Raw genomic sequence first — 68,467 nt, forward strand, 5'->3', positions numbered from 1 at the left:
ACGCCACAGTGCTCAGATAATCAAAACCCACGTCCCACGTTTGGTTTAATGGGGATTAAAAAAAAAAAAAAAAAGATGAGTATGTGGATTTGGATTTGTATCACTATGGAGGTTGTGTTCACACACTGCCAACACACATTTATGTCCAAACACCATGTAAAAGTGGATTTCGCATAACAGGTGCCCTTTAAATAGGAAGCAGTTTTTATATTAATATGTTGCTAAGCTAGCAAGATCATACTCAAATAAACAGGACAAAGTAATAATCTTTCAGTTTAATTCAAAAATTTTCTATGGGAGCTTGTTTCCACCACAGAATAATACAAAAAAAAAGGTAATTGCAACTTTATCTCACCATTTTTCCTCACAGTTGTGAGTTTACATCTCGCAATTCTGATATAGTCGCAACTGCAAGTTATCAAGTCAGAATTGTAAGATATGAACTCACAATTCTGAGAAGATAGTCAGTCTTTTCCCCCATCAGAACTGGACTTTATAACTCACAATTTCAAGAAATTGAAAGTCTTCCATACTTTTCCTAATTGAATTACATGTTTAAGGTTATTTATGATGGACCTCTGCCATCTTGGATTTATTTCTTCACTGAGTTAAGTATACATGCAATAGTGCCTTATCATTTGACAACAATAAGGTATCTTGGGAGGTCTCAGTCACAGTGATAACTTAACATGCAGGATCCGTATGCAGCTCTCAGGTTTCGCACTGGGAATATATTTAGTGCAACCATGAGATAAAGAACATTGGACTGCTCCCCCGTCACTTGTAATAGACACATCAGCGAGGGCTCTGTGAGGGTTGAGGCAGGGCGAGAACAGGGTTTGGGTCGCTTACACACTGTAGTGAGCTCTCACAGAGCATTTGACAGATAGATTCATTTTGTGGGTTAGTTTGAAAGTGAGGATATACAGCAAACTGGATTTCTGAAATCACACATTGATTGCAGCACAAAAATATCTCCTATTTTGGTTGCATGATAAAGAGCAACACAAACCCTTACATTTTTGTTCCCTTAACGAGGAACGTTTTATTATTAACTAATTTATTATAAACTCATACTGCTAAAATAGTTAAAGGTTCCCACCAATCTGTAAATAAGTAAAACATAAAATTACAACAACTTTACTATGTACTGCTGTATTTGAGTTAATTGGAAACACTTTACAGTAAGGTCCCATTAGTTAACATAGCTAATGGATTAACATTAAGTAACAATGAGCAATACATTTGTTACAGTATTTATTAATCTTTGTCAGTGTTAGGGAATAGAAATACAACTGTTCATTGTTCATTCATGTTAGCTCAGTTTTATTAAACAATATTAAAAGATGCAACTTTTGATTTTGGTAAATGTTGACATGAACGTTAACTAAGATTAATATATTCTTTAGAACAATTTAGTTAGTTCATGCTAATTATGTTAACAAATGGAAACTTGTATTGTAAAGTGTTACAGTAAATTTAATCACACACTGATAGTTCACACTGAGAAATTATATTTTTTATATTATTAAATATTGTTTCTATTGTATACTGTTCATTAAAAAGAAAGAGAACAAGAGAGAAAGAGATTATTCTGTTCATCTCAGCTGAACGTTGCAGACACAGATCAGTGCTGTTATAGATCAACTCAGAAAATCAATCTTTAGAATACTAATGACCTCTAGATCTCTGAATCCCTTCAAACAGGAAGGAATCATGTCCGCTAAGACCACACAGCCGGAGAAAAGAGCCAGCTGGGCCACTGGGCGACACACACACACCTTACAGTCTATGACACACACACACGATGATGATAATAATAATGATAAAATTAAAAATAAGTAAACAAAAGTTCTATTTTTGGCAAATGTAAAGGCCCTTTCACACCAAAAGTGAAATGAATAAGCCTCAGGCTGAAGGAAAAGCAAATTCATGCCTGTACAGTAGAGGGTGCAGCTCAAACAAACCTTGCAATTATGCTGCCATTATGGATCGCAGAAGAATACAACTGAATACAATACTCACTGCAGACTCAAATGATGTCCAGCTCCTCCTCTCTGGAGGTCCAGTGGGGTGCAGGGACAGAGTTGAAGGTAGGGATAGGTTGTGGTTGGATATACTAGCTCCACTCATTAGGCCCAAATTACATTCGCTCGTCCTCGCTGGCGGTCTATCGAGAAGAAGCTAGACGTAAAGTCAACCTGTTTGCTCTCCAGTGAGCAACTTCTCCAAGAATAGGTTTCAGAAAAAGAAAGTTTAACCAGACTTGGGGGTAATGCATAACAAGTAACTTAAGTTACGTAAACAGATTACTTTTTCAACTAGTAAAGTAACATATTACTTTTTAAATTTACAACAAAATATCTAAGTTACTTTTTTAATTTATTAACTTACTTTACTAAATTACTTTTCCACATGTATTGACTGACAGATCTCCTGTCCTCATGTTGAGAGAAATAAAGTGCAGAAGTGTTGAGTGTGAACATGATGGTTATTGTAGTTCTAGACTAAATGTGAACATTTACTCATCTCACTTGCACAAAAACATTCAGTATTCCTCAAAATGAATAAAAACAGTGAAAAACAATCTCAGAATTATATGCAAACCTGTAATAAATAACTATATTAAATTACACAAATGTACTTTATGTATTTAATCTCACTTTATTAACTAATTATGATCCATTGATCCAATTAATGATCCAATTCAACCATACTAATAAGCAAAAATGAATTTAGAAATAAGCTAAACTTCCTTCTCCTGTATCCAATTCTTCTTTAATCCAGAATGGCAGCTCAGCTCAAAGGTTTGTTTGAGTGGCGCCCTCTACTGTACAGGTGTAAATATGTATTTCCTTCATCCTGAGACTTATTCATTTCACTTCTGGTGTGAAAGGGCCTTTATTTTGTCAAAAATAGAACTTTTTTTGTTGTTATTTAAAAAACAAACAAACAAGCCCAGCCCAGGTGAGGAAAAGTAACGCAAAATTAATGTAACACATTACTTTTCAAAGAACCTAACAACCTAATGAGACACAGGGCAACTAATTAGGGCAACAGACAGTTGGCAGCAACTAATCAGAGAGGAGCAAATCTATTGCCAACTCAATAAATACTTTATTATAAACACTTGTTAGGCACTTTATTTCAACTTTTCAAATATTTTCTTCATTTTTATTAAAAATAAATGCCTTTCCGATCTGATTGGTGACAGGAAAAGGGAGAAGAGCGAGTTCGGCAAAAGGCGGATTCGAACCCGCGTCGATCGCATCAAAAGCTATTCTAATGTCAAACGCCCTACAGCCTACGCTACTAGACGATAAAAAATTCCTTCCTTTTAGTATTTAACTTAAATCCTTCAATAGCTTCATTACAGCATACACACATTACTTTCGGACAGTTGTTGGTATTTTAAGCAATATATGAGGTAAATTCCCTGTTTTGGGTTGACGCATGACAACTTATAGCGTAAAAAGATAAAAGTTCACACTCCTTTTCTCCACTCCACTGCCGCTGAGAGGCCGCCATCTTGTTTGAATTTTTCTGAAATCTCTGAACCGGTCACGTGATCGGCTGCTAACATTCTGATTGGAGGATCTCAAAAAATTGCCCACGACCGATCTAACGTATCCAGATATATATTGTTGCTCATTCTCAGTGGGAAAGTGCCCAAGCAACGTTGCTCAGCAACATTGCTCAAAAAGTTGCCCCGTGTATCATCACCTTTACTTTAGCAATAAAAGCCAGAAAAAAAGAAAAAAAAATGAAATGTTTATCTAAAGTAATTTTTGCTTATTAGTATGGTTGAATTGGATCATTGAAGGTCAGCAGCAAAGACAATGGTTAATAAAGTGAGATTAAATACATAGAGTATATTTGTGTTATTTAACATATTTAATTTTTCATTTGACTATTTTTATTCATTTTGAGGAATACTGAATCTGTTTTTGAGCAAGTGAGAGGAGTAAAAATGTAGTCTAGATCTACAATACCCATCATGTTCAAACACAACTCCTCTGCACTTACTCCTGATTTCTATCAACATGAGGTCAGGAGAGCTGTCAGTCAATACATGAGAAAGCAAAGTAACTTTGAAAAAGTAACTCAGATATTTTCTTATAAAAAGTGCATTACTTTATTAGTTATTTGGAAAAAAGTAATCTGATTACGTAAAACGTGTTACCCCCCCAACACTGATTATAATATTGTTATTTTAAATATATAGACAAAAGATCTATATTAAAAATCATTCAAAGTTTGGGGTCAGTAAGATTTTTAAAGAAATAAACACTTATTTCTTCATGATGGGTGCATTAAATTTTATCAGAAAGTGACCAAAATATATCACAGTTTCCACAACAATATTATGAAGAATGATTTCTGAAGGATCATGTGACACTGAAGATTGAAGTAAATTGTGCTGCTTTTCCATCACCAGAATAAATAACATTTTAAAATGTAGATAATATATTAAAATTGAAAGCAACATTAAATGAAACTATTTCAAGTTGTATATATATTTAAAGGCATTTTCACTGTATTTTTGCTTTTTGTAAACATTTTTCAATAAATTTACTTTTACATTTTATTTTTAATTATAAATAAATACATTAAAATAACAAAATAAAATCCATATTTCAAAAATAGAAATACATTTGTTATCACAACTTAAAATCTAGCATTTTTTGTTGACATATATCCAAATTGACTAAAATTAAAAGTGAGGCAGCACAAACATTTAAGCTGAAACAACACATTATTAGTTATTCTAATGTTGAATTTTAAGTTGTGATAACTAATTGTGGCAGTTAATATTTGTTTTACAGTGTAACCTGTTAGGGTTAAATGTAGTGAAAATCGTATATTTTATGTCATATATTGTAGCATTAAACAAGTGGTTAATGTGTATCGGTTCCAATGTTAAAAATCCCTCCTATAAAATATTCTTTCTGAATGTGAATGTGTGTGTGTGTGTGTAGGCCTATCTGCATGTGCAGTGCCTGTCTTTATGTATTGATGTAGCACACATTTTAGTGTGTGTGTTGGGTGAGTGTTTCTCTCTGTTGCCGGCGCTGTCAGCGTGCTGAACGCCTCTCACAGCTTGTCAAAGGTGTTGACCAGAACCTGCACGAGCCTTTTTCCTCTCTAACAACTGCACAACACACACACACACACACACACACACACAGCTCCATGGGTGCCCACTCCACTGACAGGATGTGCTGCTGGCACAAATTGTAATTCATAAAGGTTAAGGGGGTCAATGCCTTTTATCAGCCGCCCGTGTGTGTGAGAGTGTGTGCTGTCTGATGAGGGCCGCATGCAAATACACCCACTCAAGATGTTCAACTCACCGAAGGGGGAAGGGATATGTAGTAAAGAAGAAAAAAAGAGACAGTGGAGCATGAGAATGAGGCGGAGGAGTGCTGAGAGGACCATAAAGAACAGAGGATATAGACTAGAGAAAGTGATAAAGAGGTGAACGGAGGATAAGCGTGATCTCAGTGACAGTGAAAGAGAGAAACTAACTGCAAGACTGACAATTAAACATCCCTATATTGTTCCCCGGTGAATAATCTGTCTTAAAGGCATCCTCATAAAGCTCGATTCTGCTCGTTTTTGCTCATTTTGGCCATATTCCTTTTTTTTAATGTTTATATGCAAAAAAGGATCAAAATTATAATAAATGAGTAAATAAAAATACATAATGACAATAAAGTGTAAAAGGCATAAACATGAATTTCAATTAACCTTCATATGTTTAAATTAACATGCTACGTTTAAAGAAACAGTATAGTATAGTATAGTATAGTATAGTATAGTATAGTATAGTATAGTATAGTATAGACATTTAAAACTTATATATTGTTATATTGTGATGTGATGTTACATGCATGTTTATTTTAATATGTGCAGTTACGACTGAAATAAAAACAGCTATTTCGCATTTTAATTCACTATCCCTTGGCAGTTTGATTAAATATATTGAGTCAAGAAATATAGATGCAATCACTTTTTATGGTTTATTTGTCACGCAGGAAATAGAAGGTCAAGCTGAGTGCACTGCTTGATGGGATGCGGTGTACACTCTAAAAAATGCTGGGTTAAAAACAACCCAAGTTGGGTTGAAAATGGACAAACCCAGAGATTGGGTTGTTTTAACCCAGTGGTTGGGTTAAATGTTTGCCCAACCTGCTGGGTAGTTTTACTGAACTCAACTATTGTTTAAAAATAACAGTATTCCTTACTTAAAATGAACCCAAAATACCTTGAAAATTAACATTTTAATTTCATTTTAGATTCATTTTAAGTCAGCCATATAGTCATTTTCAAACAATAGTTGGGTTAAATAAAACTACCCAGCAGGTTGGGCAAACATTTAACCCAACCACTGGGTTAAAACAACCCAATCGCTGGGTTTGTCCATTTTCAACCCAACTTGGGTTGTTTTTAACCCAGCATTTTTTTGAGTGTACTCTGTTGCTTACTGCACATACAGAAAGCTGACATACTTTGCACAGGATACATAGTACATGCTGCAGAGCTAGTAAGCGCAGTGTGGCGGTACAGTGTGTTTGTTGGTTGGCTGTTTAGGGAGCAGTGGGGTGCAGGAGGCACTTCAGGCTCACTGACCCCCTCTGGTGGAAAGGGGACACTGGGAGCAGGAGCACTGATAAGTAAAATAGTGCATCAAATTGCTCTGCCATTTGCTTACATGTTTTAAACAAGAGATATTAAAAAGTCCATCAACGGGTAGTAATATTCCATTTGTTGATATCAGTTAACTGCACTAGTTATCATGAGTAAACTATGAAAATACTTCCATAGCATTTATTAATGTTAATTTCAACATTTACTGATACATTATTAAAATCAAAAGTTTTATCTATTAATATTAATGAATTTGAGCTCACAATGAATTATTAACTACCATTACAATAAATTAATTAACACTGTAAGAAATGTATTGCTCATTGTTAGTTATTGTTATAGTTAATGCATTATCTTATTATAAAATGTTACCATTAAACATAGGCAACCCCCATAATTCTGTTCTATATTCTTTTTTATTTAAATGCATTTTTATATAAAATTACATATTTTGTCAATGTCGGTTCTATATAGAAACCCATTTCTGCCACATTCTGAGAAAAACCTGCTTTGGTAAACCATAATTATGACATACAAAGTAGGAATTATGAGATGAAACCTTGAAAATATGACACACAAATTCTTAATTATGAGAATAAAAGTCTTTATTATAAGACAAAAAATCATAATTATAACAAAAAGTAGTGGTGCCAAATTGATTAATTGCATCTAACATAAATGTCTGTAAATATTTAATGTGTGTATATATATATATTATATATATAAATATATATATATATATATATATATATATATATATATAGATATATATAAATATATTATGTGTGTATATATACGTTAGATGCGATTAATCATGATTAATTGATTTGACAGCACTGATAAAAAGTCATAATTATGAGATAAAAGTCATTATCATTAGGACAAAGTCTTAAATATGACAAATCATGACAGATTGTGTTATCTTTTTATCTCATAGTTTTGACTTTTGTCATTATTTCAACTTAATTATGACTTATTATGTAATTATTTGATATGTCATAATTGGGATTTACCAAGGCATAATTTTTTTTCCCTATGTGGCAGAAATGGGCTTCATACTTGTGATGAATGAGATTTTTAAATATTTCATTCTCAAAGAGTTTTTTTTATTAACTGATAAAATATGAATGAACTCCAAAGCTGCTATTTAAAATTCCCCACTTTTAACAAATCTGTTTAAAACTTTAAAGGGTTAGTTCACCCAAAAATGAAAATTCTGTCATTAATTACTCATCCTCATGTCGTTCCACACCTGTAAGACCTTCGTTCATCTTCAGAACACAAATTAAGATATTTTTGATAAAATCTGTTGGTTCAGTGATGCCTGCATCTCCAGCAAGATAATTTACACTTTCAAGAAAGCTACTAAAGATGTATTTAAATCAGTTCATGTGACTACAGTGTTCAACCTTAATGTTATGAAGCGACGAAAATACTTTTTGTGCGCCAAAAAACAAACAAACAAAATAACAACTTTATTCCACAATATCTGGTGATGGGTGATTTCAAAACACTGCTTCATGAAGATTTCGAAGCTTTACCAATCTTTTGTTTCGAATCAGTGGTTCGGATCGTGTATCAAACTGATTTCAGTAAACGAGGCTTCGTTACATCATAAGTGTTTTGAAAATCACGTGACTTTGGCAGTTTGATTCTCACTCTGAACCACTGATTCAAAACAAAAGATTTGTAAAGCTTCAAATCTTCACGAAGCAGTGTTTTGTAATCGCCAATCACTAGATATTGTTGAATAAAGTCGCTATTTTGTTTTTTTGGTGCACAAAAAGGATTCTCGTTGCTTCATAACATTAAGGTTGAACCACTGTAGTCACATGACCTGTTTTAAATATGTCTCCAGTAGCTTTCTGGGCATTGAAAGTGTTAATTATCTTGCTGTCAATGCAGGCCTCACTGAGCCATCAGACTTTATCAAAAATATCTTAATTTGTGTTCTGAAGATGAATGAAGGGTGAAGGAATGAAGTGTGAGTAATAAATGACAGAATTTTCACTTTGTGTGAACTAACCCTTTAATTGAACATAAAAGAGAATAACATGTGTTGTAATATTTAAAGCATCTAACAGCATTAGAGTATTGATGTGAGTGTGCTCTCTCTCTCTCTCTTTGTGTGAGTGTGAGTGGCAGTGATTGTGTGTCCGTGTGCTGAGATTGAGAGCCTCTCACCTGCACTGATCACACCTGAGGCTCCAGCCGTCAGCGCACTCATTACCTGAACCTCCACACAAGCCACAGCACCCGCGGGCCATTCATCACCCTCAAGCAGACAAATACTGCATGTGAAAGTGGACAACTTTCAGCAGACGCTCAGTGACAGCTGCTCTGGGACAGCATCGCCCACATCACACCTCTGAGAGAATTATTTTCTTTTTTGTTGAACAGAGATATATAATCTGAATGAATTTAGAATGGTTTATATTATGTTTGGATTGTCTATATCTTTGATACAGGCCTGTGAAATTGAACAGAATTACAGGGCAGTGTTACTTGTAGTATTTCCACCATATAAGAAAAAATATCATGCTTTGGTAAATCATAATTATGACTTAAAAAGTTGACATTATTACATACTTGGTCACAAATATGGCATTAAAGGTAATAAAATCTAAATTCTTACCAACACGTTTTATGTTAAAATCATTGTTGGGTGTAATTAATTACTGTAATTTAATTACTTTTCTCTTGAAAAAGTAAAGTAAGGGATTATTTAATTACAGTTGCTTCTGATGTAATTGCATTAAATACTGTATAGAAGAATTCTATGTAAAACAATGGATTTAACATCAAAATTTAATGTTCAAAAGTATGTTTTTAATGTAACCTTCACCCTTTAAATACTTCGGTCATTTCAAGAATAGTTTATGCCATTTTATATTATTTAGGCTATTTGAAAGAATTAAAAGAGCAGTTCATGTCTGTCTGTTCTGTCAGTGGTCACAATTATGATATAAAATATGTTTTTTTTCTTTAAACAGTTTAAACAGGTTTTATTATAGACAGTCAAGTTCTGTAACATCAAATGCAATACACTTACATTCAGCTCAAACATTTTTATGCTGCTATTAACTTCAGAAATGATCCTCAAATAATAATAATAAAAAGCTATAAGAACGTCCTATAAGATTATTATTGATTTCGTTTTGCATATTTTTCTTTTTGTGCCTGCTTGTACTTTATGTCTTTCTATTATAATTTTAAAGGGTTAGTTCACCCAAAAATGAAAATAATGTCATTTATTACTCACCCTCATGTCGTTAATTTCCTCTCTCAAGATCCATTAATGTACTAAAAGCATATTTAAATCAGTTCATGTGAGTGCAGTGGTTCAAGATTAATATTATAAAGCGACGAGAATATTTTTGGTGCGCCTAAAAAACAAAATAATGACTTATATAGTGATGGCCGATTTCAAAACACTGCTTCAGGAACCTTCGGAGCGTTATGAATCTTTTGTGTCGAATCATGATTCGGATCTCGTGTCAAACTGCCAACGGCTGAAATCACGTGATTTTGGCGATCCGAATCATGATTCAACACAAAAGATTCATAACTTTCTGAATCTTCCTGAAGCAGTGTTTTGAAATCGGCCATCACTATATAAGTCATTAGTTTTTTTGATGCACCAAAAATATTCTTGTTACTCTATAATATTAATATTGAACCACTGTACTCACATGAACTGATTTAAATATGTTTTTAGTACATTAATGGATCTTGAGAGAGGAAATGTCATTGTTGGCTATGCAGGCCTCACGGAGCCATCGGATTTCAACAAAAATATTTTAATTTGTGTTCTGAAGATGAACGAAGGTCTTACGGGTGTGGAGTAATTAATGACATTATTTTCATTTTTGGGTGAACTAACCCTCTACATTCCAAAATTTATGTAGCCTGCATTTTTTAAAATAAATAAATCAATCATTCACTGAATGACAAGCTCTAAGGCTGCTTTCGATCTTTAAACAAAATGCAATTAAAGTTAATGCATCCATATTATATCGGTGTATTTATGATAACCTCGAAGTAATTAAGTTTATTTTTCTGTGGCATTGTGAATTGTCTCTGAACTCTTTCCAATAAAGCTCGAAACCAGCGACCTTGCGTTGACGTCACACTCACATCCGGGTCATTCCGCAGAGTCAGCTCTGCGCAGCCGCAGTTCAACCAGTGGTTCGACCTCTGCCTCCGGTGAGTGGAACAGGGACGACAGCGTTCATTTCACACAGATAAATCTTCATCCGTACTTCATCCTCTGTCTCTGTGGACACACAGCTGCGGGTTTGATTGGGATAGAGTTAGAGGATTTATCTGTTGCGCGCGACAGCCGTATTTCTAAAGCTCTTCACTCAAATCTTCTCTGACCTTATATTTTGTCTTTGCAGAAGTCCCGGACCGCTCAAAATCACACTTCAAAATGTTCACCTGCGCAAAGTTCGTCTCCACGCCCGCCATGGTGAGTGCTGTTACCCTCACAGAACCGTGTTTAACTGTGTTTAACTGCCTGTTTTTAATGAAAGCGCCGCTGCTCGGCCTGCGGGTTGAACTTGACGTCAGTAATTCATTCATTCATAGACGCATTTTAAAGGGTTAACGTAAAACGTCACGCGCTGTTATAGTTTACCTTTGACCTTTTGCTTCATTGTCAAAGTTTTGAGTTCGCAAAGCGCTAAAGTTAAGGTCAAGTTCATAAGATATTAATCTGGTCTGCTTCTGTATTAGTGTAAAGCGGTTATTCCACCTAGTCTGGTACGTTATTTCTTGTAGTAATGTTAACTGCATGCAGATTAAGATGTCAGTTTTGGTTGGGTTTTGTTCATTTTTATTTGTTGATTTCCTTCAAAGTAACAGGAGTAAAGTGTTTCAGTGCCAGTCCCCCTGGAGTAAACCCAGGTTAAAAGGATTAGTTCACTTTGAAATAAACTTTTCCTGATAATTTACTCACCCCCATGTCATCCAAGATGTTCATGTCTTTCTTTCTTCAGTCGAAAAGAAATTAAGGTTTTTCATGTAAACATTCCAGGATTATTCTCCTTATAGTGGACTTCAGTGGCCTCCAAACGGTTGAAGGTCAAAATTACAGTTTCAATGTAGTTTCAAAGGGCTTTAAATTATACCAGACGAGAAATAAGGGACTTATCTAGCAAAACTAAAGGTCATATTTGAAAAAAATGTAAAAGTATATGCTTTATATAAACAAATGATCGGTTTCCAAGTGCTTCCACCAAAACCGCACTTCTGTATTCTTCAAAAAGTTTACGCCGTATATCCTACGCCTTCCCTATTCTACTTTAGGAACGAACGCGGCGCCAGTTCCATTTTTTCCGTAAGTAGAATAGGGAAGGCGTAGGATATACGGCGTAAGCTTTTTGAAGAATACGAAAGTGGTTTTGGTGGAAGCACTTGGAAGGCGATCATTTGGTTATATAAAGCATATACATTTACATTTTTTTTTTTTTTTCAAAAATGGCCGATCGTTTCCCTTATTTCTCATCTGGGATCGTTTAAAGCTCTTTGAAGCTGCACTGAAACTGTATTTTTGACCTTCAACCGTTTGGAGGCCATTGAAGTCCACTATAAGGAGAAAAATCCTGGAATGTTTTCATCAAAAACCTTCATTTCTTTTCGACTGAAGAAAGAAAGACATGATCATCTTGGATGACATGGGGGTGAGTACATTTATCAGGAAAAGTTTATTTCAAAGTGAACTAATCCTTTAAGGTTGTCTTTATCAAGGGCACAATGTTTATCCTTCACGGATGGCCTCCTGCGGGGACTGAACTTAGAACATTTAAGTTACCAGGCCAGTCTAATAGTTTATTGGTACTGGCATCTCTGCAGCATACACTTATAATAAATCTGTTCTAGAGGGATAAAGGGATCGTTCACCCAAAAATGAAAATTGTCATCATTTATTCACCCTGAAGTTCTTCCAAACCTGTATGAGTTTCTTTACGTTGAACACAAAAGATGTTTTGAAGAATGTTGGTAATCAAACAGTTGATAATAGCCAATTGCCGTTTTCATTTTTGGGTGAACTATACATTTAATAGTCCTAATAAATGCATCATCATCATCATCATAAATGTGCCTTAAAATAGTCAGCGTTGAATGCACACATTTCTTGTGGAGAACCTTGAGCCATAACTTCTGAAACTGGCTTTTCCCAGCATACATTCCTTTCAGAAAACTGTTCAATACTGTTTCTTATATTCGAATCTAATAAGAGTACATGTTTTTTTGTGTGTTTTAGGTGCGTGCGGGCTCCAGGTCCCTGTACAGGCCGGTGTCTGCTGCTGTCCTCTCCAGACCAGAGGTCAAACCTGAGGTGACTGTCAATCCTGACTTTTGGCTGTAGACGACGTGGATCAACTTGTCAGATTGCATTCGGGATTTTGGCGTTCGCTTGTACGGTGGCTCTGAATTGTCAAAACATCTCTCAAAATGCTTGTTACGGATGCGAAAAACGCAGAAAATCAAACCTGATCTGAATTTTTTAATGACGGATGAAAGTTTCGGAGGCAGTGTGTAAATGTGACTGACACAACGTGAGGTCGTATTTATTTTTAAACGTGCGAAAATTTCGGACGCAAATTTCGGACTCGGTGTGCAAAGACCTTTACTCTTCATTTGCAGTCTTGGAGGTCTTTCTTTGTAGATAAAATGACGTTGATGTACAAGGCGTCAGAGTCAGAATAAGACAAAAGATAAAATATAACCTTATCAACTTGATTTGTTGATGGAGAGCTCTTCTGATCCACTGTATGCGTCCTTGGTTAAGCCTAAATTAAATCTGCTCATCATATGAAGTGATCATATCTGTTACCAAGACTTGGATTAAACCACTTGGTTCATTTTATGACACCTTTATGACCTTTTTGGATCTTCTAAGTTCCTGAACTTTCAGTGGAGGGATAAAAACCTCTCAGCTTTCATTAAGAAATTAACCAAAGTCTCATGGGTTTGGAATGAGTGAAGACAGAATGTTTATTTTGGGTGAACTAACCCCTTTATGGTATTTAAAATAATTGTCATACTTTCCTGCTCCTCATAAAGTTAGTAATTATTCCTTCTGGTCAGAAGTGTGATTGCTTGTCACATTGGAGCTGACACCATGCTTTAGCTCTGTTACTGTTAAGGGACAGTAGGTGGCAGACTGAACACTCTTGGGTCATGTAGAGGTCAAGTAAAAGTCCTGTCTTGCACTTGTAGGTCAGTGCTGCTGTCCTGCCTCAGTCGCCCTTCAATCAGGTGGCCCTCAGAAGCTTCCAGACCAGCGCCGTGAGCCGCGACATTGACACCGCCGCTAAGTTTATTGGAGCGGGAGCTGCCACCGTGGGAGTGGCTGGATCCGGTGCTGGAATCGGAACAGTGTTCGGTAGCCTTATCATCGGATATGCCAGGTCAGATGTGTTTCATTCATTACCGATCAGAAGTTTAAGATTAGCAAGATTATTTTTTTAAATGTTTTTCAGCTTCGTTTATTTGATCTGCCTTTTTATTTGATCAAAAATATAGTAAAAACAGTAATGTGAAATATTATTACCATTTAAAAATAAATGTTGTTTTTAAGTCAAAATATGTTTTTCTCCTGTGATCAGAGCTGAATTTTCAGCATCATTACTCCAGGCTTCAGTGTCACATGATCTTCAGAAATCATTCTAATATGCTGATTTGATGATCAAGAAACATTTCTGATTATCAATGCTGAAAACTGTTGTGCTGCTTCATGTTTTTGTTGAAACCGTCATCCTTTTTTTTTTTTTTTTTTTTTTTTTTTTCAAATGAACAGCATTTATTTGAAATGAAATTTTTCTGCATCATTTAGAAGTTTTTGTTGCCACTTTGAATGAAGTTATCATGTCCTTACTGAATAAAAGTATTAATTTCTTTTTAAAAACAAGTCTTACTAATCCCACAGTTTAGAATTATATTTCATACCCTGACAATTTTACCTCTGGTTAATGTCTTTCTACATTTCACTGTTTCCATCCACCTATTTTTAATTTGCATTTTGGGATTTTTGCATCATAACAGGTGCATAAAAACTGCACAAATTCTAAAAATGTGCATAAACTTATCTGCTCAACTGAGGCAGATAAAAAAAAAAAAACAAAAAAAACTTTTTTTGGCAACAAAAAACTCAAGTGACTTTGCCTCAGCAGAGGCCGTGATTGGATAACTGGACTAACCAGCGGGCCAATCCCATCGCCGCATCTTAAATGTTGGTTTGGTGGTTTAGAAACGCCTGAGTCAAAGTCTGTCATCAGAATGATTTGTTTTAATTCCCTCTCAGAAGTTTAATTCCCTCTCAAACACCAGCATCTGAACACAAGAAAACAACTTATTTATGATGGAGGAAAAAAGAGCCACAGTTTTTGCCCTGTTGGCCACGACTTCAATTTTTATTACAGATATTTTGTGCCAATTTCTCAGGAAGTGACAATTTTGTTCTCTTGAGCTCATGGGGACGGAAACCCAGCTAGTTTAAAAAAAAAAAAAACTTGTCAAAGTTTGCAAATGTCTGCACATGTAATCTCTAGTTAAGCGCTGTGTTGTTGTTGTTTGTTGCAGGAACCCGTCTCTAAAGCAGCAGCTCTTCTCTTACGCCATCCTGGGTTTTGCTCTGTCTGAAGCCATGGGGCTCTTCTGTTTGATGGTTGCTTTCCTGATCCTGTTCGCCATGTAAAAATCTGCTAGATATGTAAACACAATTAGCGCAGTTATGACTACATATTTTTGCTGTTGCTACCAAAATGTCTGCTGTTGGTCTCTGCGGGAGAAAAACAAGTATCAAGTCCACTCTGTTAAAAGAAATCATGTAACAATTAAATATTGTTTAACTATTTAACCCCCAAATCATGTTTGTGCCCATTTAAATGAGAAGGGCAACAGCTCCATCGGTGCTACTGGAACATCCACCTGAACTTCACCATGGAAAAAACAACCTGATAGCACTTTGTGTACATCAGAATAGGGAAAGTGTGTGTGTGTGTGTGTCTGTGTGTGTGTCTGTGTGTGTGTGTGTGTGTGTGTGTGTGTGTGTGTGTGTGTGTGTGTGTGTGTGTGTGTGTGTGTGTGTGTGTGTGTGTGTGTGTGTGTGTCTGTGTGTGTGTGTGTGTATAGACTGTAAGGGTCCACTCAGATGTTTTCAGGGGTTAAACTGCTGGTTGATAGTATGACTGTAAATTTATAGCAGTTGGTTGAAAGCCAATTAAAAACCTCAATTGCATTTGTAAATTGCATTAAATAAATTTAGATCAGTTTACCGTAACTTTGTGGTGTCGTTTTTACTCACATTTGCAGACTTAAGCTGCAAAAGCTTCTTAGTGCCATCTGAAATGTTCTTATAAAATGAGCATTTTTATCAAGGTTGTATGTTTATATTTAGTTATTTCACTTTAATTGCAATGAAAATGACCTATTAATTGCCATTAGTGACATTACTGAACCTAAATATATGAGCTTGATAAAAATGCTTATTTTAGAAGAAAATTTCAGATGGCACTTAGAGGCTTTTGCATCTGAAGTCTTCATTTTTAATCATAAGACATTTGTGAAGAACATTATAAATTACCAACAACCAAGTTCTGCAACTTTGTGTTGAAGTACATAAAACTAAACATCTGCTTAACTTTGTGAAGAGAACTACTGTGAAACGAAAGGTTTTGCAGTAATACTTTAAGATGTTTCCATTAGTTAACGTGAACTAACAATGAAAAACACAAAGCATTTATTAATCTTAGTAATTTTAACATTTACTAATACATTAGGATCAAAAGATAAGTAATATTATTTAATGGACCTGATTACCAATTAAAAGTGTTTTTATTAACTAATGTTAACAGATTAATAATGAAACCTGTATCGCTCATTGTTAATGCATTAGCTAACATTAATTAATGGCACCTTGAATAATTATTTTTACGTATGCATAAATATTTTGCATTACGTTACAAGTGTTAAATCTGGTTTAAATGAGTTTAAATCGGTTTAAATAAAAGAATCCCTCGCAAGATTAGGTATCAATGTTTTTTTTATTTTTTTATAATGCTTTATTTGAACATTTAGTTTACGGAACAACAAACTCAAAATATAACAACAACAATTAAGAATAACACCAATAGAATATACAAAAAAACAATAACAATCAGTACCATAATTCAAAGCAGTAAAAGACCATAACAAAAAAGAAAAGGAAATAAGAGGGCATCACACAAATGAATAAAAATTACACATTAAATACAGTAAAGAGTTTGTAGGCCGTGCAAATTGTACATTTGTGTTAAGTGAGTGCATTGTGTGCAAATAATGTTTTATCTCTTGAAAGTATAATACAAAAATAGGCTTACAATTTGAAAATTTACATTTATGAATATAAAATCTACATAGAAAGGGAATTAGGTTTATTATAAAGTTTGAATCCGCTGCAAAGAAACCAAAAATAACAGACTTGGAATTAATTGAAAAACCTTGTAAGATATAATTCGACATAAAAGAACTAATCTTTCCAGAGCTGAAAAGTATAGTTGCACGACCAAAACAAATGAAGAAGTGTTTCAGTATCATTCTGACAAAAGGAGCATTTAGTGTCAAAATCTGATCCAAGTTTTTTCTTAAGAAAATGTGGGTAAACATTGAGTAATTTAAAAGTTATTTCTTTCATTTTGTTAGTGAGGAAAAATCTTTGTTGCATGGTGGTGGATCCAAAATGGTCAATATTCATGCATTTTATTCATATTTATGTCAATCATTTATGGCTTGTGATTTATCAATTTTACTTTTGATTTCATATATTTATGTACTCCTACTTTATATATTAATTCTCAACATATTTTCAAGTATTTACTTGTTATTGTGCCCTTTATGGTTATTCTTCTGGTATCTTTAAGAGTATGTATGCTTGTTATATTCAATTATTCTTCAAGTGTTCCAATATGACAGGTCATGTTGACACGATTGTGCAAAATATGGCTGTTATTATTTCAGCTGACATGTAATAATGTAAGATTTGCAAAATCCCCTCAAAGGAAATGCCCTGTTTTCATCTATTTTTACATTTGACCAGTCTATGACATAATGGGTAAATTCATCTGACCTTTTCTAAATTTCCCTATTCTTATGGTTTAAAATGGGCTGAATCGTTGATAGAGGGGCTTTTTCTTCTGCTTCTTCTCTCCTATCTGCAAATATCTTAATTATTGTTCCTTCTTTCTGTATATTCTGATCTTCATCTATTAAATACAATACTCTGGATTTTACAATACTCTAACATTTTTATATTAACTATTAATTACTTCTTTCTGATTGTTATTTTACCTTTTGGTTTTATTCAATATTTTCATTATCGATTAAAGTTTGCGTGAATAAATAATAATTTAATTGCAATGAATAAATAATTTTTCTTCAACGTCAAGTTTTTGCATCACATGGACCATATATTTTTCCAATTTAGATGATCAAAGAATTAGGTATCAATGTGCTTTCGCTCTAAAGGGGTCAGCAGAGCACACATCTATCGCGAGATTAGAGTTTAAACTATGAGTTTAAAGGGCTTGGCTCTGGGGCGAAAGTAGTACCTAGGTCTCGCGAGAGTCTGCGCATATGTGTTTTGGGCATAGACTGTAAATAATTCTCGCGAGAGGTGGTGTAAGTGGGCTTTGGCTCTTCAGGGTTCAGCCTGCGGGTGAGTAAGCGCATCAATGCACACTATTTATAAACAGACACGCCCTTTTAACTGTCTTTCGCTCGGCTGCTAGAATAGTCTGAATATGTGACACAATAAAAACGCAGCTTTATGACATATTCACAGCTTCCTTTGTTATTAATATGGCGACGCATGCTAACAGCTAGCTGAGGTCCCATTGAAGTGAATGAGAGATGAGGCTGAGCATTGATTAGCCTGCTGAGACTGATGTAAACAATGTGTTTTTAGTCTTGTAACAGTCCTGGAGATACACTAAAGAAACGCAGGTTTGTGGTTAAAGACACGGTCGCTTTGAGTTTAGCTTTGTGATAATATATAAACACAGTGATATTTAGAAGAACTTAAAGCAGAATGTGACAATAGGTTGTGCTGTTATCTGACTAAGCATCAGCCTGACCATTTCACTATTGCATGTGAGTGATTGATGGGTTTAATAAACACAGAGATGCCAGTGCTAAGTATTTAAGCATTAAGTGATGCATGATGCCTGTCTTTCTACTTTTAATCTTATAACATCTGTGTCCTGTCAAACCTGCTTTGACACAACACAATTCAGCAACAGTAGTGCAGAATAATACTCCATTGTTGCTCATGGTTATGGATTAATGCTGATTGATGTATAAATCATGTGTTTCTGTTCTTAGGTGTGGCTTTAAATCATTATGTTGTTGTTGCCAAATGAAAAGTTGCAAGTTTGATTTGACTCTTTTCCTCCATGTTATCAGGTGGCAGACTGAAGCTGTGAATATGAGTGATGATAAACCGTTCCTCTGCACTGCTCCTGGATGCGGACAGGCATGTGATCATCTTTACACACTTAAAGCGCTAACAGATATTTAAATAAACACTGCAGTTATTTTAAATGCTTGCTGTCCGTTTTCTTTTTCTGTCTGCAACAGAGATTCACAAATGAAGACCACCTGGCGGTGCATAAACACAAGCATGAGATGACCCTGAGATTTGGTCCAGCACGTAATGAGAGCGTCATCATCGCTGGTGAGTCACCTGATCATCACAATAAAAGAAAACAAGCGCAGACTATTATTCTTCATGAGTTTACGGCTTTATTGGCTGTTGTTGCAGACCAGACACCGACACCGACGCGCTTCCTGAAGAACTGCGAGGAGGTCGGGCTGTTTAACGAGCTCACCAGCCCCTTTGAGCATGACTTTAAGAAGGCCACGGAGGATGACATCAAAAAGGTACAAAGGCCAGTTTAATCTGCAATTCATGTGATCATTTTGCAAATACACTGTCATTTAAAAGTTCGGGGTCGATTCGATTTTTTTTCATGTTTTTGAAATATGTATTTTATACTCACCAAGGCTTTGCTACAGTAAAAATAGTATTGTGCAAAAATATCTCAATTTAACCCCTTAACTGCCACCCCCCTTTTTGAGCATAGATGTGAAAATGCATTATCCAAACTTAAATCAATGCAATTCAAGAAAGCGACCTAAGTTTGGTTTTGTTTTAAAGAAGACACTCAGCAGATTGTTGATAATTTATAGTTGTATAAAAAGGAATAGAATTTTAAATTTACTGTTAATTAAATGTTCTGTACTAAATGTATTATATTTTATATAAAATATATATTTTACAAAATATTTTTTACTCTAAAATTGATATAAAATCAAAGTCATATGTCTAACCAAGTTGTGTTCCAAATTTGAAGTTGATATCACAAAAATTGAAGATTTTGTTTAAGCGTTCTACCAAAAATATCCACCGGGTGTCACCCACATTCCATTGAATTTTTTTTGATGCATTGTATTAAAATTTTGTCCAAATATCACTTCTATCACAAAATAGATGCCAAATACGGAAGCTTGAGATTCAGACCTTTCAGGACGATATGTGTTTTGTCAAGATTAGAAAAGTTTTGACTATAAAGTAGTTAAATTAAATTTTGTAGTATGAAACATAACGCCAACTAGGGGGAGGAGCCCGCTAAAAGGATTTAAAGTGCCGTTTCCATGGTAATGCAATGTCCAATTTCAAAACAGTTTTCACAGGATGAATGCTGAGTTTTTAGGCTTTTGAATGATACCTAATTAATGATGATTAATAAAAAATATGATAAAAAAAAAGGGCAATAATTAAAAACAGTGACAATCGTCCAGCTAGGGGGTCAGTGACATTTAAAGTAACTTTACAATATATTTTATAATGCATTCTTTGATAAATAGAAAATTCAAAAGAACAACATTTATTTGGAATAGAATTCTTTTGTGACATTATAAATTAATGTGTCCTTGCTGAATAAATGTTAAAAATCTTACTGACCCCAAACTTTTGAACAGTAGTGTCGATGCAAGTGGGTTTCATAGGCACTGTAGCAAAACTTTTTTGTGATTCATCATTTGTAAACTTTCATCAAAATGTAACTTATGAAAGTAATTTAATCTAGCATTTTAAAATCCATTTAAATTCCTGTGGAATTTTGCGACTTGAATGCATAATCAATCTTTGATGTATGTGTGGTTACTGCAGTTACCTCTGGACTTGTCTCCCCTTGCGACTCCTGTTGTTCGAAATAAGATAGAGGAGCACACACCTGTCGTGTCCCACCGAGACAGTCCTCTTCCGCACCCTGAGTCTACCACCACTGATGACAAGGTGAGACACAGGGCTCTTCCGTACAGAGAGCTACATAAGCACTTGCAGGAAAGTCTAGGATTTACTCTAGGTGATTCTTACTTAGTGCTTGTCATTTAGTAGGCATTTTTCAATGCAAAGCAACTAATTGCAAGAATAGGACACCCTGGAGGATCTTAGACTCATATTGTGCAGAATTGTGTTGTCAATAATCCTTGGTTCCTGGGTTTCCCCTACCTGGGATTGAACCTACAACCTTTGTGCTAGCGGTCCAGATTCATGTGGCCGTCTTCTCCCCTCATTCTACCCTGAAAGGTGTTTGTGGCTTGATTTAGCTTGTCCTGGAGCTCCTTGGTTTTAGATGAAAATACATTTCTTCATAGTGCTACAAAAAATTCAGTGTTGAACCATTTATGAAAAAATCTTTGTTGGACAGTGTGTGAACTTCCTCCTTCCTAAATCAGAAAATATGCTGATTCTGACTTTAAAATTGGAGTTATATCATCTATAATAAGAAACGCTCACTTTGAGCACATTTTTACCCTTCAGCTCTCTCTAAATGCTGAGAATATGTTTTGTAACACCTCTGCAGAGGATGATGCTTATTTTGGTAACACTTTATTTATGGTGTCCTTGTTACATGTTACATGTAGTTACTGTAGTAATAACTATAAATTATATGTAATTACATGCCACTAACCCTAATCAAAATCATAACCCTATATATAGTAAGTACATCTAGTTAATTATTATCACTCTGTATTTAAGTATATAATTACACTGTAACACAGACAACTTAAAATAAAGTGTAACCTTTTTCTTGTTACACTTCCATTTAAAAGTTTGGGGTCAGTTTTTTGGAAGATCTAAATAAAAGAAACATCCTTGCCACTGAATAAAAGAAGCTTTTATTCTGCACAGATGCAATAAATTGAATAAATGCAGTTCTTTCTGTTCATCAAATAATCCCAAAAAATTGTATCACAGGCCACACAACATTGGCTACGTTTACATGGACCCAAATAATCCATTTGAATCGGATTGACAGCTCAGTCGGATTGAAAAACGTTCATGTAAACACCTTAATCGTTCCGATTGAGCTCAGTCCGAATTAAATTTCGATCGGATTGGAAGGGGTGGCTTATTCCTTTTCTAATCCGATCCAACAGCAAAAAATGACCATGTAAATGCTTGAATCTAATCGTATTCAGAAGTCTCTGGGGCACATGATATATGAATGTGAATGCCAACAGGGCAAAAATAACAATGAGCTCTGTTGGTGTCACGTCCATGGTTATGACGTCACACGCAGAGCATGTGCGCAAAAGTTTTAATCTTAATGTAGAGATAAAAAACATAAATGGATATTTGAATCAGATTACAGTGTTTAGAGTACATGTAAACTGATCTGCAATCTTCATTTCATCAGATTGATGAAGATTGGTGCATGTAAACATAGCCATTAATAATAATCAGAAATTTCTTGAGCATCAAATCAGCATATTTCTGAAGGATCATGTGACACTGAAGACTGGAGTAATGATGCTGAAAATTCAGCTTTGATCACAGGAATAAATTAGAAATAATATATTCACATAGAAAAAAAAATATTTTAGATTGTAATAATTTTTCACACTATTACTGTTTTACTGTATTTTTGATTTAATAAATGCAGCTTTGGTGAGCAGGAGAGACTTCTTTAAAAAGCATTAAAAAGACACCAAACCTTTGAACAGCAGTGTATATATCGCAATACAGTCATTTTTTTCTTGATTCTTTTCAGCTGTCTCTAAATGCTCTGTCATTCAACAACTCTAAGGCACAAAGAATTGTGTTCTCTTTAATTCATAGATGAATCATGCATGTGCTACCTGTGGTGTAAAGGCTACTAGCTCAGTCAGAAACAGTATCAGACCAGTGATGGACAGTCAGAAGTGTAGTTTTGATGCAGCTTGGCTCTCGTGTGGTGTTTCCAGGAGGTTTCTTTGCAGCCGACCTCTCTGCCTCCATCCACTATAGTCCGTCCTGCCTCCCTCCAAGTCCCCAATGTACTACTGGCCAGCTCTGAGGCTGGTGTTGTTATTCAGCAAGCTCTCCCATCTCCAACATCTAGCTCTGTTATAACCCAGGTCCCATCCTCTAGTAGACCGATAGTGTAAGTAACTTCTCAACGTTACTAATTTATTCTGCTTCTCTCCTAGTTTGGCATCATTTTCTTCTTTTATGCCTCATTCGGTGTTTTATTTTGGTCACTCATTTATTTGGAGAATTTATGATTTAGTTTCAGTTGCTTGTGATCCATGTGCCTTTACTTTCACATCATAGATTTGATATGTGCTCGAGCATCAGACAGGTTTTATTTGAGCCTTTTGTTTCGTTTCATGCACCAATTGATCAGACGATTCTTGCTGTTGTGTTTTATGTACAGTACTTATCACTTAAAGTCAACATGGACCTAAAACATTTGACTCTATTTTCTGTAATACACTTTTGTGGTCTTTTTGTGCACGATTCATCACAAAGGAAAAAAAAAGTCTGTATTTGTAATATTTAATTAAAATGTAATAACTTTCTCCGCCAAATAGTTGTGTTGCCATTGTTTTAGCTACTGTTGTATAGAGCTGCACGATTAATTGTTAAAAGATCACAATCGCGATTAGAAAGCCTATGCGATCTTATTCCTAAATGACAGAGATTCGGCTGTGTCTATTAAACATTAGAAAAGTACGATCACAGCGAACATTCAGATCTCTGTTGGCGCTGCCGCTGAGCCAGAGCGAGCCATTGTCAAATATAGATGTGAAACAGCTTCACAAACTAGTCTTTTCAACTACACACTTCAAATAAAGATTGCATCGATTATGTCGTTACACCAGTAGGTGGCGACAAGTGACTGTTAAAAAATGTATTTTTGTCATTGAATCATTCATTCGAGATTCATTCAAAAATGCTTATTCATCTAGTAATGAAACAAGTGAAATATCATTAAGTGAGTCATTGAATCATTCATTCAATCAGATTAAAAAAATAATAAGGCTAAGTCAAATTAATTATATATATATATATATATTTTTTAAATAGGCTGCAGTTATTAACATTTTGTCAGAACCTTACTGTTATAACATGGTATATATCAAAAAGCACTATGTTACTGTTAATGTTATTTTTTTTAGTTGTTTGTTCAGAATCGTGGAACATTTGTGATCTCTATTTTAAACAAAAAAATCGTGATTCTCAATTTATCCAGAATCATGCAGCTCTACTGTTGTAGGTAATGCAACCTTTTATTAAATCTTGCCAATAGTCTTTTATGTATTTTATAGTAGTATAGAAATTTTAAGTAATTTAATACTGTTTAATGTTAATATATAGTTGCAGCAACAATAGTAAAAATCTAAAACTATGTCCCATCGCATTCCCCCTCATTGAATATCCTGTTTCACTCAGAAAAATGTTACATTATGTACAGTAAAATACCATTCAAATGCTGTTTCATGTTGACTTTAAAGCATGATGCTGTGTAGCTTGTCTTTGTAGCTTATGTATACACTCTATATTACAGTTATGTTAATGTTACGTTTGATATGAATTTTGTTTCCATCTCTCTCTCTCTCTCTCTCTCTGTCTTCAGTCCGGTGTCCGGCACGTTTCCGGTTCTACTGCAGCTGCCTAACGGTCAGACCATGCCAGTCGCCATTCCAGCCACCATCGCCAGCTCCAGTGTTCACATACCCACTGCCATTCCTGTGAGTGTCCCACACACACACTCCTCTTAAAAAGCTAATGTACAATCATTTTACATCAGGGGTGATCAGGGTTGGATCTGGATTGGGCACCCCTGTTTTACTTCATTAAATCAATGATGACCATGAAACAACAATGTGTTCCATTGTTTTTAAAGGGATCATAGTGTGGTAAACAGGGTTTTCCTTGCTTTTTTGAAATGAAAGATTTTGATGTAGATATAGCCTAACATTCACAACTCATAGCTCCCTTCCCATGCAGTCCACACAAACACAAAAGTTTCACATTTGCGAAAGCTAAGTAACAAAAATGGGTCATTCAGAAATTGACAGGGTGCCGGAGGCATAGCTTTGTGAGATTCGCTCCGGCATATACTTTTCTGCTTAGCAATACTATGATTGAATTAGAAAAGACTGTTAGGCTTGCTGCAGTAATCAGTGTTACACAGTGTTCAGCTGTAAAATAAAAACATTTAGTTCATTTGGGCAACGGACACTACAGTTATAAACTGAAAGCATCTGCTCTGCTCCATACAGCACGAGCTGCAGAGTCGCAGCAGAAGTCAGATTTCACTGATCACGTGATGAGAGTAAGAATAGATGATTGACAGAACGATGGCGGAGGATTTTGTGCACAACAGATAACAAATATCTTGTAAAGTGTGCGGTCAGTACCACCACTCCCTATACACATATATATAGTCTATGCGTGATTGCGAATTCGAAAGAGAAAGTAAAAGTGAGTGTGCGTTCAATATCGTTGTTGTCACAAGTTTATATACCGTGTGAAAATTTCCTCACCATGACATCCCTAAAGATTGTGAAGTGGATGATCTTTCTGAGATATTATTTTATTAGTTTGATGGCAGCTTACTCTCTCCGAGCTTGCGGATCAGGTAGATGTACTGAGCTATTTGTAGTTCTCTTGATGAATTTGTATAGCGCAATAACACTATACGTTCTGAGTCCCAACTTGATGTCTTTTCCCGACCTGTTCCTCTGTAACTGTTTTGACATTATAAAGTTGGTCTTTCAAAAGTTGTCATGGTTTTGACTTTACAAACATGAGCTCATTAACATAATGACCAACCCCTGATAACAACAAGAAGTGCTGTAAAGATCAGACTGAAATCATCTTTGAGGCTTTGTTAAAAACACATTTCAGCCAATCTTTCCTAATGTTTTTTCGGAAGGCTCTGCAGAGATGCAGGTGCTACACACAGCCAGGCTTGATGCATGTTAATGTTGCCACCTAAGTTTCAGGAAATTGAGATTTCTGAAAGTTTCAGTGTTTTCATAATACAGTAAACTCTTTGATATCTTGTACGATAATATGTCTTTACGATAATATGTCTTCTCTGGAAATGATACGGTAATACCGAAGCCAGTGTTACTGTTTGTATCACTGTGTATCAAGTGCTGAGGAAGATCCGGAGCTTCAGATATGGTAATGGCCGTTTAATTTCTGACAAGAGCTGTAAGCAGTCGACCAATCACAACAGATTTGGCCGACTGACCAATCAGAGCAGAGCAGGTTCTCGGAAAAGAGGGGTTTAGAGAAACTTGAATCTTCAAATGAACCGTTTTCAGACTCTTTGAGAAATTAGGTGAATGTGCAGTGTATGTTATGAGAAAATTAAAGTGTATTTTGACATTGGATGCATGTTGTGGGAGTCCTCAAAACTAAATAAGAATAGAATAATAGGGGCACTTTAAGTAGGCAAATCCGTAAGTTTTGAAACTACGTTTTTGTTTCAAGTCCAAAATGCCTGTAATGGGCAGAAATATTTCATTTGTCTAATTAGACATTTTAAGGTCATCTCCTTTGTGTTCGAGTGCCGCAGAACTATGATGTAGTAGATGCATGTAATAAGTGTGTCCTGACCGCTATTTGTCACTCTTACACACCTGTGAGGAGAGGTGTGATCTACAGCCCCATTTATACCTGCTAATATCATCCATCTCAGATGATCCTCTCACACATGCAGGTCACAGAAGCTTGACTAAAATAAGAGTGTTCAGCTTTAAAAAAAACCTCCTTTTCAAATCACAAGTGGTCACAGGAGACGCATTTTACTACAAGCTGTCTGCACTCTGACCAGATGTAAACAGTCCCACAAATCCATCATGGAGAAACAAAATGTGCTGGAAAGTCATGTAACCTCTTTTATACATGGCTCCAGTGTTTTGAGTGTGTTTAAGTGTGTGTTGGAGGATGCTGGCTCTAATGAAGGACACTGCACCTCTTTCATGACGTCAGCCTGTGAGGGGTGCAGTAATTTATGCTGAGACACATTATCACTCATACACACGTGTCTGGGGCAGTTAAAACTGTGTGTGTGTGTGTGTGTGTGTGTGTGTGTGTGTGTGTGTGTGTGTGACTGGAACACTGAGCAGCATATGATTATGTCCCGTAGGCTTTCAGCAGAAGGAAAGGAAAGGAAAGGAATGGAAAGAAACAAACAAAGAAAATGTTTTCCCTTATGCCATAGTACAGTGTCTTCTATGGGATTTGTGTTTTAGTTCAAGACTCAGGGACCCTTTTTATGTTGGGATTTATGTTTAAGGTTTTTATTTAGATTAACCAATAAAAATAATAAAATAAAAATTGTTTTGTTAACTACATTTCAGCATTTTTAAAGGGTTAGTTCACCCAAAAATGAAAATTATGTTATTAATGACTCACCCTCATGTCGTTCCAAACCCGTAAGACCTCCGTCCATCTTCTGAACACAGTTTAAGATATTTTAGATTTAGTCCGAGAGATTTCTGTCCCTCCATTGAAAGTGTAGGTACAGTATACTGTCCATGTCCAGAAAGGTAATACAAACATCATCAAAGTAGTCCATGTGACATCAGTGGGTTAGTTAGAAGTTTTTGAAGCATCAAATACATTTTGGTCCAAAAATAACAAAAACTACAACTTTATTCAGCATTGTCTTCTCTTCCGGGTCTGTTGTATATCCGCTTTCACTCCACAGTGACGCTGCTTCTTCTTCTTTCCTGTTTAACGGCGGTTGACATCCAGCTTATTGGTGCATTACCGCCCCCTTCTGCTCCGGACAGTGATGACGTTTTATCCGGTGCGCCAGAGCTTCATTTATAGTCTGAGGGAGACAGACGCACGCTATATTCAAGCTATTCTACATTGTTTGTATTTTGGTATTGCTATATTTTTTAAAATGGTGTGTAGGTGTGCATGTCGCGGATGCCCTAATCGCGTCACTGTCCGGAGCAGAAGGGGGCGGTAATGCACCAATTAGCTGGATGGGTGAACTAACCCTTTAACATTTATTTACAAACATGATAAGCAGACTCATCTGAGCTAGTTTAGTGATGTGCAGACTGATTCAGACCATTGACTAATTCAACCAATTCAACGATTTGTTTGTATGTTTTTTTTCTCTCTACATTCAGCAAGGATAACTAATAGAATGTTAGAAAGTTTTTTTGTCCATTTATTTTAAGTATAGTCATTTATATTTTCCAAGTCTTTTTATTTCAACACTTACTTATAACACTTATTGTTCACACCTCTGCTAATCTGAACAAAGATAAAGATATTTCTGTATTTCTGTTTCTAAATGATCACTATTGCAGTTAATGGGAAGATGACACAATTGAAATTGAAATGAAAACATTTATATAAAAACATAAAAATGTCATCAATATTTATTTGCTAGTTTCTTTATTTGATTTGTACCATGATTATATTTACCCTATTTTTTTTAACAAGTCAAGTCTCCTTTATTTCTATTGCTATATACAGTACAGATTGTTTCAAAGCAACTTTACAGGGATAAACAGGAACATAATGATTCAATGATGCAAACAGAATTCAATTCAGCTCTAAAATGGCAATAGTTACTAGTCAATGTTTGGTAGCAAGTCAAATGGTTTTCCCTAAAGTGCAGTACCATATTATTTATTGTTTTTATGATTATGGTAATATAAAAATTCCAAGGTATTACCATCTGAAAGAATGCATGATCTGTTTTCCTGTTTTGTTATTTCTGTTGCTCACAGCAGCAGCTCAACCACAGATGTGAACATATGCTGAGCACTCTGTGTTAGAGATAATGTGGGCAGTATTTTGTACCCTTTTCAGTTATGTTTGCTTCTTATACTTTAGTGTGAGAGAAACAGAGACTGATCACACATTAAGTTTTCACATGTGTCTGTGTGTGTTTTCAGCTGGTCAGACCAGTCACCGTAGTGCCTAGTGTTCCTGGAATCCCTGGCCCCTCCTCCCCACAGCCTGTCCAATCAGAAGCCAAGATGGTAATTTCCTCCTCTCTTTTACATATGCATCCACATGTGCCTCATTTGCAAGTGTTTCAGTGTAGGCAGATTTTCCTTCAGCCCAGAGGGACCGAGGATGTACAGTCCACAACACTGAGCTTTGCAACCCTGCAAATTGTAGTTCTTGAGCACAAGCACAAGGTGGCATCTGTCTGGAGTGTGTTTATGTGTGGTTGTGCATTTTTTCACAACCAGAACAGCAGAGATTGTTCAAGTAGTGGTTGTTGACATGAACTTCGAAATCTAGAGCTTAGCCAGTCCCACGTTTAAAGGTGCCCTAGAATTAAAAATTGAATTTATCTTGGCATAGTTGAGTAACAAGAGTTCAGTACATGAAATGACATACAGTGAGTCTCAAACTCCATTGTTTCCTCCTTCTTATATAAATCTCATTTATAGACCTCCGAAGAACAGGTGAATCTAAACATAACACCGACTGTTACGTAACAGTAGAGGTCATTAATATGTACGGCCCCGATATTTGCATATGCCAGCCCATGTTCAAGGCATTACACAAGCCAGCATTAACTGTTCGTTAGCTTGGTGGCGGGGAGCGCGAGCATTTAAAGGGGACGCGCGCTGAATCGGCACATATTTAATTATGCCCCAAAAGAGGCAGTTAAAAAACTGAATAAAAAACCTATGGGTTATTTTGAGCTGAAATTTCACAGACACATTCAGGGGACACCTTAGACTTATATTACATCTTGTGAAAAAACGTTCTGTGGCACCTTTTAAAGAGAAATTGGAACATAAATGTTAATTTTTAAATTGTATGTTGACTGCACTTTTCAAAAAAAAAAAAAAAAATGTCTTTAAAATATGGGAAATATAAAATTATAAGTAACTACAGATCAACATTTGGCCATAAATTAGTCAACCTAAACCATGTTATCGCTCAGTAGGTGCTACAAAATTCACAGAAACCCACAAATCAGGTTTTAACTGTTCAGACATGTTTCAGATTCAAATATGTTTTTCGATACATATCGATAATGAAATATCTGAAATGCTTCCAGTACTCATTTTCTCCAGAATAGATACACAATACTAGCTCTCTCATCTCTCAACAGCGAGTTGACACACAAACCTGTCTCCCCTCACTCACTAGTTTCATTTGCTCCGGATGAATATTGTTGGTGTTACAGGGCTTGAATTTTGCCGTAGGGTTGTACTTATTGCCCATAATTTTACTCATTCCTGCAGATTTTGTGCTCACACCCAAAGTTTGCATACATAAAGCCGCCTCTCAGTGCTAAATTGAGTTATTTTTCGCTGTTTGTTGCACTTAAACAGTCAAATACACAAAAAATAATGTCAAAATGCTGGTCTTGGTGAGTGTTCACGTAAAAACAGTCAATAGTTTTAAGTGAACGTAAACCGTAACGTATGTGCATCAGTATAATGGATCCGTGCATCAGGTCTTAAAGTGACAGCAGCCTAATATACCTGCTGACAAATTATGAGATAATATTAAAATATCTATATGGCAGTTTTTCCCCATGGTATCGATGTCAAGATTGTGGCCAGTGAAAATGCTGAGTGGCTAGTAACTTTGGAAAACCACTAGATGTAGTGGCTTGTGAGCAAAAAAGTTAATGTCAAGCCCTACTTATGTCTATGTGCATCCAAACACACACCTGCACCATGACCAAACATTCATAACACACATACACACACCACATCTACATACACGTACACCCTTATAACATATGCACCACCCTCTAAATAACCTCAGGAAACACAAGCACAAAACCTCAACTCATCAGAAAACATCTAATGAGCACCTCGTCAAGCAAACACCCCCTCATCTCTCGCTCGCTCGCTCGCTCGCCCGCTCCCCTGCCACACAGACACGGCACTTTACAAGGACTGATGATGCTGCAAAGACCACAATAATGATAATTAACTTGCTGAATTTAGAAGATTATGCTGTTAATTAGTTGCAAAATAAAGATAAGTAATAAAGGAGCAGATGGTTGAATAAAGCCCTCGAGATGGAGGGCTACTGCTCTGATGGGGCTCCGATGGCAGATATGAAATATGAATCTGACTGGCCCCGCACACATCGTTCACAGTCCCTCTGTTACTCTCTCTCTCTCTCTCTCTCTCTCTTTCGGTCTTTCTCTCAGTCCTTGCGTGACTTGTTCCACGTGAATAATTTCTTTCTACTCAAGTAGAAACGTGGAGTTCGGGAAGGGTATTGCTCTATAAACTAATTTGCTAGATAGATTGGTCTGCCGAGGATGGCTGTTAAAATAATGTTCTTCTCTTGTTTTTTCATGAAAATTAATGCATCCTCCGTCCCTGTGGCCATGGTTACACACCTCACCTGCTGTGGGGGCGTTTGTTAACTCTCGCGGTTGACTGCTTTCGGGCCACATCATGGCTTCCTCCAAAGGGTTTTTAAAAAACCAAGTCAGTTAAAATAAAATGAATTAAAAAAAAAAGGATCTATGGAGATATGTAACTTCTCAGTATCTGTCAATCTGAAGTCTTTTCTGCTTTTGTGTGTATGTATTTTAGGGTCACATATTTTAATATAATGATTTATCTACGTTATTGCTCAAAAAATGTTCATAGAAGTCCCTCCGTGGTTATTAAAATGTTTTTTTTTTAAGATTTTTAGATAAAAAGGCTTCATTTTTTTTTAATATATATATATATATATATATATATATAAATTAATTATATTAATTTTAAAATCTGGAAAATTACAATATAGATATTAAACTCACTGGAATTACCTGTGCATTAAACTGTTTTAATGCACACATTCCAGCCAATCAGAATCAAGTATTCAAACTAAGTATATAATCCATATGTATCATGTGTGAGTGAGTTTATATATATATATATGTAATCAGTCAAACCAATAATTATTTAGACATTTTTTGATATTTTTGATATATTTTAACTAGTGGGTGCAGGACACTATAGTTCATTTATGTAAGTGAGGATAGCCAAATAAAGTAAACTGTGACATATTATACCCAAATATTCTTCAAACAGCGGACTACCAGTAAAACTGATAAAAAAAAAAAAAAATTGGAACCAAAAATTATTTATTATTTTTTGCTTAAGTGTTATCTGACCATCCATTTTTTTAAACAATAGTGAATAAACTGTACTAATGAATAAAATGTTATAAATTAATTTATTTAACTTAAATGTAAAATTTCGTTTTCAAATGTTTTACATTAGGTAAATAATATTTTAATCATATTCTTTAAACTTTCTGAATCAATGTTAGAGCAGTGACTATTCAGACCAAATACATACATATAGAAATACATTTGTATGTAATATCGTCGAAATGATGAAAAATATTTTCAACTTCGTCAAGCTCTCTGTTGTCATTATCGGGGTTGCTCATAGTGAAGAGAAAAGCTCTTGGCGCCGAGGGCTCTATGCTGCATACGCTACAGTACGCCAGGGAAAGGCAGATTTCCCTGACAAGAGAAAATCACAGGCATCTCCAGGGAATAGGGAATTAGCTACGACAGCTCTTACTCCTGTGGAAGAGCTCTGAGGGAAGCATCTGTTTAAAGCTGTGATGAATATGTTGTTTTAATCCTTGCCTCTGGTTTTCTGCAGAAGTTAATTATTCTAATCTTCAGTTCTCGCCTCTCTCTAATGTAGTTTAGCCTCCTGATCCCAGAGAGAGAGAGAGATAGCACCATGTTTTCTCATTTCACTGCAGTTATGCTGGAAGTATACAAAAATGCTGAAGAGATGGAGATTTTATAGTTATGCTGTGTGCATAGGCAGATTTTTGACTGTCGGCATAAAGTCTGTTGCATATTGCAACACCGTGGCCGGGCCGTCTGACTGACGTTTAAAGTTTATCACCGATTTCTGCTTTTGAAATCGTTTGAGTGGACAGTATTTTAAAGTCGGCTAATATGACTTTGCAGACTAAAAATAAATGTTGACTTAACCTCTGACTCTCACCTGTAGAAGCTGAAGGCGGCCCTCAGTCAGCAGCTCCCTCAGGTAACAAACGGCGATGCAGGCGACATCCAGAGCAGCTCGGCCAGCGAGACTCCGCCCCCAGCCCCGCCTCCAACTGAGGAGCCACGCCCTAAGTCACTACAGCAGCCTGCCACATCCACTACAGAAACGCCTGTATGTACTGCCTGTATGAGTTTAGAACGTTGCCCTGTATTAAATATCTCTCGCAAATAATCCCGGAAGTAATTAGTTATTATGCACTAACAATGATTGACAGGTTAACATAAAGTTAGTTCATTTTTATGTATATTATGGCCCGGTTTCACGGACAGGGCTTAGCCTAAGCCAGGATTAGGTCTTAGTTCAATTAGGATATTTAAGTAGCTTTTATAAGCATATACTAGAAAAACACATTACTGGTGTGCATCTTCAGACAAAACAATGGCTCTAACATATTTTAAGATATGTCAGTACAAGTTGCTTTCAGTTAAAACAGTTCAAACATGCACTTTAGTCTAGGACTAGCCGGGGTATATAGATTGGCATGTGAACCCCTTGCAGAATCTGTGAAAATGAGAATTATTTTAATAAAATAAGAGGGATAATAAAAAATGCATGTTATTTTTTTAGTACTGTCCTGAGTAAGATATTTTACATAAAAGATGTTTGCATTTAGTTCACAATAGCTGAATTTATTAAAATAACCCCATTCATAAGTATGTGAAGCATTGATTCTCAATACTGTATGTGTTTACCTGATGATCCACGACTGTTTTTATGTTTTGTGATGGTTGTTCATGAGTCTCTTGTTTGTCCTGAGCAGTTAATCTGAGCTCTGTTCTTCAGAAAAATCCTCCAGCTCCTGTAGATTCATCAGTTTAAGCATTTTTTGCATATTTGAAACCTTTCCAACAGTGACTGTATGATTTTGAGATTCATCTTTTCACACTGAGGACAACTGAGGGACTCAAACTCAAAAGGTTCAAACATTCACTGATGCTCCAGAAGGAAACACGATGCATTAAGGTGAAAACTTTTGAATTCAAATATCATGGTAAATGGTACTTAATTTTTCTGCCGGGAAACATGCAAGTATCTTCTGTTGGTTCTGAAGGGCAGTACTAAATGAAACACAATGATATTTAAACAAAATAAGAAAAATTGTGACATCTTCATCTTGTTCAAAGTTTTCCCACCCCAGCTCTTAATGCATCATGTTTCCTTCTGGAGCATCAGTGAATGTTTGAACCTTTTTTAATAGTTGAGTTTGAGTCCCTCAGTTGTCCTCAGTTTGAAAACACAGATCTCAAAATCCTACAGTCACTGCTGGAAAGGGTTCAAATATGTAAAAATGCTTGAAAACTGAAGAATCTGCAGGAGCTGGAGGATTTTTCTGAAGAACAGAGCTCAGATTAACTGCTCAGGACAAACAAGAGACTCATGAACAACCATCACAAAATACAAAAACAGTCGTGGATTGAATTGCTGAATAAAACTATTATTTTCTTATAAAAAAATATCTTCATCACCCCAAACCTTTGAACAGTAGTTTATATTTATGAATTAACATTAACTTTTAACTCATTAATGAAGAAATTGTTGTTCATTGTTAGTTCATGATACCTAACGTTGGGTATCATTGTACCTTATTGTACAGTGTTACCAATAATTCCTTTGTCAAACAACCCATATATGTAAAACATGTTATTAATATTTTGAAAACATCAAATGCAATGTATGGCTGGTATGTTTTTTGTTGTTGTTGTTGTTGTTGTTGTTTTTTTGTCAACCTTTGGCAGGTGCAGCTTTTGATTGAACATATGATGAAAATACAACTAAAAAGTCCTAATTGTTTTGTGTTTGTATGTTTGATTGTTGGCCTGTGTAGGTGTCTCCCGCCCCTCCAGCCCAGCACACAACCACTACAGGTGGGCGGCGGCGGAGAACCACCAGCGAGGACCCCGATGAGAAAAGACGGAAGTTTCTGGAAAGGAACAGAGCCGCCGCGTCTCGCTGCAGGCAAAAGAGGAAAGTCTGGGTGCAGAGTCTGGAGAAAAAAGCAGAAGACTTGAGCACCGTGAACGGACAGCTACAGGTACACACACACACACACATCTCACTCCGGACTCTCTTCGAGTGTATTAATGTGTGCGTTTGAGAGCCAGACAAAGATGGTGATGAAGTCATTAATGTAAATTAAGAAGTGTGTTTGCATGACAGCCACGGCGTGATTGTTCGAGTCTCCTGCATCGATATGGCCCTGTCAATAAAGACGTTTCCTCCAGATGTCATCGGCACACAAGCGTGTCGTCTGTTCTGTCGGAGCGTTTGTGAGCTGCCCTGGAACTCTCTCAGGGAAAGCCGTCTCTTTCTCAACCCCCGTTTTGTAGCAGGCAATTAGGATCCGCCACTGACAAGTTCGAAACAGTTCACGTAACCGTTGTCTCCGCTGATAACGGAGAGTGTGGCTTGGCGCCGGCACGTTTCAGACAATTTAATGAGATGTGCCACTGTTTATTTGCGCGCTGTCTTTTTTATTTGTCCATTTAAACAAAGCGCAATGCTTTTGCGAAGGGGTGGGGGAAGGGCGATTAATTTGTGGGTTATATGAACGAATAAACTAACATGAAACAGATGGAGAGCCGAAGAAGGGTGTTGGGTGTATAACAGAATGTTTGGGGCTCTGAAAACGAGCGTGACAGTATGTTTCATAGGAGAGAAGGTGTTTAATACGAGCACATTTATCAGTGCTGATGGGCTGGTGTAATTGTCCCTCTCTGCCCCGTTGGCCCAGCTGATCGGAGCGTAGAGCTCTAATGATGCTCAATTACGTTAACATCATCCTTAACTGGCTTTTTAACGAGGTGTCAGGGTTTGCGGACCAGCGCACGGCAACACTCGAGCCAAACATCCCCCCTGTGCTGTCTTTATGGATGCAGCCGGTCTGTGAAAGCATTAAACACTTTAATGGCCTGAACGGGCCTGATCTTACCACTTCGCATCTCTCTGAAAACAGCAGAAGGGACAATTGAGATTCATCAGATTTTATACATTTCATTTGATGTTTTTTTTTTTTTTTTAAAGCAGAATGGGAGGACTGTTCCTGAAGCCATATGTCACTTTACATATTCGTGTCATTGAAAGTTCACTGGTCGTGTTTGAACTGTGGTAAAATGCCTGGTAGCAAAATATTTTCAACTTCCGAAACTTGTTAAATTAGTGTTTCTGATAGCTACAGAGCAACATATTACAGGTTAATGATTGTCCAGTGTTTGGTAGTTTTCCTGGCCAGTTAAAATATGTTTGTACCTGAGTGTGCATTTTTTTTCAGATATTTCAAACTAAATATTTTTTTTATTAAATCTTAACTTGGTGACATCTATTTTATGTACACTACAGTTCAAAAGTTTGGAGTCGGCAAGATTTTTTAATGTTTTTGAAAGAAGTCTCTTCTGCTCCCCAAGGCTGCGTTTATTTTATCAAAAACACTGTAAAACAGTAATATTGTGAAATAGCCGTTTATATGTTACAAAGTAATTTATTCCTGTGATCAAAGCTGAATTTTCAGCATCATTACTCCAGTCTTCAGTGTCACATGATCCTTCAGAAATCATTCTAATATGATGATTTGATGCTCAAGAACAATTTCTGATTATTATCAATGTTGAAAACAGTTGTGCTGCTTCATATTTTTGTTGAAACCGATTTTTAAATTCCGAAGAACAGCATTTTTTAATGGACTCTTTTGTAACATTATAAATGTCTTTACTCTCAAGTATCAATTTCTTTTTTTTGCGTAGAGATTTATGTTTAGTCAATCAGGGTTGTGATTATCCTGTCAATGTTTATTTTGTGATATGCATTATCCTGCTTATACATCTACTCACCAAATAAATAAATCTACAAAAAACACTTATTATTAGGGCTGTGTATCGTTTAAAAGTTATCAATACCAATACCTTGACTTCTATAACGGTTCCTTCACGATACTTTTTCCGATACCAATATTATGAAATTAAATAACATTTCACCTCATGTTATTTGCTCACTAAGTGTATTTGTGTTTTTGTTACGTATGAGTTTACACACAACACAAGAAAGCTTGATTTAAACTTAATATCAAGTAAACAAGAACAAATTATAAGCAGAAGCACAAAAAATACAAATGCATTTACTCACCAAATAAATATATCTACAAAAAACACTTATTATATGAGAAGAAAAATGCACAGAGAGACATGAAATTAGCACAGCTATGTAGGAAATAATTTGCCTGAAACAACGGTTAAACGTAAACTTTAGCGTCATTATAGAATAGTTGGACCACAGAATTACCACAATTGACCATTCACATTCCACAGGGCTAGGCAGTTTACTATTCATTAGTTAATATTTACAGAAAACACCGCTCTGTTAAATATCAACATGGCAATTGAACACCCATATCGGTTCATGATCAATGGGCCCGTCTTATTTTAGGATCAGCGTTGAGGATGGTGTTGCTCCTGAGCCTTATGAGTTATTTTCAAGTAACTAATAATAATCGCCTGCTGTGGTCAGCATGCCCTTACTGAATGACTGAATATTGTAGTCTTGGGAGCATTTTGATGTGATGTGGGAGACAGAGAAGAGAAGGAGAGAGGGAGGCCTACTTTGTGGTCGCAATGGAAGATAGCAGTTTGTAGTGAACATTGCCACAGTGTTGGAGCAGCTGTGTTTAAATCTGCTTCTACTCTGCACACCATGCCAGCACTGCCAAGATAAAACAGATGGAATGAAATAAACTGGCACGCTTTTAGACTGCTGCATTAAATGTCGGCCGTGTTGCTGAGGAACAGAGAAAGTGTTTAAATCTGCGCTCTCGTGCCCTTCTTCCACACCCGTTCAGCTCTCTGTAAATCCTGCTAAAGTCACCTTCGTTGTTAAACAGCCTGTCTTTAGCGCATGCAGAACAGCACAGCCCCATGGGAGTCGTAACGGCAGACGAGAGTAAATCTCACCAGAATGGGCGACAGTGTTTCGCTGAGGGAGAGGAGAGCTCTCTCTGTGTTTCTCTCTCCTGGGACTCTGCCATTAAGCAGCTATAATTGTGTCCCAAAAAAGCTTAAATGAAGACGAGCTAATGATCTTTTCTGTTGATTCCTGACTAATCTGCTCATCTTGATGGGTAACATGCTTCTTTCTCTGTGTCAAGAATGAGGTGACTCTTCTGCGTAGTGAGGTGGCCCAGCTGAAACAGCTTTTACTGGCTCATAAAGACTGTCCTGTGACACTCCTGCAGAAGAAATCAGGATACCACCGTGAGTACCACATCACCAAACCACACCAGATTCACAATGAATATCTATTTGTTTGGTCATCAGACTCCAGTGCCTGCTTTGAGATTTAGATTTAGCACTTATTGATCATAACAGCCATAACATGTGTTTATATTTAGATTATTTGTATCAGAGACAACATGAAATTAACATTGAACATGTTTCTGTGCTCTTAACCCTGTAAAGCCTGATTATATTATTTAATTATTTTTTTAAATGGAAGTTTGTTTGTTTTTTTACCTCCTAAAAATCTTAAAAAATAAATTTTCCATATGTTGTTTTTTTTTTTTTTTTTTTTACTTTGATACATTAGGCTTTTATGGCTTATATAGAATGATATAGTGAGAATACGAAGGAAAAAAAACACCTTCGTTTTATTCGGAGGCCCAGACCGAACAAAAATATGCAATTTGTTGCAGTTGCTGATATTTATTATCGCCAAAGAGTAATATGAAATTCTGATTGCTTATGTAAATCAATAAGATCATATAACAGTATAAACAGGCAACTAGCATAAAATGCTTATAAATATCAGTTTTCCCAATAAAATGTCTTGGAGAGATGATATTAATTGCTTAGTTTTATGTTCAAAGCTCTGAAGTTTTTATTGTGGGGGCAAGACATATAATGCAATGCAAAACAATGCTGATTGAGATGAACAAATAAACGTTTCTCAAAAGCCTGATGTATCAAATGTATTTGATACTTACATTTTAACATGATTTTTCTGAAAAAAATGATGTATGGATAATCAAGTAAACCTAAGTTGCTTCAGTTCAGTAAATGTTCAACTTGAAATATTACAATATTACAATATAAAAGTTATTCTTACATTTACTTCATGCTTTGAAATATTTAATGATTTTTATAAAGACGTGTACCATGAGCTGAAGGTGGATGTTTATGCAGTTATGCTAAAAGGCTTTTTACTTGCTAACTATAATAAAAGGGCAGAAGGCATGTAGTAGATTGTGTTCAGTATGTTTTTAAACAAAGTTTTGATCATATTCATCATTTAGAAGCCTTAGAAATTGATACAGTAGGCTTTATTGGGTTAATATACAGTGAAATGACAAAAATTATAATTTACCTGATTTGTGAATGTGAGCTTGCAGTCTAAATTTTGTTTGAGAAAACGTTTGTCTAAAAAAAATGGCAAGAAATCATGTCTTGCACAAAAACAAACATGCAGCACAACCAGTGTAGTCCGATTCACAATTCACATTTCAAATTTTATTCGGATAGGACAGTAGTTCGGTTTTTTTTTTTTTTGGTTTTTTTTTTGAAAATTTGTTAAAAACCACTGTAGAGCTATACACTACTTTTTGGCAGCTGTTACAGAAAGATTTTTACAAAAAAATCTTCTGATTTAACCTTGAGATTTGAAGTATTAGATAGCTTAGATATTTGCATCACTATTGACAATGACACTAATAATAATACATTTCTGATAGGAATGCAAAATCAATCTGTAGTCATTAATAAAATAATTACATTCAATTGCATTTGGTCCCATTTATTTTTGATCACAGTGCATACACATACAAACTTTTATTTCAAAAGTGTGCACATTTGCAGAAATGTACATATGTGCATTTTAAGACGTTTTAAGGCCAACAAATTGAATAACAACAGCTTAAAAACCATGTCAACAAATACATGCATGCACAGTTTTGAGGCAGCTTTAATCGCATGTTTGGTAATTTCATGACTTCATGACTTAACTTACAACAGAACAACGACGGTCATTGCTTGTAGTTTCTTTTGCGCTTTATTTAAGCTATAATAAAGTAATATGCAGCGTGCGCCGGCGCATTTGCGCATGCAATTCTTGAGTGCGCGCCGCAAGCACAGTGTAATGGCTGATTGGACAGTCATGTTAATTTTTCATGAGTTTTACCGACATAGCCTGACAACATCTCATCTGACCGCAGTTCACTGTTGTTCAACTGAAGCTCCCTCGTAGTCACTACCTTTTCTGCGCTCGTCTGACTTGCGCCTGGCGCTGAGGCGAAGTCGGAATGCGCATCTGAAAAGTGTCCCGTTTGTTGTGGTCTTAAAGAGACAGTTCTATATAAACGCTGTGTTTTACTTGATGTTTTAAAAAAAAGATTTTTGTTTTTGGTATTTTATATGCTCTGTTGGTGGTTTGTGGAGTAGCATCACCCGGGGAGGATATATATATATTTTTTTTTATCAGCAGAGGCAGTGATACATAGACCAGAAGGTGGGAAATCCCCCCCATCCCCCCTACAAATCGCACCCTGGTTAGATTAAACTGGAAGTAGGCAGAGAGAGAAATTCGTTGCACAAATCACTAATGAATATACCTGTGTAAAATAGTTGGGTTGGGAAATACTGGCCTAGGTGGAAGCTAACTGACCTATGTCAGAAGAGCCATTCTCGATCCTGAGAGTTGTTTCACAAGGCCACAATCTCAGAGCCGTTAAATAATCTCACTGATGCCTTTTCTTTCTTTGAAAATGAGTAAAAACCTCTGGACTGCCAGCTCTGCGTTATGGGTTGTCCTGCTTTTTTTTTTTTCTTTTTTTTTTTTTTTTTTACTTTTATACATTTTCTTTTTTTTTTGACTATAACAGATGAGTGTTATTCCTAATGAGTGTTCTGTGGGGTTTTCAATGAAATGTGAAGAGTGGAAAATGAACTAGCCCTGAGTGTGAAATAACACAGATTCATCTCGTCCCATTATTACCACAGAATGCCGAGGACTCATATATTTGCACAACAGAGATGTTCGCTAACAAAATGATCCCCACTGTATGTGGCGCTGTCCTCTTTAAGATGAGTGATAAAGAGGCATTCAGAAACCGAGGGCTGCTTTTGTTTACACCCATCTTTGGCCGTTATGCTTTAATGACACCTTGTGAAATGTGCATATCTGCGGCTCATCTGCCATATGCAGCCACTTCATATCAATTAGCTGTTGTCAGAGGGACGGAGAAGCGGTTGTGGGAGTGACTGCGCTGATGTACGCTTTGCTGGCAACACTTCTGCGGGTTTCAACAGACACTAAAGCCTAACGGCTGCTTGCTAGTATGTAAGCACTTTTCTGTACATAACTTTCAACGCTTGGATTTCACACATCGGCCGATACGTTGTTGGCTTTGTGTGTGCATGTGGCTCATTTTGTAACCCAGCGCTGACTTGTATTGACAATGATTGCCTCCAAAATGAGTGTATTATAGCGGAGAGTCTGACAGAAGCGCAGTTTCGCAACTGGGATGCGCTGCTGCAGCCTTGCAGTTCATTATGCGACGGCATTGTTAAGCAGCTTGACTGACAGGTCTCATGCATATTATGAGCGGGATGGCTGTCGGGTTAGATTGGGTTGTCTGGGAGCTGGTTCATTTGCAGGCATTGGTAGGTCTTTGCAAGGTAGAGGAGAGTATGGAGATGATCGAAACCATTCCTCAATCCTGTTTATGTTGCCGATGTCACTGAATGCAGTGAGGGGTCATATATTAGTCACCTGTGCAACTGAGCCTCAGAGAAGAGCATCGTTCTGTCTTTGCCGGCTTTGTAAACAACGTTGGTTTGTGCCACATTCATTGCAGGATGGAGAAGCAGCAGATGGTCATCACCTGTCAAAGAACGGTCTTAATATGGTGAAAAAGTGCAAACGTCAGTGCAGGTTTCCTGTGCTCACATTCGGTCACCTGAACGCTCCCGTCTTGTTCGCTCCATTACAGTCTGTTAGGCCTGAAATATATCGAAAATCGCATTGTGCCTGGTTTGGACAGGTGTAAAGTATGGCCTACGAGGTCTCGCTTGGCAAAGCATTTTCATTTGTGATTGCATACTTAAGTAAAGTATGTTTCTGGCCTTAATCTCTCAGGCAGTGCTGCCCTGGTAGCAGGTGGGGGAAAATTACCCAGGCTGCCCTGCAAACAGGGCAGGCCATGCCTCCGTTTGGCATTGCACAAGCCCCATCTGCTCGCAGCGGAGATGATCCGAGAGGAGGTGAGCGCAGAGCGGTCTCAGGAGCATGTAACGTTGTGTATGATAATATATCACCCCCTTTCCTCCTGCTTAATACCATTAGGAGTAATTACAGATGTCTGAACATGTAGTCGAAGAGAGGAGAAAACCCAACTCTGTTTTCTGAGTTCAACCCTACATGCACCAAACCGGCGAGGGTATTTACAACCCCATGGTGTACACGTGTAGAGAGTCACTCAATCCGGAGACCAGTCAATTCAGACACTTCACACCGGATCAGAACCGCACACACAATCTAATACCCCCGCATTAATTACCAAGTGCCATTTCAGCGGTGCTTGCTTCATTAGCTATATTAATTATCATGGTAGTCTGCATTTCTTTTTGAGTCAGAGCGAGAGAGAGAGCGTGAGCGGGCCTTTTTTCATTCCCTTCCTCATCAGGAGCCAATTAATTCAATGCAACTGCAGAACAGCTGGTGGCATTTGGACCGCGCATCTCTGCCGCTCTCCTGTGTGTGTATCATTAAAATCAGGTGCAGTAATTATCTGTCGCTGCAGTAGTTGGCAGGAAAGGAAGGGGATCGTAGGGAGGGGTGCGAGAGTCTGGCCGCACGCTACAGCCTCTAATATACCCTGATGATGTTGGTTTAAAATGACATTGTAACTTTAATTAAAGGTTACAAAGCAAGCACAGGGATTAATAAAAGACAAAGCATTGGACTGGGAAAGTCTTTAATCGCAATCATGCCAGCCACTCATCCGGTGAGAAAGAACTTTAGATGTTTGCGAGGTCAGAACTGAGCTTTCTCCCTCTCGTCATCGATCGGGGGTTAAGATTTGGCTATTTAGCATAGGCAGTTAGTGTCTGATGCTAGACGTCATCACTACAGCTCAAGAGTGATCAGTCAAATGGTGATTACAGGTCAGGTGAGGCTAAGGCAACGATGGCACCATACTTTCAGTGTTTTCTCTCTTTTGGCCACTCAAAATATGAGTGTAGGGAGGCGTAAACAAAGTTTGTAATCATAACTGTACAAAAAGAATTGACTGTTGATCTTCACTTCCAGCAGGCTAGGGCATCTAACACACTGGCTGCATCCGAAATCACATACTCTTGATTTGGTATTATTTTGAACAAGTATTTACTTTACGACCACAAAAAAAGTATGTTCTATATAGTATGAATGTGTGTAGAATGATTGAAATCTGGACGTACTACATTTGCCATGTCATCCTTATCGTGACCTACCAGCGTCAGTTGCGTTGCGTCACTGCCTTTCAAAAATCCTCTCCCATGGCCTCATGGGATAGTAAAGTGTCCATCGTATGCACATTTCAGTATTTCACAGGAAGTATTAGATCATCTGGGTACTTTTTAACTTCTCTTTTATGAGTGATATGAATTAATTATTTTCTCACACTCGCCTACTATATAGTAGGGAAGTATGTGATTTCAGATGCAGCCACTGTCTTTTTGAACAGAATTAAAAAACTCCCACACTTGTGCGGAAACATTGTCCTGAAGAATCTAGCTCCAACCCTGTTAAAAACTCAACTGCCTGTAATTTTCTAGTAGTCCTGAAGACATTGATTAGCTTGTTCAGGGGTGTTTGATTAGGGTCGGAGCAGGACAGGCCTCCAGGAATAAAGCTGCCCATCCCTGGAGTAGAGTATCTCTCATTCATCTGTCATCTTCTTTGGCATGATTTTGTGCAGCAGTACTAGCCGCACACTGTGTTGTCTTTTTTTTTCTACGTTTTACGACAAGTGGCAGGCTACGTTAAGCTGCAATAGCGCCACCTACAATGTTGGAGTGTCAACTAGATAGTTACTGCTGTCGGACTACTATGTGTAGTAATGATATAAATATTTCATTTTTCAATACCGGTATATTGTGACTCTCCTTTTGCTGACCTTCCAGTGCACAGCCAGTGATTAAAATTCACACAGTATATCATTATGTGTGTATCAGAAAAGCAAAGAAATGAAGTCCAGTCCTGTGCATATCGACGTACAATCAGTTGTATATAACACAATGTTGAAGGCAGAAGAAAAAAATATGCATGCAATGTCATAGATTTATTATGCACACTTGCCATTTTCTTGCTACCAAATTGCCCTTTTGTGATGCTTTCTGCAACTCTTTTCATACTGAGGTCAAACAGCACACAATGCTGGTGTTGAGAGGTGTTGAAACCCTGATGTGAATCATGTGTTTGCACACAGATGGTTGGGAAACTGATTTCACACTGATGTTTTTAATCTAAGAGTCAGTTGCTTTCACATATTTACAGTGGGACAGAAAGGAACACAATGTTAAGGATGCATTAAACGGATCAAAAGTGACAAAGACGTGTTAAAAAATATTTCAAAATTAACTTTTAAACTAATTAATTTCAAAGAATTCTTAAAAAATGTATCACGGCTTCCACGCAAATATGAAGCAGCACTGTTTTCTAAATTGGCATACGTAATGTTTTTTTTTTTTTTTTCAATTATTTTGATGCAGTAGTTGTAAAACCCAACAAGTTCAGAATACTCAAAAATTTAAGTAAACAACTCAAAGATTATTTTAGTAGAACCTAAAAAACAATGTTATACTACACAAATTTGGTAATTACAATTTAATTGAAATATTGAATAAACGAACACCTAATCTTTACTGTTAAGTGTTAGTTAGCACCAGCATGTGCTAATGTGACCATCAAAGAGACTATCACTATTTACTTACATGAACTGTTAATCAACATGCAGTATTTATAGCCTTGAAGTTTCACAGCCCATTCTCGACCTAACCAAAGGCACTACTTTTCACCACGATGGTAACCCTAAAAACTTCAGCATCACAGAAAAACCTTTAAATACCAAAATAACAGAACATTAAACAATAACACATCTTCCTCTCTATTAATTTAGTGAAAAAACAAAAAATGACACTCAATTTCAACATTTATTCTCCCTTACAAAGTGTGACGCAAAACATGCTGGGAACTTGAAATCTGCTGCAACTCAGTTTAATGTTGAATGGACTCTTCTGATAACGTCGATAACAACGTGACATGGATGACGTGACTTTATATCACTCTTTAAACGTAAAAAATAATAATTTAAGTATTAGAGTTTACTCAAAAATGTTGAGCTACACAAAAATAAAACTAAACTCTTTGTTCAGAAAATGTAATTGTTTTAAGTTGCATCAATGATTTAACAGACTTTAATTGCAGTGTACTCAATCTTTAGAAGTAAGTAGTACTGTTCAGGTTTACAGTGCACCTTCTACTGTAAAGGCATGTTTTTTTTTTTTGTTTGTTTTTTTTTTTTCACTTTTGTTGTGAAAGGGTTCCTAAAAATAGAATTTTTTTTGTTATTAAAAAACAAACAAGCAAGCCCAGCCGAGATAAGAAAAGTAATGCAAAAATAACAACACATTACTGTAACTAATGCATTTAGTTAATTTTTAGATAATGCAATATTGTAACACATTACTTTTAAAAGTAACTTTCCACAACACTGTTAATTACATTTTAAAATAGTAAACAGTTATTTTAAATTGTAATAATATCTCACAATATAACTTAAATTATAACTCTATTTCACATTGTTTCATTCATCAATACTGGAAGGTCAAGTCAAGCACTTTGCTTCGAGGGATATCATGTCCCACACGGTGTGCTCTGGTTGTGTACTGCACATAAAATGTATTTGGTCATCCGGGTATTCCGTGAAACACAGAACATTTACATACTGTGCGTGGTATACACACAGCATTATTATTAGTATGATATTTTTCCCCACATATTTATCCTACACTATTTAACAGCTGCATTGTGTGTGAAAGCAGTTAAAAGCTGCTGATGTCTGTGTTGTCTTGTTAGAGTCTCAGTCGCTGATGTCTTCTGTGGCTTTGTGTTTCAGAGCTGGATAAGGAGGACAGCTGTGGGGAGATGTCTGTTCCCAGCAGCCCACAGAACGAGGCCATCCAGCACAGCTCCATCAGCACATCCAACGGCGTCAGCTCATCCACAGCAACCACAGCGGCACTCGCATCCGGCCCCGCTCTGGGGCCCACAGCAGACCACAGCACAGAAGAGGAAGAGTCGCCGCAAGTGGGCGGGGCTTCTTCCTCTCACACCCAATCTTCAGGAAGCTGATCAGGCCTCTGGTTGGTCACTTTGATTCCTGGCAGCCATGAGGGGGATACGAAATGTTCCCTGGAATATTCCGGTCTTGTCTCCCCTCTGTATTCATTTGAGCTCTTTTTAATCCAGCGCATTTTTACCAAGAGTGAGTACAGTAGTTGGGAAAGCCCTTGGGAGGTTATGCAGAAATTGTACCAATCGTTTTATGTTTTTTTCATTTGTGGTGTATTTATTGAGTTAAACGCAAAGGATCAAGACGGAATGATTCACGACAGCCCAAATGTGTCCGGATTCATAGCGAAAGGAAACGGACTTACTGAAGCACTATCAGAGGCGTAAAGATAGAACAATTGGCCACTTTAATTTCTTTGCCTTTATATTTTGCACATGAAGAGAGTGAAGGTTTCTTTTAATGCTCATTGTTTTAAGTGCTTGACACAAGCAGTTCCAGCAGATTTTAGCACTAGCTTTAAACAAATCTTAAACTGATTGTTCGTCTTCTAGAAATAGCGATGTGTTGTTGTGTGAATGTTTCAAATGTTTTTGGCATGTTAAAGGAAGTCATTGGGAAGACGTGAATGATTGTTTCTTGGGAAGTGATTGTAGGAGAGCATTGTTCACAATGCAGACTTTTCAAATGCTTACTTCTATATGTGCCATTATTAGGTCATTTATTTGTTGCAGGTTATTCATTTCGAATTGAAATGACAAGCTTCTTTTGCAATTAAAATTTAATTAGTTACATTTTAGGTGAAATTAGTGACATAGACTACGCTGAAATCTTTCCAGGGACTTATTTTGATAAGAAGCTTAATGCTTTTTTATAAGTGATTTTTTCCTGCTAATTTACAAAGTGGCTGACTTTATATTTGTTGTGTCTGACTCTTAGAAACATTGTCATTAGTTCATTCACTTTAGTTGTCTTTCTGATTACAGTGTAATTAAGGAAGCATTGTATATGCCATTATGATGAAATCATTGTATGTGATCTCTACTGGTACTATGTTTGTCTTGGGATCATGACGACAACAACAACAACAACAACAAATGTCTTAGAAATCACATGAACAAACCTTTAACTAAGGCTTTATTTTCCAACCTGTGTAAACTTTTTAAGCAATTCTGTCTTTAGAATAAAACTCTACAACTGATAAGGAACTGTAGCTGCTCTTCAAATGAAACAATGACAGATATAAAACTCTTTTTAAGTTCAACTATTAAGTTAAGTTATGCTTAGTGACAGTTACTAAGTAAGGAATAGATGAAGTCTTTCATTATTACCACCTTGCGTCTTCTCTTTTTAAAATCTATTGGCTTACTACTGTGTAGTTCTACAAGCATTTCGTTCTGCTTTTAAGTAACTTGATTTTAGTTTAAAAGATAAATTTGTATGACAGTTGTTATGTGCTTATATGCATGACTGAATTCTCTAAGAGAATTAGACCAATGTTTCAACCATGTCTCTGTTGGGTTGTTGCAGTTGAACATCTTGTTACTCTTAGATTCTCAGCCAGGAAATGGCAGCTTTACAATGGGGTTTTTTGTTCTTATTTACTGGGTCCACTTTGGAAAAAAGGATGTGATAATTATTGTGTTCGCAGTCAACTTGTAACTTGTGAAAGTTATGTATAAATTATTATAAATTAATAAAATGTTGTAATAAATCTTTTAATAGCTCTTTATTAAGCCTAAGTTATTATGAAGATTTTTGTCATTGAATGAAACTTTTTTTTTTTTTCATTGTCTTGTGTCTTTTTTTTTTTTTTTAAATATGATATTTTGCTTTGTAAACTCTGCCATCTTGTGGAGAATCCTGGAAAATTCAGCTCATCATTTTATTGTCACAGCTTGCACTTTGGCAAAACATTAACAATCAGGTATGCTGAAGTAGCTGTTGATTTGTGGGCAAATTGCTTGTTCATTTCATGATTCCACTGAGTTGGACACATGTTTGAAAGAAAAAGGGAATACTATCCCTGTAATAATGACAATTCCTAAACTTGTACATCTTTATGTCTAACAAAAATAGCATGTTAATGTGTGTATCTATGAAAGGGGATGGTTGTAACACTTTTTAAATAGCAGCCGCCGAGTGAACGCGCAGAGTAACGTCATAACATAATTTTCAACACTCTCAAATATATCTAATATGAAAAACAGAGCTACGTGTTACCTCCATAGACAGGTTACCTCATACTCATGACCGGAAAAGCGGAAGCGGCGCCGGCGACTGTGTCATAATAAAAGTCCAGCTGCTCATGAGGCGTGTTGTGAAATTGCTCCAGCTCCTCGTTCAGCTCCACAACACTCGCTCCTGCTCTGCTTCATACTACAGTAACGTTAATAATCGCATCCATGAACATGAGTTCTTCCTGAGTCCTATCCCTATTCTTTTGCACCTTTTGTTGAGGTGGAGACAGACCCGGCGCCAGACACAAATTCACGGACAGGCATTACATTTTTTTCAGGGGGCCACAAATGAGATCAACGTTATTGCATAATAACATTAATTATGAATTAAATGGAGAAAAAAAAAAAAAAACTAAACACACGTTGCATGGGCTCGACATTGCCCGGGACAAGTTGACTTTTTAAAGGGGCAAGTGAAAGAGAATTTTACTTGACTGGCCTGATTAAAACGCCAATAACAAAAAATGACTAGTATATACCCTGCTCACTTTATGACTAGAAAATCTGAAAAAATATTTGTTGCAGAATGCTGGACACATTTACAATATATTATTTCAGTCTATTTTTGGATGAATATTTTGTTGGGCTATGCCCCACCCAGACGAGCCGCGGCTGAATACTGCAGTAAAAATTCAAATGTGGAGTTTTTATATTTATGACATATGATACAGTTAAGCAACAGCACCAAGAGTGCCGAATAATACCATCACGACTGAAAATGTGACACTGATTTCATATGGCAGTTGTATAAACAAGTAATTAATATGAATTTACTTACATTTTAGACGTAATATTGACTGTTTTTGTTCTGTTTTAGCAGCGAAAATAGTTCAGACAAATATCATAGCAGAAGCGCGTCAGTCTCTGACTGCGGCTGCGGTTCTGAAACTGTGGTGCTGCGGGTCTGCAGCTGGATATGTCTCAGTCTCACAGCAACACTCGGGCTTTCGCCTAGCATTACCTCGCTGATCTCTCCTGCCAACTTTGGTGGTCTTTGATTAAAGAAACGCCGTATATCCTCAGACACTGTCACACGAGTTCAGCAGTTGTTTAAAAAAAGACCTCTAACATTAAGCGGCAGCACTATGCTTAGCACACAACCAAACATTTCCGCGCTCAATATTTACAAACCAATCAAATCCGTTTATTATTTTATTTTATTAGATTTTATTTTTTAAAATCAGATCAAACACATTTTTATCCGGTAGTTATGATACAAAACGATAACTTTTGATGACAGTAGCCTATTGATAAAAAAATCAAGGACTGGTTGGTGGGACGTGGAGTTGTCGACTCGTCCAGGGCGGGCACTAGTGACTCACAGGGCGTGCCAGGCCCCCCAATGCCCGCCCATGGCGCCGGGACTGGGTGGAGACCACATGTCCCAAGATTCCACGTGCCAAACTTGCCGTCATCAAGCTACACCTTTGTTTTAAATAGGCTTCTAGCGACCTCTAGCGGACAGAATTATTACATACTGCACCTTTAAACATATAATTTTTATATTAAAAGTGGGCCAATTTATTCCCAAGCATACCTGTCAACACTCCTGTTGTTGCCGGGAGTCTCCCGTATTTCACACCCATCTCCCGCTCCCGTTTTGCTATTTCTCCCAGGAAACTCCCATAATTTGTATGGCCCAAACCTTGCTATAATTATAATCGCATAAAAAATATTATTTTATTTTTATGTTGCCAGATCTTCTATGAAACGAATTCTACTCGGGCAGTCAACACATCAGACAAATTCAAACCCATTTGTGATCTCAACCTGGCAACCTATACCCCGTTACGATGTTGATATCTGCGGTTAGTTGAATCAGGGCAAGCATCACAATAAACCTCACAAGAATCGAAAATGGACTACTTTCCCATAAACTGGAGTGAGATCATACGTAATGTCTCTGTTGCGATCTTTCCTGGCATTCTGTGTGACGTCGCCATCAGTTCAAGCCATAGACTGTAAAAAAAGATGGACGACGCGACGTCGCTTCCTTCCATTGTATTGAACTGAAGCCAAAATGGGCTGATGACAATATGTCAAAAAAAAAAAAGTTTGGAGCCTGGGCACGCGCAGAAGGAATCGTCAGTGGAGCCGGAGGCGGAGTCGCGATATCAAACTTCCGCCCAGACGACTGCGTCATCATTCATGTATTTTAAATAGACTATAAAAAATATAGACAATTTAACAGTCTACCTATAAAATAATAGACTATTCTGTTTCTAGAGCAATAATATTTTTGAAACAGCAAATTCAGTAGATAAAATCAATATAATATGCCACTAGAAACAACTCTAAATCGTCAGAAACGGTCCTGCCATTTTAAATCAAGTTCAACTAACGTTACAGGAGATCGATTGCTGTAATTAGAGTAAGCTATCATTAGTTTTGTCCTGCTAATTATTATTTTATACCCATAAAAATAATAAGTAACTTCCAGATAACGATCACCTGCTTTTTCCCGACATGGTTAACATTAGGTGTGTTATCTTAACTAATAACATTTATTAATTAGCTTATAACGCCCACATTTGATGTTACAGAAAAAAAGTTCAGTGATCCGTCAGATCCTGTAGATCGGTTAGTACAGTTTACTGCTGAACAACTCATTTTGTTGGTGTTAATGACAAAGAAATCGAAAATTAACAGTTAGTTAATACATCTTCAATCTCCCCTCGAAGCTCCGACAGTCCTCAGACAAGCTGTCAATCAACTTCGAATCATGACGACACGCCCCGTTTTTATAGCATCCCAGCAAACACAATAACGTTGTAAAAACGTTTTTTTCACGTTGTGAAAAGGTCGTGATAACGTTTTAATCGGACGTATTTAATACGACAGATGTCGGGTTTTTTTTACGTTATAAATACGTTTTTTCACAACATTGCAGAAAAGTCTTTATAACGTTTTTATCACGTCTGAATGTCTCCTTGCAACGTTTTAAAAACGTACTTGACACGTCCAAACTGGTACTTCATATGCTGCCATCAAAATGTTTTTTTTAGTGTTATCTTTCCAGATAAAATGACTAAAACCATATAAAACAAATATATAAAACATAAATGTATAGTAAGATAAATACATTAAGTGGTGTATTTTATATTTCTTTATAATTCATCATAAGCTATTATGTCAGTTTACAACATTTCTGTAAATCTGAATATTCAGCAGAACTTTTTTTACATTGCACTACCTTACCTGTAGAGCAGACCTCTGGTTGTTGTCCATTGTATAAGCCTACATTAACATATATGTAGGCCTAATAATTTATACTACACACAAATTTTGTCACTCATATTTATTCACAAAATGTAAAAAAAGTAACATGATATGGAAAAAAGGTAAATATGTAAATAAATAAAACACATGAAAATTATGCAATGACTGGCGAATTTAAATATGGATCATTAACAAATTCCAAGAAATTTCAGAGGACAGATGTTTTTACAGAAGAAAAAAACATTTAATTTGTAAATTGTAAAGTATTTCATTTTAAATAGATACAAATTATTTTATTGCGATTATAATAATTATATTTTAATCACTTGTTTGCAGTAAAACTAATGCTTATATTTTAAGGATTTTTTTCAACACAAATTACAGATATATAGGCATCGGAACTTAAAAAATATATATTAAATAAGAAGTTTATTGTTCAATAAATACCTGATTTTGAGAAACTATGTTAGCGATTTCTCGATTTTTCAGCGCTTTCATTGCAGGTTACATTGTTATGCCAGTAGGTGGCAGCTAGGAGCTGTCTTAATGACATAGTAAACCCAAAAATGAAAATTATGTCAATATTATTACTCACCCTTGTGCTGTTCTACAATATTAAGACCCAATACTAATATTAGTAGGCCCGCTGTACTGTTTTAAACGTTTTAGTACCTCTCTGGGCACTGAAAGTGTAAATTAAAGGATTAGTTCACTTTCTGAATGACAATGTCCTGATAATTTAGTCACCCCATGTCATCCAAGATGTTCATGTCTTTCTTTCTTCAGTCGAAAAGAAATGAAGGTTTTTGATTAAAACATTCCAGGATTATTCTCCTTATAGTGGTCTTCAATGGATCCCAGATGGTTGAAAGTCAAAATTACAGTTTCAGTGCAGCTTAAAAGGGCTTTAAATGATACCAGACAAGGAATAAGAATCTTATCTAGTGAAACGATCAGTCATTTTCGAAAAAAATAAAAAATAACTGTATATGATTTATAAACACAAATGATCGCCTTGCGAGTGCTCCTGGGTTGTGTATGCTTCAAAAGCTTACTCTGTATGTCCTACGCCTTCCCTATTCAACTTACGGAACGAACCCGGCACCAGTTCAGTTTTTTTCCGTACGTAGAATAGGGAAGGCATTGGATATACAGCATTAGAAGAATACGGAACATGAAAGCACTCGCAAGGCGATCATTTCTGTTTATAAAGCATATGCAGTTGTATTTTTTAAAAACGGCTGACCGTTTTGCTAGATAAGACCCTTATTCCTTGTCTGGTATCACTGAAAGCCTTTTAAGTTGCACTGAAACTGTAATTTTGACCTTCAATCGTCTGGAGTCCACTGAAGTCCACTATAAGGAGAATAATCCTGGAATGTTTTCATCAAAAACCTTCATTTCTTTTTGACCAAAGAAAGACATGAACATCTTGGATGACATGGGGTGAGTAAATTATCAGGACATTGTCATTCAAAAAGTGAACTAATCCTTTAACTTGCTGGCAATGGAGGCCTCACTGAGCCATCAGATTTCAGCAAAAATATCTTAATTTGTGTTCCGAAGATCAACGAAGGTCTAACGGGTGTAGACTGACACAAGGGTGAGTAATTAATGATATTATTTTCATTTTTGGTTGAACTAACCCTTTAATTGCTGATCCAAACAGTTATAATGCCGAATTCTGTAACCCACTAAATTATGTGACCCTAGTAGGTTATAAGGTGTAGGTTATGGAAATTTATCATGGTTTTACCATGATTAAAAGCAAAAAAATATAGTCATTGTAGTAATTCCATGGTTACCACAAATGAACCATGGTTCTGCTAGAAAAACAGTTTTAACTATGGTATTTGTGTGATTATACAAATGGTAATCAATACGTCAAAAAAACAACAACAACAAAAAAAAAACAACAACAAGATTTTACTATAGTAAAACCATGGTTAATTATCAAAAGGGTAGGATTAGGGTTAGGTTTAGTCAGATTAGGTCAATGCAATGCCTATAGTCATATGATTTGGTAGGTCACAGAATTCGACACAACACCAGAAAGAAAGAATGTTATAAACATTTGTCTGCATGCACCCAATTCTGAAGCGAATAATAATATGCTAGTATACAGCAATCCATATGAGAAGTCTGGTGTTGAAGGTGGATCTGGAACTGACTTCTGTCCAGGTTGTCACAGCATCTCGTCTTCACAAACTGCCCTGAAATGCAATTCACACACCAACAATGATTGTTATTAATATAATGTGAGGCTCTTACATTCACAATGCTCAGTACTTTTTTTATTATCATCTGTCTCATTTTGAATTATGTTGGACCTTACTGTAGGTTGCTAACTCTATACCAAGTGTCCTCAATGCAGAGTTAAACAAGATGGCCATAGAGGACTCAAAAAATATTTGATGAATTTTTTGAATACTTGATAAACTTTTGATCAAACTTTAACATGGAAGAATCTAGGAACATAAACAAGTTGTCACAGGGCCAACAAAATGTAGTATTCAATGTCAGGTTTATTAAAAAAAAAAAAAAAAAATAGAATAGAGGTGAAATGCAGAAATGAGAAAGAATAATATACAGAACATATATATGTGTGTATATATATGTGTATATATATATACATATATGTGTATATATATATATATACATATATATGTATATATAGGCTATGTGTGTTTGTCTGAGTGTGTGTGTGTGTGTGTAAAAAAAAGTCTTAAGATGCCAGCATTTACATTTGTAGCTTTACTTATTTAGTATTCCTCATACAATGTCACTTAATTATGTTTGGACGCAATAAATATAAATTATTCATATATCTGACGCTCCTGAAATCACAGTGCAATTTTAATCAATATTTATTTACCATGAAATATCAAAACATGTTTGAAATAACGTTAGTTTCACCCCCATTTTCATGCTCTATATAAGTGACGTCACCGATTAACAGTACACCGCATACTTTTAAGTTATATTTTCTAATCATCCATTGACAAATTGGCAGAAAATCATTTACAAAACTATCAAAACCTCTAATCTACACATAAAATGTGATTAAAAGCCCAAACTTTCATAAATAAGAGTTTAAGTCAAGTTAGTCTACCTCTTAAAGTTAGCCTAACGGTTGAGATTCTAACGATCTTTTTCCAAAGACAACAAACCTTTTCTATGAAGAAAATATTCAACAGAAGCTTGTCAATTACATGTATGAACGTGTCAAGAACAGTTGTATGTATTATTTGTGTAATTTTAGGCACTAAACTTACCTGAAAGCAGTGAAAATAACAGTGACAGACGGTCGTGCTCTTGCTTGACACTTGTCAGTTGGTTGAGTTGCCGCCTGGTTGCCGCCCCGTTTCCATGGTGACTCCAATCCGATTGCTCACGGGACTCGAAATGTTAAATGCGCACGCCAATTAAACATGTCAAAAGTTAAGCAGCTATCGTTTACATTACAGCGTTAAAACAATAGGCTACTGATGGAGTCAAGGGCGTAGATTTGGTTTCAACATTGGGGGGTTGAGCGTTGGTATGCTGCCTGTTTTTTTGTGTTTTTTTTAATTAAAAAAAAAAAATCTGTTTTATGTGTAGCGTTATTGGATAATTTATTTCTTCTCTATCTATCTATCTATCTATCTATCTATCTATCTATCTATCTATCTATCTATCTATCTATCTATCTATCTATCTATCTATCTATCATAACTTTATGGAATAACTATTCATCAAATTCTAACATAACGGAGTGATTCTAAAAATAAATAAATTATGTTATTGAAACCGCCAGTAGGTGGCAGCGATTCGACGTTTTAATGAGTGAGCTACTTAAATCGTTCATTCAGCCAATTCATTCAAAAATCAGATTAATTAAGGAAGAAAACAAACACCGATTTGAATACTTTTGTCACTGATAAGACGCTATTGAAAAATGAAGTAACAAAATAGATGGCTGTTTTAGTAATTGGTTACAGTTACACTGATAGTTATGGCTAAATTGCAATGGATTAGCTAGCTAAAATATATGTGGAGTGTACTTAACTATTACAATGTTTTCATACCTCCTTCTCAGTACATGCTTTATTCTTTTTAACGTCTCTCTTTGAACAGAAGTTTAATATAGTCGGCTGGGCAGCGGTTCTCTTCTTTTTTGGTGCTACCCGCTCTCATTCATTCAAACAGTAGAGCGCCACTGGCGTTGTTTTGGTGAAAATGCGATGCGCATTGGTTGGGCGTTACCAATCGGTTCAATGGAGGGGGGGGGGGTATTTTTTTTTACTAATTTATTATGACAAACACATATTCGATTATAAACAAAATTATTGTTACAAAATAAATGAATTATACATATTTTAGTATAGATCTACTGTGATTTTCATGTTGAAATATTGGGGGGGGGATTGTAACTGATGGATTTGAATATGGGGGGGGGGGGGGGGGGTTAATATAATATAAGATAATATAGCTTTAGAATACTTACGTTTTCTTTTTTCTTTTCTTTTTTTCTTTTTGACTAAAGAAAACATATGTTTTATATACCAGAAATGATCAACGTTGTGTACAAATAAAAGTAGGCTATAGGCTATTGCACAACAAATAATAAAAAAAAAACAGAATGTATGTGTTTTGGCCCTAGCATAGTCTTTGTTTTGACATGGTTGTATTTTGGTACTGTCATGACGTTTTTTAAACGTCGTATTCCAACGTGCAGATTACGTTATTTTAACACCTGAATAAAACGTCTCCCAAAAGTTGCAATTTGGTATAGTTTCGTTTTTGTAGACAAACGTGATATTAACGTTTTTTTGACTACTTAAAGAAAACATACCAGCTTGGTATTTTCACAACGTTTTTAAAACGTTTTATTTTGGTTACATTATTTTTTTATTTTAAAAAACGTTTTTAAAACGTTTTTAAAACGTTGTACTACAACATTACCTAATTGCAACCAAAATACAACGTTGTGAAAAGTTGTAAAAACGTTTTGTGTTTGCTGGGATCAAATTGCTAGCTAAAATCTAAATTATCACAAAAACGAACAATTGAATATATATCAGTGTGATCACAACTACCTTAAATGACCAAAACCATCTTTCAGAAAGTTTTATTTGAAGCAGAATTTATTTTTAAGTTTTCACTGAAGTCTCATTCGACTGCATTGAGAGGGCGGGGTTTATGACCTGTACTGCATCCAGCCTCCAGGGGGCGATCAAAGAGCCCGTGGCTTCACTTTTCAGGACGTATGAGACACACCCGGTTCAAGCAGAGCGCACAAACCGATCATCTCTTCCACTTTATTTGTAACAACATGAAATAAACATGAATGAACCTCTGAATGTATGTTGAACGATACAGTACAACTTAATGATATCCGTGACGTCTCGTGTAATCGCTCAATGAGTTTTCAACCACGGAAAGACGTCAATAAAAAAGATTGTAAAAAAAAAGAGTCTCATTTACTGTTCCCATTTACCTCAGAAATGGCGTACAGTGTCCAAACACTTGTTAGTCAGCTACAAAAATGAATTTAGACCGGAGCATTTTGCAATATGCAATATAGACTATTGCATATCCCTTCTAGGCTATTTGTACTTAACATGTGCTTCAATACTGAATGTATGTTTGAATAAATCCGTTTTATGACAGCCACCATTTAAATGTTTATTGGCTAAAAAATGAGTAGAAACATGAAGTCATAGCCTATAACGTTATTTGTTAAATTTGCCATGTACTGGGTACAACGGGGCAAAAGGTGCCTTTGATTTTATTTTCCTCTAAACCACTAGGTGTCACAAAAACTTGCCATAGCACTTTCCCACCTAAACATCCGCTTTTCAAAATGCACGTGTAAATTTGTCTGATTTTTTACACGATCGCGGGCCGCAGTGCAATGTTGATTCTGAGTTTGATCTAATATTTGATGTTTTTTTAAATGTTGTAGCAAATGAGAATCGATTAAATCAATGTTTGTATTTTCAGACAAAAGTCTTCTTAATGATTTTCAGTTTTGTTCAAGGTAATTAAAGCAATTTTTTAAATAACGGAATATGTAAAAGTATGGTATTTGGGGTAAAAAGCGCACCTGCTGTTGTGGCAAAAGGCACAATAATTAACATGATTATAAAAAGCTGGCTAACTATTCCATTTGTTGACATGACATGGTTAGATTCAGATGATAAATATCATATATCGAATTGTGTATCCACCTTAGAGATAAAACCCATATCTATAACGAAGCAATCATATTTTAAAAATATGATATTAAACATATCATAATAAAATATCACTTACTGTTACTACTGTAAATCTGTATTAAATATTATGGGATCTCTTTCAATGCTTTCAGAATCTTTACTTTTTAAAATAATTTTGTTTCTGTATTTTTAAAATATATTTTTATATCAACATATTTTAATGACCCTATATTTATTGAACAAAAATTAATTATTTTATTTGTAAAAATAACAGAAAATACAAACTTTGCTAAAGTGATTCTTCTGAACAAGTATGAACCTAGACATTATTAAAAATAATATTTTACATTTTAAATATTTTTTTTAGCTAATGTATTTGTATCAGTACGGTGTGCCTTTTACCCCATGCTGGGGAGCCTTTTACCCCATGTGTGGGGTAAAAGGCCCCTTGCCATCATACATTTATAAGATTTTTTAAACAAAATAAACAAAATCTGCTTCTCCACCAATGTTCAATACAAACATATTTTTTTCTGCAATTATACTCTTTTAGAGTAGTGAAAAGCATATTTTTCTTAAGGTGTGCCTTTAGGCCCATTTACATGCTAAAATAACAAACATTTTCTCATGGGGGACTGCCCCATGTCCCCCCTACAATTATTTCGTTTGTCACCTTTTTCACCTCTTCTGAGTTTGGGGTCTGCTTTTTACCTAGGAAAGTTGTTGTATTTACGATAATTCTGAGAGCATGTGAAGGCATCATAAATCACAATGGCACAATTACACAGTGGAGGCACAAAGGAGCACACGGCCATTTTGACCTTCAGTGTAGTACAATGTTAAATTCATAAAATACATGTGTTTTTGTTTCATGTTCCACAGTTACATACATCACAGTGTTTCTGTTCAGGTAATAAAATTTGTAACAATAATAAAAATAAATATAAAGAATATAATTATATTTATTATATATAAATATAATTACCCCCCTAATAATTGTCCCTGCAGCTAAACGTTCTCCTGCGACACCCATGTGCTTGAAGCCGTGAGGGCTTAGGACAGATGGCTGTGTTGTTGTTTTTTTGTGACCATAGAAACTGTAAAATGAATAGGAACACACAGCACTCATGATAGTGATTTTTAATTTTTGTTTATTAAATGCTTTAAGCCCTTTTTAAGAATAGTAAATATCAATACAAAATAAGAATATAGAGAGGAAGATATAGACAGCTCTTGACAATATATACCTTTAGCAATCTCACACTGAATAAAAAAATTTAAACCTGGCCCGTCTATACTGTTGTGGTTTCTTCGTTTTATAAAAACAAAACACTTCTCAAAATCTTTGATTCAGAATACACGCTTTATTACAAGCGGAGCCTGTTAGATCTGCAGAGTTAACAGCTGTCTGCCCACCCTTTTGGGCTCATATTTATACTATGTGATATGATCTGGGGCCAAGTGTTACAGATCCCTTGTTTCCCTGGACTCCATTTCCCAGAATCCTCCTGTTCTCCTCACCTGCACACACTTCCCTCGTCAGCTCCTCATCATCACAGATCACCTGCACCTGGACTCTATTGTCAGCACTCCCCATATATTGCACTCACTCCCTTCACTCCTCGTCCGTTCTCTGTTTTGTTAATGTGTATGTCTGGCGTTCCTTACCTTTGTTTATTAAAAAGCATCTATTATTGTGGAAATCCGTATCTGCCTCATCTCTGCACCAGCATACCGTAACAGAAGAACGGACCCAAACCGACCGGATTTTCCACAAAAAAAAAATGGAGACTTTCCCCAGCTCCCTGGATCCAGCTCCTCCATCGCCTCTCACCCTAACAGCCAGCGAACGCATTATCGGGCTCCTGCAGGTAGGACGTTCGCTGGAGAGGTATGTGGAGGAGTTCGTTGAGCTTGCTTACTTGTCTAACTGGCCCGACGCTCAGTTGATCTCCTTGTTTTTGGATGGATTGGATGACGACACTATCCGTTTTGATGAACCTGTTTTTTGTTTCTCCTTAAGCGATACTATCAATTTAATTTTGTGGTTGAATGGCTCCAAATTTTTGGTAGAAGAGGTTCAGGATCAGTGTTGTCGTCCGGTCCATCCAGAAACACGGTTGGCCGGGCCAGTCAGTCAACCTCCGGCTTCCTCCGCATACCCCTCCAGCGAACTCCCTGCCTGCCCCAGGCTGGACCCATATTCCGCTACTGGGCCCAGTAAGCGGAGGAGGAGGAAGAAAGCGGTCCCAATGTCTCCAGAGCCCGCTCCAGTATCCCCAGAGCCCGCTCCAGTATCTCCAGAGCCCGCTCCAGTATCTCCAGAGCCTGCTCCAGTATCTCCAGAGCCCGCTCCAGTATCTCCAGAGCCCGCTCCAGTATCTCCAGAGCCCGCTCCAGTATCTCCAGAGCCCGCTCCAGTATCTCCAGAGCCAGCTCCAGTATCTCCAGAGCCAGCTCCAGTATCTCCAGAGCCCGCTCCAGTATCTCCAGAGCCAGCTCCAGTATCTCCAGAGCCAGCTCCAGTATCTCCAGAGCCAGCTCCAGTCCCCACAGAGCCAGCTCCAGTGCCTGTGGGGATTTTAATTGTATTTGAGGGGATGAAATGGCCCTCAACCCCAGTCTCCGCCGCCGAGCAAAGTTCTCCAGTCTCCGCCGCCGAGCCAAGTTCTCCAGTCTCCGCCGCCGAGCCAAGTTCTCCAGTCTCCGCCGCCGAGCAAAGTTCTCCAGTCTCCGCCGCCGAGCAAAGTTCTCCAGTCTCCGCCGCCGAGCAAAGTTCTCCAGTCTCCGCCGCCGAGCAAAGTTCTCCAGTCTCCGCCGCCTACGAGCCCTCAGCTCCAGCCGCCGCCTACGAGCCCTCAGTTCCAGCCGCCGCCGCCGAGCCAGCCGCCGCCGCCGAGCCAGCCGCTCCAGCCGCCGCCGCCGAGCCAGCCGCTCCAGCCGCCGCCGCCGAGCCAGCCGCTCCAGCCGCCGCCGCCGAGCCAGCCGCTCCAGCCGCCGCCGCCGAGCCAGCCGCTCCAGCCGCCGCCGCCGAACCTACTGCTCCTATGAACTGTGTTTTTGAACCCTCCAGCCCAAAGACTGTTTTCCCTCCCTGCCTCCCTCTCCCGCCTCCCATGTCTGTCTTCACTGAACCTTCACCTCAAGCCCCCTCGCCCAGATCTCCACCTCGGACCTCTGGGCGATTACCTACACCCTGGCTCCAACCTCCCTCTGCTCCACCGTTGCCCATCAGTCCTCCAGCCTCACAAGTCTCCATCCTGCCCCCGTTCACACCTTGGTCCCTCGTCAGCCTGCCTTCCCCTCTGGACTGCACTCCTCCGTCTCCGCTCCGTCCCTCCGTCCCTCGCTTCCAGTTGGCTTCCTCACTCCCCCTAGTGTTCACTTTGTTGTCTGTCGTCTGTGTTCAACTGCGGCCTTCTGGAGCCCCGGCTGCGCTTCGGTCGGCGGAGCCTTCGGTTCCGCCATCACCCGCCAGTCCTTCAGCGACGCCTGGGCTCAACGCCTCGAAGGCTTCGGCTCCTGACCCGCCATGGCTGCCCGCTGCACCTGACCCGCCATGGCTGCCCGCTGCACCTGACCCGCCATGTATGCCCGCTGCATGTCTGCCCGCTGCACCTGACCCGCCATGGCTGCCCGCTGCACCTGACCCGCCATGGCTGCCCACGGCTCCTGACCCGCCATGGCTGCCCACGGCTCCTGACCCCCCATGGCTGCCCACGGCTCTTGACCCGCCATGGTTTTTGGACCTGCCCTGGAGACCTCCACTCCAGTTTACTCCTTCCCCTGCTCCGGTTTGAGGTCTCCAGGGCGCCCGCCCCCCTCCCGGTTGTTACATCTACGGCGCGAGGACGCGCCTACCGGGAGGGGGAGGTACTGTTACAGATCCCTTGTTTCCCTGGACTCCATTTCCCAGAATCCTCCTGTTCTCCTCACCTGCACACACTTCCCTCGTCAGCTCCTCATCATCACAGATCACCTGCACCTGGACTCTATTGTCAGCACTCCCCATATATTGCACTCACTCCCTTCACTCCTCGTCCGTTCTCTGTTTTGTTAATGTGTATGTCTGGCGTTCCTTACCTTTGTTTATTAAAAAGCATCTATTATTGTGGAAATCCGTATCTGCCTCATCTCTGCACCAGCATACCGTAACACCAAGTTATTTGACCATATTTTTCTCTTTCTTCAAGCTCAAAATAGACTCTTCAATTTACATTCATGCACGCTTTGTGATTCAAATTTCTGTAAGCACAGCAAACCCTATTTAGAATCAGGCCTACATGTTTTCCAGTACATGAAGGCCTACTCCTGACATGCATATGTTTTTAATTGTAAAGTACCACACATTGTATTCTGCTATATTATACTCTATTTTATCACACCAAAAACTTCTTCAATACAAATATTGTTTTTACATGTCTCAGGATTTACACAAATGTGAGAACTATAATTAAAGAGCCAAAGCCAGTTACAATGCCTAAATAAAAAATGACAAGCAAACACCTATTAAGAAGGACCAATTATACTTTAAAAAGACAAATAAACTTGACCCAAAAGGGGGCATCTGCCTGATGCTGGCCTGGGTGACAGCAGGAATGCTGAGCGGGGAGCAGATCTATAGGATATAGGGTATAAGGAGACAAATATATAGCATTATTTTTATTATAATTATTTTACACAAATGTAAAAGGTGGGAAATGTAATCATAAAATATTTTTAGAAATAAAATGGAACATTTAAGGTCAGTTTTCAAATACACCTGTTGAAATAACAAGCATGACTGTGAACAAGAGAGCACTATGTATAAACATGCAGAACAATAGAACAATTCACCCTTTTGAAGTATATACACATGTAAATCATTTCTTCCTTTCTTCCACCCATCTCTGCCTGTTGCGTTAAGAAAGAGTTAATATTCACTTCAAGTTAAAAAAAAAAAATAAAAAAAAATAAATCCTGAAGAGGGCAGTGTGGTGGCTAAGCTGGAACCCGATAGGTTGTGTTTCCAGAGGGGAACAATATAGTGGTGCACCTCTGAGAGCACATGCAGGTGGAAAAGTTTGGAGACAGACAAAGGACTTTCACTCATTCAGCTCAAATTCAAGCCTGAATACGCAACTGGTATGAACATTAATTACATATATTTTACATTAACAATTATGTTAATGTAAAATATCAACTTTGAAATGTCAGTATTGTGTTTCAGCTTATTTGATGGAACTTGTATTGATTGAAGCGAAATTCAAATTAAGTTTGAAAGTTGTGCTTTAAGTTTGTCAACATAATATACTCTCAAGGCATTTGATTTAGTTGATGGTGATTAATGGTGGTTGAATGTTTAAATATCTTTGTTTATATTAATGCATACTTTTTTTCTTTTTCTTTGTGAATCTACCTTTTAAAGGTTATCAATCTAACGCAACTACTGTACTGCTGCTTCTTCTATTACTTCTGCCAACAGAAGTAAAAAAAACAGTAAAGTTTGATGAGTTGTCCTCTTGCATCCTTCAGACTCTGGAAGCCATTTTCAAGTTTGGGCAGAGCTGAAATGAAAATCTGAAAAACTTGACAGTTGATAACCAGCATGACAAGGGAGAAAAAAAGAATTAAAGGCCTAAAAAAGTCTCAAAGTTGTCGAAGCAGAAGGGGCAGAAGCATCTGAAATCACCTCACGATGATGCAGGAAGCTCTTGGGAAAGCAGTGAAGCAGCTGAAGCAAGAGAGAACCTTAGCCAAAAGTGCATTCAGCAAACAAGCAAACTTCCTTAGCAGACAATATGACAAAAAGTGATCTACAAGAGGAGTTCAAGAAGCTCCTTTCTGAGGTAAGGAATGTCAGCAACACAAACAAAGAATATAGAGCTGGTCTACTGGAAGACATTGAAGCTGACACGGCAGATGGTGAAGATGCTGAACTTGGTAAGCAGCAGCAAGCTGATTTAGAAAAGACAATCCATGAATGCGAAGTAAGATTGGAAGAGGTCAGGAAAATCATCCTGTCCAATTTATGGTCGAGATATTGGGAAGATGAGATTATAAAGGCAATCCAGGAAGCAGAAAGAGCCTTTGATACAGCTGCTGCAATACCTACTATCACTGTAAACAAAGATGGCTATGAGTTCCAGCTGAATGATGCGAAGGGAAAAATCCAAGGTGCAATCACCAGCTTTGCAGTTTGGGAGGTGTGGATTCCAGCAGCAGAAAAACCCAGTCTGGAAACTAGAATGAAGAATCTAAAAGTATTCAGTAACAGTCTTGAAGCAAGAAAGGCAGAATTCATCAAAGCACAAAGAATAGCAGAGGACGAAAGAGACCGAGCAAGAGTGCCCCAGATATCCATGCCAGCTCCGCAATCACAACCAATGCTGAGAATAAAGCCAACCAGTTTACCCAAGTTCATTTGATGCATTTTCCATCGATGGAAGAGAGACTGGGAAAGTCTGCAAAAGCAGGGGGAGCCAACTGGCTCAGTTGAAGTAAAAAAGATTCAACTCTTGGACAGCATAGATTATAGAATGTGCAGAGACCTCCATTTGTTTACCTACAACACTGCTGAAGACATATATTCTGAGTGTAATTAAATAATTGAAGATCTGGAAAAATTCCCCATTTTAAGAGCAAATCAGCCGAGAAAAGTAGACACAGGAGCCATTAACAACTCTCTAGTGATCAAATCAATAGAAAGCAAGTTACCTGACAACATGAAAAGAGGCTGTCTTGTTTTCATGGTAAAACCAGCAAATGGCGTCACTCCAGACAATCACTTTGATAACCTCTTAAAGTTCCTGAAAACATAAGAAGAAATTCTAGAGAAATTAGAGCAATTGGGAGAAAGTGAAAAGCCAGAAAAGAAACAGCACATGGAAAAAATGCTTTCACACGGTCCACAAGGAAAAGTGGATGTGTCGTTTGTGGAGATGAGAAGCACCGGGAGTTGTTCAAGGAATTGAAGCATGAATGAATGAATGAATGAGGCATTTATATAGCGCTTTCATACTGTACACCCAAAGCGCTTTACAATCATATCAGGGGTCTCTCCTCATCCACCACCAGTGTGCAGCATCCACTTGGCGCCAGTGCACTCACCACACACCAGCTGAAGGTGGAGAGGAGAGACAGTGAAAGAGCCAATTCAATGCAAGTAACTCTCCATATCATCATTTCTTTCTTTGCCTAAAGGGAGACTTAAAAAAAAAAAAAAAAAGTAGTGAGGCAGAAAAAGGAGCAAAGTGTAATGTGAAAAAGCATCAGTTCACAGAGGAATGCTGGTGTGGCAATTGCCAGTCAGGAGGCAAGGAAATAATTACTCTACGTGAAGAAATAGAACTGGAAGTCATAAAGAAAGGTCTTACATATGTGAGAGCAGATGAACATAGTGATCAACTTCATTGGGATACAAAGTACACTTGGATCAAAGACCCAATTTGTCTGCCTAACAACAGGAGTGGAGAGGAGACCACTTTTTAAGGACTGAGAAGCAACTCAAGAAAGAACCAGAGTGGCAGATAGCATATGTGACCAGTCACGGAAAGTAGGGACACAAGTCGGTTCTGGGGCATTTTGAGTTATTCACAGATTCTGAACGTGTAGTCTCCAAGCTTTCCAACGATGTATAACACATAGAAATCTGATAATATTTGGAGAAGTTCTGGCCATTTGAAGGTAGGCACTCAAAAAAGCTTTAAAATGACCTGTAATGATTTTGCACTTCTCACCTGTTCTCACCCGCTGGGAGTGACAAAAGGGCTCATTTACATCTCATTTAGATAAGCCATACCCCTTGTAAAGCTGCATGGTTGCATAGCAATGACAGATGCAACGGGAAAAATCGGACCGCATACTATTAATAATAAAGCATAATGTGCATTGTAAATGTCAGTAATTTATCTTTTTTGACATTAGGACTTTTTGAACAGGATTCTGTGATAACCGTATGGTCCTGGTTTAGACCTCAGTTAGTGGTTAGACCTGGTTTGTGTCAAAGGATTAAAAAAATCCTGTACATTAAACTCTTCATAAATACTTTTACTTTTAAATTATAATGCACATTTTACGGCTACAGATACTTTATACTTTTACTTACGCAGGAATTTAATCTGATACATTTACTATTACATTAGTAAATCCTTGTTAAGAATATTAAGTAGTACACTGCAAAAAATGCTGTTCTTACTTAGAGTTTTTGTCTTGTTTCAAGGCAAAATATCTTACCGTTCTTAAATCAAGAAGCATTTTCTTGACAAGTAAAAATTATTTTCTTGTTTTCAGGAAAACTAAGTCAAAATTAAGTAAGTTTTTCCTTAAAACAAGCAAAATAATCTGCCAATGGGGTAAGAAAAATAATCTTATTTCAAACCAAGAATAAACTATATAATCTTGTTTTCAGTTTGGACTAAGATTATTTTGCTTACCCCATTGGCAGATTATTTTACTTGTTTTAAGGAAAAACGTACTTAATTTAGATTTATTTTTCCTGAAAACAAGAAAATAATTTTTACTTGTCAAGAAAATGCTTCTTGATTTAAGAACTTTAAGATATTTTGACTAGAAACAAGACAAAAATTCTAAGTAAGAACAGCATTTTTTGCAGTGTAACTGGCTGAAATTATTAGCGTCACATTCAATTCAAGAATAGTAAGGTTTACATGAGCGAAGTCATTCACCCCAGTCAATTCAAGCAGTTGAAGCGTTATTCAAATTAATAGCAGAGGCTAACATTACCATCTAAAAGTCCATTATAGTAATGGGGGTTTTTGGCAAGTTATACGATGCTAATAATTACAATAAAAACCACAGTCCTGAGCTAGCTAATAACAATAGACACATGAGATAACGTGTAGCCTACGTGTTCTTAGAATGAACACAAAACAACAAACTTTGATGTTTATGAAACCTTGAAACTCACCCCATAAGAAACAGAAAAGATCTCGTTGCCTCCAATGAAATAAGTTGTTCGGGCACACTTTCTCTTTGTCGGGGTCTTCTTTGTGGATGTAACCATCTCCGAAGTTTGCACTATGCGTCTGTTTGCCTCTAGATGTCCAATAATTCGCATGTCCTGCCACTCTTTTTCCGCAGCTAAAGAATCCAGCCGTATGTTGTACTTCAAAACATTTTCGGTGTAACGGCCACGGATCAGCTCGTCTGCGGTCCATCTTCATTCAATTTTGATATAAGCTAGAGCCGGCCAGAGTGCTGCATAAATAAGTAGCCACGCTTCCCTTGGAGGGCGGCGGCAATAACAAAAGAAACAAAAGCCGGCCTATCCAGTATGAATACACACAGACAATGACACGCCCCTACTGAGAGATAGAATCCCAGAAAAACAAGCCGATCTCAACCTCAAAATGTACGCTTTAAAATATACCAATACTGCTATGTAAAAAACGGAGATGCTTCATGATCTCAACTAACAAATTCTGCAAAAAATCGAAAATCACCAATTTTGAAAGAAAAAAAAAAAACGCTTCTTTCTCAGTTTGCTCAATAGTTGTGCGGCCGACTTGTGTCCCTGGTTTCCGTGACAGGTCACATATGCAGCTCAAGTCCATGAAATGGTGGAAAGAGGAGCTGCAAAGAAACTCACAAAAGAGACTATTGCCAGCTGGAAAGGACCAGTGTGGTATATAAGTCACTTGGTAGCACCTAACCCTCATTCTGTGAAAACACCTGTATGTCTCGTATGGAACAGCAGCCAGAAGTTTAAGGGACTCAGCATTTATGACCTACTGCTGAAGGGGTCTGATGTTCTCATTCCAATCCGAGCAGTTCTCATTAGGTTCAGGAGAGGTTTGCATGTGGCCCTTGGTGACATTAACACTAGAACTACAATTCTGTGTGGTTAGACGATCTAGAGATGCACCTCCATAGATTTCTGTGGAGACACACATATGTATGAGTAAATATTGGAGATCGACCAGCAGGGTGCATCGCACAACTGGCCATGAGAGAAACCGCAAACTACCTGAGCTCGCCTGAAGGAGGAGAGTAGGATCCTTGAAGAGGATTCATATGTTGATGATATACTGACTTCCCACAATGACAGGAATAGGCTAGACAAAAATCACCAAAGGGTTTAAAGTAATCCTAAAAGTTGGTGGATTCTTCCTCAAACCATGGGTCCGGTCAGGCCAAAGTGGGAGGCAGGAGCATGTATCAGACACGGCTAAAGCATCAGTGGGTAAAGTTCTTATTCTCCCAAATCAAATGAAGAGAGAAGGTAATAAAGCCCTGGCAGTCGGATATCTTATTGAAGAGGACAAACTATATCCAATGACCTCAATCAACTTCTCAACAGAAAGAAAATGAGAGTTGGAAAAAATCTGCTTTTAGAAGAGGTTAGAGGAAAAACTCCAAACCCACTAACTATAAGAGAGCTGTTAAGCCTAGTAGCTAGCCTTTATGACCCGATAGATTTAATAATCACACCTTCTAAGCAAAAGGGTGTCATTCTGATAAGAAGAGCA

At 37.1% G+C, this 68,467-nt stretch overlaps 2 protein-coding genes across 4 annotated transcripts; both read left to right on the forward strand.

Annotated features, from left to right (window-relative positions):
- Positions 1–10,773: 10,773 nt before the first annotated feature.
- On the forward strand, positions 10,774–15,791 carry atp5mc3a (ATP synthase membrane subunit c locus 3a). 2 transcript variants are annotated; one of them, XM_067410054.1, is made up of 5 exons: positions 10,774–10,857; positions 11,052–11,122; positions 12,920–12,994; positions 13,879–14,069; positions 15,241–15,791. In XM_067410054.1, the coding sequence occupies exons 2-5, from the start codon at positions 11,084–11,086 to the stop codon at positions 15,353–15,355; spliced, it is 420 nt and encodes a 139-aa protein (XP_067266155.1). In that variant the 5' UTR covers positions 10,774–10,857; positions 11,052–11,083; the 3' UTR covers positions 15,356–15,791. The 2 variants fall into 2 exon arrangements, with proteins under 2 accessions (XP_067266155.1, XP_067266156.1); XM_067410055.1 differs by having other exon boundaries at positions 10,852–10,947.
- A 2,512-nt stretch (positions 15,792–18,303) lies between these two features.
- Positions 18,304–47,986, forward strand: atf2 (activating transcription factor 2). 2 transcript variants are annotated; one of them, XM_067409242.1, is made up of 12 exons: positions 18,304–18,352; positions 19,099–19,168; positions 19,273–19,369; positions 19,457–19,575; positions 20,867–20,992; positions 22,948–23,126; positions 24,603–24,717; positions 28,909–28,995; positions 32,977–33,144; positions 34,859–35,065; positions 38,165–38,270; positions 46,166–47,986. In XM_067409242.1, the coding sequence occupies exons 2-12, from the start codon at positions 19,121–19,123 to the stop codon at positions 46,399–46,401; spliced, it is 1,488 nt and encodes a 495-aa protein (XP_067265343.1). In that variant the 5' UTR covers positions 18,304–18,352; positions 19,099–19,120; the 3' UTR covers positions 46,402–47,986. The 2 variants fall into 2 exon arrangements, with proteins under 2 accessions (XP_067265343.1, XP_067265344.1); XM_067409243.1 differs by lacking the exon at positions 18,304–18,352 and adding an exon at positions 18,462–18,639.
- The last annotated feature ends 20,481 nt before the right edge of the window (positions 47,987–68,467 follow it).

Source organism: Chanodichthys erythropterus, chromosome 14 (assembly GCF_024489055.1).
Source record: "Chanodichthys erythropterus isolate Z2021 chromosome 14, ASM2448905v1, whole genome shotgun sequence".
Taxonomy (NCBI): Eukaryota; Metazoa; Chordata; class Actinopteri; order Cypriniformes; family Xenocyprididae; genus Chanodichthys; species Chanodichthys erythropterus.

Bases quoted from the DNA above. Each gene is read 5' to 3' on its own strand.
- atp5mc3a (XM_067410054.1), top strand. From the start codon at position 11,084: ATGTTCACCTGCGCAAAGTTCGTCTCCACGCCCGCCATG. The intron at 11,123-12,919 runs GTGAGTGCTGTT...TGTGTGTTTTAG, and splicing joins TCGTCTCCACGCCCGCCATG to GTGCGTGCGGGCTCCAGGTC. The intron at 12,995-13,878 runs GTGACTGTCAAT...TTGCACTTGTAG, and splicing joins GACCAGAGGTCAAACCTGAG to GTCAGTGCTGCTGTCCTGCC.
- atf2 (XM_067409242.1), top strand. From the start codon at position 19,121: ATGAGTGATGATAAACCGTTCCTCTGCACTGCTCCTGGATGCGGACAG. The intron at 19,576-20,866 runs GTACAAAGGCCA...TGGTTACTGCAG, and splicing joins CGGAGGATGACATCAAAAAG to TTACCTCTGGACTTGTCTCC. The intron at 20,993-22,947 runs GTGAGACACAGG...TGGTGTTTCCAG, and splicing joins CTACCACCACTGATGACAAG to GAGGTTTCTTTGCAGCCGAC.